The sequence below is a fragment of the Bubalus bubalis genome, chromosome 17 (assembly GCF_019923935.1).
Source record: "Bubalus bubalis isolate 160015118507 breed Murrah chromosome 17, NDDB_SH_1, whole genome shotgun sequence".
In the NCBI taxonomy this organism is placed as follows: domain Eukaryota; kingdom Metazoa; phylum Chordata; class Mammalia; order Artiodactyla; family Bovidae; genus Bubalus; species Bubalus bubalis.
Window position 1 is genome coordinate 28,327,402 of NC_059173.1, and position 72,089 is coordinate 28,399,490.

At 41.1% G+C, this 72,089-nt stretch overlaps 1 protein-coding gene across 9 annotated transcripts; it reads right to left on the minus strand.

Annotated features, from left to right (window-relative positions):
* Positions 1 to 9,376: 9,376 nt before the first annotated feature.
* LOC102396564 (zinc finger protein 268) lies at positions 9,377 to 58,184 on the minus strand. Of its 9 annotated transcripts, none has more exons than XM_025267914.3 (7): positions 57,814 to 58,184; positions 57,598 to 57,680; positions 38,331 to 38,522; positions 29,584 to 29,710; positions 29,203 to 29,289; positions 23,196 to 25,586; positions 9,377 to 9,952 (listed from the first exon to the last, which is right to left on the minus strand). In XM_025267914.3, exons 2-7 carry the CDS (start codon positions 57,628 to 57,630, stop codon positions 9,948 to 9,950), a joined length of 2,835 nt encoding a protein of 944 aa, XP_025123699.2. In that variant the 5' UTR covers positions 57,631 to 57,680; positions 57,814 to 58,184; the 3' UTR covers positions 9,377 to 9,947. The 9 variants fall into 9 exon arrangements, with proteins under 9 accessions (XP_025123699.2, XP_025123698.2, XP_025123697.3 ...); XM_025267913.3 differs by lacking the exon at positions 9,377 to 9,952 and adding an exon at positions 21,244 to 21,433; XM_025267912.3 differs by lacking the exon at positions 9,377 to 9,952 and having other exon boundaries at positions 22,187 to 25,586; positions 57,598 to 57,653; positions 57,970 to 58,184.
* Between the last annotated feature and the right edge of the window lie 13,905 nt (positions 58,185 to 72,089).

The window sequence follows — 72,089 nt, forward strand, 5'->3', positions numbered from 1 at the left end:
GTTTGAGAGAGAGAGGTGGGGGAAGGTAGGAGATGAGGGGGCAGGAGCAGGTTGTTAGGTGTTGGAAGTCTGTTCATCCGTCATTAGCATCCCAGGCCAAGGCTGGCAGGCTGGGAAGGTCAGTGCTGGGAACCAAGTTCCTCGCCCCCCATGTTATCCACGCACCCTTGAGGTGTCATCTTGTTCCCTTTCTGGCTCGATTCTGTGCAGATGGTCCTCTGCCTGACCTGGGGAGCAAAACTACAGTGGAGGCGCCCTGTAGTGATAGCCAGGCTTGCTCCTGATGCCTCCAGGCCTGGCTACCTAGCCCAGGAGATCCTGGAGGAGCCAGTGGATGCTTCAGCTACTCCATTGCTCTGGCCATGGGGCAGGTGTCCCAGGCCACCAACCGCTGGGGCCAGTCTGATCTGAGAGTGGTTGTGGAGGGCCTGAGATGACCAGGGTGGGCCTGGAACCCAACCTTGAATCTGAAGCCCCTCGCGGCCCTGCCAGGGTTTTCCAACTAGAGTGCCCCTCAGTCCCACTCCCAAGGGAACTGACGTCCACTGCTCCCTCACTAGCAATGTCAGAGGGTAGAAAGTCACTCTTCACAAACTTGTTGGACAGTAGAGAAAAAAAATATTGTTTCACTTAGCACTGGACCATGTGTATTTTTGCTTTTTTGTCCTTTTGCTGAACTTGGGATCTATATAAGGGAAGTCTCAAAATTCCCTACAATATGAAAGAAAACCCAAGTCTTTATCTGAAATCAGCAGGATCCCCATTGATTACATCTGCCATGTTCACTGTCTCCTAACTAGGAAGGGAGGAGCTTCACCCAGCCCTCTCCCTCCATGTCAGGGGCAGATCAAGCCTCAGGAAGCTCAGAGGGAAAGGCAAGCAGTCTACGCTCCAGAGGTTCCTCAGCTCTGACCTCATGGCTGTGAGCAGCCAGTTGACATCCCCAAGCCTCTGTTTTCTCAGCTCAGCGGGGCTGTTTGTTGAGAATTCATTGGGATAACCGTCTTAGTGCTATTAACGCAGGGAGGCCTGTTGCTCCTCAGATAACAAGGTGCCTAGACTGCAGTCTTTGTATCACCCTTCTCTGTCCCCACCAAATCTAAATGGTCCCCTTAAAGGCTGCAATCTTTTCCAGTGCATGTGTTCCTGTCACTCCTCCTGGACACGCCCCTGAGCGGCGGGGCCTCCTGGCTGAGCTCCAGGTCGCCACCCTCCTGCTGTTTCAGGTGGTATCTCTCCTCCTCTCACCCAGAGTGAAGGGATGATGTGGTGTCTGGTCATTAACTTATTCTCAAATGATTCAAAGACAAAAAGATCTTTGTTTTCAAGATCTTTGTTTACATTTTCAACTTTGTGTAAATTTTCTATCGTTTCAAAACAAAGAAATGCTTTAAAACTGAAAGGTCTGAGTTTTAGGGACCCTAGAAGGCGAGTGGCCATCTGAGTGGCACATCTGTCACTCCTGATGCTCGGCCTTGTGGTTCTGGGGATGAAGATGGAATGGGATGGGGCTGCTGTGGGATGGGGTGGGGGGTGGGGGTGGAGGGAAGCAGTGAGCCTGGGGACACTTGGGCTGTGGGGGCAGAGTCAGAGTAAGGTGGTCTCAGCTGAGATGCCCCCTCTGGGGAAAGTTGCCAGGGTCTCTAAAGGGGTCTTAGGTTCTTGGCGGCTCCCCACTTCACCCCACGTTCCAGCAATTACCTGGAAGCGCCCTGTTATTCCTCTGCCTCTCCCACTATCCTGTGAGCCCTGAGGGCACAAACCTGGCTTAGTTTCCCGCTGTATCACCTCTGTTGACCAACACGATGGGGAGGCTAGGGTCAAGGGCCCATTCCTGGAGGTGACAGTCCTGGGTGTCAAAGTCCTCACCAAAGGGGGTTGGGGTGCTGGGAACCGAGCCTACTCAGCCCCAGGGCCTGTGTGCTTGACACCGCTGCTTTCATCTCCAGGGAAATTCCTCGATTCTGGGGCAAAACGACCAGGTGAGGAGCAGAGGACAGAGATGCTCATAGGACGCTTCCGATAAAACAGAGCCATTAGAAAGGATTTGAGTGTCGATCACCAGAGTCCTGGTGCGTGGATTAGTTCCCTCAGGCAGCGAAATGTGGGCCTAGTTTGAGAAGGAAAGGTGTCCAGGATAGTTAAGTAAATAGAGGGGCGGCGTGGCTTAAAACATTAAACTTTAACGGAACATTTGTTGGGCAAGCAGAATATATTGCAATCCAGGGGAAGGCACCCCGCAGCCAGGAGGCTCTTCTGCAGCTCACGTGCCTCTGTGCAAACCCCAGACTCAGAAAGGCCAGAGGCTGCCCACACCTCACTCACATCTATTGGGAGAAGTCTGGCCTTGTCACAGGACAGGCACGGAGGGTGGGGCAGTGCAATACCCTCTTCTCTGAGGAAGGCCTTTACTGTCAGGAACCTGCCCCGAAACTTGCTATGCTCCCCCCACCCCTCCATGCTCCGCGTGTACTTCCGCTGCACCTCCGGAGAGGAGTTGGGGAGATGCAGTCACTACAAAGTATCGAGGCCTCAGTCAATCATTGTGTCAGCTGGGCTGGACAACGCTGGCCTTTGACCCCTAAATCCGGGGGCTTTGGGGGCCCACTTGGGTTCAGGGGGTTCTGGTGGTTCTTGGTGAGCCGAGAGGTTCTCCAGCAAACGTGCGTGGCATTCAGAAGGGCTGCCCGAAAACCGAGAGGTTGGCGGTGAGTCGGCGGCGCCATCCAGCCTGGATGTGCCTATCCTTGGGCCTCAGAAGCAAGGGAGCCTGAGAGTCACGGGCTGGGGTGGAGAAGACTGTCCCATGATCCCCACCCCTGCAGCAGGAGGAAGCTGTAATCCTGGACTGACCCCACAACACTGGCTTGGAGCTCTGCAGAGCCAAAGCCCTGCTGGGGTCACAGCCTGTGGGGCAGAAACTCTGACCTCTCTTGTGCATGGGTAGATGCGCACCCGCTGGACTGCGCGGGAGGGAGCGCCTTCAAGGAGCTCAGGTCGCAGCAGAGGCCTCTGTGGATCTCACCCCTGTGGGATCCTGGGTGCTCAGCTCCACGGGGTGGAGAAGCCTTTGTGATGGTGGGGACCTGGGGACCTGAGTTCTCCAAGCCCCTGGTTCACATGCAGGGGAAACCACAGAAATGCCCTCACCTGCTTGGACAATTCTGGGGTCTCCCCTGTGCAGGTTACAGTCCTGTGATTTTTGCACAGCAAGTGGAAGGTGCCCTAGAGATGAAACCAGGAGGGGTGTTAGTCGCTCAGGGACTCTTTGTGATCCCATGGACTGTCCGTGGGATTCTCCAGGCAAGAATACTGGAGTGGGTTGCCATTCTGTTCTGCAGGGGATCTTCCCCAATCAGGAATCAAACCCAGGTCTCCTGCATTGCAGACTGATTCTTTACCATCTGAGCCACTAGGGAAAGCCCTATATATACATTCATTTTTGGCTGTGTGTGTGTGTGTGTGTGTGTTTCTCGATGCGGGGGCCTTTCTTTAGTGGGAAAGGAGGGGAATGCAGGGGGTGCGGGGTGGGGAGGGGAAGGTGTGTGTGGCACTTCTCTCTAGTTGCAGTTCCCTGGCTTCTCATTGCAGTGATTTCTCTTGCTGCAGAGCACAGGCTCTAGGTGCAGGGGCTTCAGTAGTTAGGGCTCTGAGAGCTCCAGAGTGTGGGCTCAGTGCTCAGCTGAGGCACAAGGGCTTAGCTGCTTCATGGCATGTTGGGATCTTCCCTGATGAGGGATTGAGCCCACCTTTCCTGCATTGGTAGGAGGATTCTTAACCATTGAGCCACCAGGGAAGCCCCTTCACATTGGTTTTTAAATGATGGTCTAGGTAAAAATTCTCTTGAGGGCAAAGCTCATGCCTAAGCTTATGCAAGACTTTGGGCAAAAGAGAAACATTTCAGTGTCTGTATACAGAACAATCTGGAAACAATCCAAAGATCTGGTGGGAGATTTGCTAAGTAGATCACACTGCAGAAAGAGGATGAGCTCCTGGAAGATAATTAGTAGTTATGTCCAAGAAGATGCTTCCTGACCCAACTTGTAATACATTGTAGCATGAAAACAGCCTGTTACAAAACCAGGGTGAGTGGTACAGAGCCCATTTGAAAAGATAAGACATAAAATGATATATGCCACATTGTTATTTTGTTTTTATTATTTTTATTTGGCTTTTAAATTTTCTTTCTTTTTTTTTTTTGGCTTATCCACTAGTGGAGGTGATGGAATTCCAGTTGAGCTATTTCAAATCTTGAAAGATGATGCTGTTAAAGTGCTGAGCTCAATATGCCAGCAAATTTGGAAAACTCAGCAGTGGCCACAAGACTGGAAAGGTCAGTTTTCATTCCAATCCCAAAGAAAGGCCAAGGAATACTCAAATGACCGCACAATTGCACTCATCTCACACGCTAGTAAAGTAATGCTCAAAATTCTCCAAGCCAGGCTTCAGCAATACGTGAACCGTGAACTTCCAGATATTCAAGCTGGTTTTAGAAAAGGCAGAGGAACCAGAGATCAAATTGCCAACATTCGCTGGATCATCGAAAAAGCAAGAGAGTTCCAGAAAAACATCTATTTCTGCTTTATTGACTATGCCAAAGCCTTTGACTGTGTGGATCACAATAAACTGTGGAAAATTCTTCAAGAGATGGGAATACCAGACCACCTGATCTGCCTCTTGAGAAATCTGTATGCAGGTCAGGAAGCAACAGTTAGAACTGGACATGGAACAACAGACTGGTTCCAAATAGGAAAAGGAGTACGTCAAGGCTGTATATTGTCACTCTGCTTATTTAACTTCTATGCAGAGTACATCATGAGAAATGCTGGACTGGAGGAAGCACAAGCTGGAATCAAGATTGCTGGGAGAAATATCAATAACCTCAGATATGCAGATGACACCACCCTTATGGCAGAAAGTGAAGAGGAACTAAAAAGCCTCTTGATGAGGAGAGTGAAAGAGGAGAGTGAAAAAATGGGCTTAAAGCTCAACATTCAGAAAACAAAGATCATGGCATCTGGTCCCATCACTTCATGGGAAATAGATGGGGAAACAGTGGAAACAGTGTCAGACTTTATTTTTTGGGGCTCCAAAATCACTGCAGATGGTGACCGCAGCCATGAAATTAAAAGACACTTACTTCTTGGAAGGAAAGTTATGACCAACCTAGATAGCATATTCAAAAGCAGAGACATTACTTTGCCAACAAAGGTTCGTCTAGTTAAGGCTATGGTTTTTCCTGTGGTCATGTATGGGTGTGAGAGTTGGACTGTGAAGAAGGCTGAGCGCTGAAGAATTGATGCTTTTGAACTGTGGTGTTGGAGAAGACTCTTGAGAGTCCCTTGGACTGCAAGGAGATCCAACCAGTCCATTCTGAAGGAGATCAGCCCTGGGATTTCTTTGGAAGGAATGATGCTAAAGCTGAAACTCCAGTACTTTGGCCACCTCATGCGAAGAGTTGACTCATTGGAAAAGACTCTGATGCTGGGAGGGATTGGGGGCAGGAGGAGAAGGGGACGACAGAGGATGAGATGGCTGGATGGCATCACCGACTGGATGGACGTGAGTCTGAGTGAACTCCGGGAGTTGGTGATGGACAGGGAGGCCTGGTGTGCTGTGATTCATGGGGTCGCAAAGAGTCGGACACGACTGAGCGACTAAACTGAACTGAACTGATGTTTTCTAATTTTTATAAAAAGATAATCGGTTTGTCTTGTTTTAAATTTCAAGAAGTGAAAAAAACAAACAAACCATAGACCACGGGGTTGGAGGAAGCACACCTCCCCCCATGATTCAGTATACACAGGGGATGTGGGTGAACAGAGAGGAAATTAGAGGTTTGCTGCGGGAAACCCTGCTGCTGTGGGAATGCTGTCTCAGGCCCTTTCTCCAGGGCCGGCTGGGAGTTCAGTGACAACTTTTCTGGTTGCTCTCCACCCATTAAGCACCAGTGAAGTTAAAACCTCAATGGAACCCCAAATGTCCAAGTACCCATATTATAAAATTAAATTTAATTTAACAAATGCTATGATTCTAATTTGTTGCTATAAAATCAATGACTATTTTTGGCTGCCAGGTAAAAAGTTACTGTTTACAAACGTCTTATTTGAGCCTCCTAAGCCGCCTCTGAGCGAGTGTTACGTTCCCTTGTTACTAATAAGGGAATAGATCTAGTGAATTTTAAAACACTTTCCACTAGTAAGTGGCTTCTTTAACTGTCATTTAAAAGCTTACATTCTTAAGCACATAATAATTTTAAGTATTCTGAATCAGGGCAAACTCTTCATAAACTTCATTTTTGATAGAGGTCTAACCTTCCAACAAAAGGTAGGCCAAAATTTAAGTATCCAACACCCACTGTAAATAATGCTGCCTTTCTTCTTCCATGCTCTCTAGTCTGAAATGCAGCCATCACCACATAATGCATTCTAAAGCATACTGACCTGCTGTTTCCAGATTTTCTGTTCTCTTCTGGACCCAGGCTATCTGGTGTGGACTCCCAGTTCAATTGTTTAATAGCTCTGTGACTTTGACCCTCTCTGTACCTTCTCTTCTCTTTGGTGAAGTTTATTATTTGTAAAAACAGGCCTTTTCTCATTGTGATTTCAGATGCATCCAGCAGTAAGCAGCTGCTTGCAACAAGCAGTGGCTGGAAGCACGATCTTAGTTTTCCAGACCAGGAGTCCTAACCACTGGGCCACAGCAGTTAGGGCCAGAGTCCCTAGCATGACTAGTCAAGAATGAATTCAGGCAAGAAGGCAGAAGTTAAATCGCAAGGTAGAAAGTTTACGGAAAAGAAAAATACATGTGGAAAGGTACACGGGTGAGCTCAGAGAGAGAATCTTGACTTTGGGAAGTTTAAATCCCTCATAAGGGGGCAGTTTTCCAGGTTTTTGCTTTCCTTCAGGCCAGTCATCTTGCTTTGTCCCCCCTGGCTCCAGTTAATTTGTCTCAAGACCCTCCCCTCAGGTGCACACACACCTGTCAGCCAAGATGGATCTCAAAGTGAAGTTTTCTGGGAGGAGCAAGACTCATTATGGCCTGGAATTTTCCCCTGACTTTTGACCCCAAGGAGCTTTTCTGCCTCGGTGTAGTGTCTCCTTTGTCCCAAAGAAGAGTTGGGGGGTGGGGTGGGTGTGCAGATTCCTTAATCCTTTACTCAAAACAGGGTTTTGCACCTCTTTGTCCTTGCCATGGTTATTACCTTGACTGTTGCCATGACTATTACCTTAAGGTGTTTACAAGAGACAAAGACTGGCTATTTACCCTGTTTCTCTTGTTACTTCCATTTTGGAGGGCAAGCAGGAGGCTGATTGTAAATTCAACTGGAGCCCACCCATCTCTTGTCTCAGAAAATGCTAAAAGTTGTAAGTATCCAACCTAAAGCCCTCTTCTTCCTGCCCCATGACAGGCAAACAGGAGGCCAGTTGTAAATGTCTAACCTGGAGCCCATCTATCTCCTACCTCAACTGGATTGAGATCATCAAATGAATCAATAACTCTTCATGTGCTATCTTCTTTTTCATCATTTTGTTTCTTACCTACCCTCTTCATTTTTAACACATTCAAAATTTGGTAAGGTAACTTCTCCTTTATGACTTCTGTTCAGAAATTTTCTGGCCATTAATGTACTTTCCCTCATAATGATTACCTGAACACATTTTTAAAAATCCCTGATCCTCAAAAGACTTTAAGCTCATCTGGATAGGGCCTCAAAGAACCCCCTTTTCACCCTAAATCCCTCTCTTCCTACCAGGGAATTACCTTCATCCCCAGGGTCTCCCTGAGGGAGTTCCTGCCCCACCCTCACTGCCCCAGGATGCCTTCTCAAAAGCCCCAGGGTAAGTACCTCTGGTGGGTAGGGTGGAGGTATCAGATTTGTTGAATGTCTGTCTGCATATTGGGTGCTTGTAGCTGTTGGAGACCAGTTCTTTGGCCCCTCCTTGGGTTCACAGAATTCCAGGGAGCAGGCCATCTGGGGAACACCCTGGGAAAGCAATGCTGGACCGAAGAAGACGGGATACCTTACATCCCGGGTAGAATGCTGTAAAGGACAGAGGAAGTGTAAGCAAGCGCTTCAAAGAGTGACTCAGCTGCCCTTCCTTTCTTGGAAGAAGGCAGGTGGTAGATGGGGGCAGGGAACTGGAAGACCCTCCCCACACACTGACTCAGAGGCAGTTGAGGCTGCCAGCCCTACTAGAGGATTAGACCCTGTTCTCCTTCAAGCTCGGATGAGTTGCACTCCAGCTACAGGTCTTTCAAGGGAACAAAGCTGTACAGCCCCCTCCTCTGGGTCCTGTGCAGGGCCCTCGCAGTGCACCTCCTTCATCACCCTGGGTGCCAGCATCACCACTCAGGGCCATGACCAGCATGTGGGTGCCGGACACTCCCTGGAGTCTGGATCTGTAAGGCCCAGGCTGGAGAACTTTACTGTCCAAATAAGGCCTGCACCAGGGGGAGGCAAGTGAGGAACCAAACAACTCAGTCATCAAGATAAATAGTATTTTAACACAGTATTTTTATTTTTTAAAAATATTAATTTATTTATCTTAATTAGAGGCTAATTACTTTACAATATTGTATTGGTATTGCCATACATCAACATGAATCCGCCATGGGTGTACACATGTTTCCCATCCTGAACCCCCCTCCCACCTCCCTCCCCATACCATCCCTCTGGGTCATTCCAGTGCACCAGCCCCGAGCATCCTGTATCATGCATTGATCCTGGACTGGTGATTCATTTCACATATGATATACATGTTTCAATGCCATTCTCCCAAATCATCCCACCCTCGCCCTCTCCCACAGAGTCCAAAAGACTGTTCTAAACATCTGTGTCTCTTTTGCTATCTCACATACAGGGTTATCGTTACCATCTTTCTAAATTCCATATATATGCATTAGTATACTGTATTGGTGTTTTTCTTTCTGGTTTACTTCACTCTGTATAATATGCTCTAGTTTCATCCATGTCATTAGAGCTGATTCAAATGTATTTTTTTTAATGGCTGAGTAATACTCCGTTGTGTATATGTACCACTGCTTTCTTATCCATTCGTCTGCTGATGGACATCTAGGTTGCTTCCATGTCCTGGCTATTATAAACAGTGCTGTGATGAACGTTGGGGTACACGTGTCTCTTTCAATTCTGGTTTCCTCAGTGTGTATGCTCAGCAGTGGGATTGCTGGGTCATATGGCAGTTCTCTTTCCAGCTTTTTAAGGAATCTCCACACTGTTCTCCATAGTGGCTGTATTAGTTTGCATTCCCACCAACAGTGTAAGAGGGTTCCCTTTTCTCCACACCCTCTCCAGCATTTATTGCTTGTAGACTTTTGGATCGCAGCCATTCTGACTGGTGTGAAATGGTACCTCATTGTGGTTTTTATTTGCATTTAAAAAACACATTTTTTTTTTTTTGCCAGAGAATTTACAATGAACATACACAAAAAATTTAAAGATGAGATGAGTACTACTGATTTTTGCTTTTGCTTCATGCTCAAAGGTGGCTGGGCAGTGGTGCTGTGCCCAAATAAGACCCACTTCACCTGGTTCAACCCTTCTCTCCTGCTGGTGTTCAGTCAGGGATGAGGTGGGGACAGGGTCTTGGAGCTCAGGGACTGTTTACTGAGCATATGTGACTCTGTGAGGTGGGTATTCTGCCCTCATTTCCAAATGACAAGATACCCATCAGAAGATTAAGTCACTGGTCTACAGTCACAGAACTGGCAGAGGTTTGAGGTGTGTGGTTGTCCTGTCACCTGGAAGCACCCTGAACTGGAGGGTGGGAGAGGAGGAGGGAAGTCCTGGTGTAACCTGCAACTTCATCACTCAGCCCACTTTCCCGATGCTGGTCACGCTCCAGGTCCACTCTGGACACTGACGTCACAGACGAATGAGTGTCCCTGTGTTTGAGGAACCCATCTTCTCAGGAGTTGCTGATTCCTTACTCTGTGCAGAGCATGAAAAAAATCAGTTGGTTTATCTATTTTTATTGTTTAAAAAAAGCCTAGATATTTAACCAAAAATGTTTTAGATTAACATAATATTACATGCGAAAAGTTGAACAGACATACAAGTCCAAGAAAATGAAAGCACATTGTGAATGTTCTTGATGTTTTGATTCTCTATCTTTACAATTTATATAAAGTGCACGAATCTTTAGGGCTTACCTGATTTCTTCATGTGCAGGTACTGTGTCCTCACCACTTACAGCACGCTTGAAGGCTCTCTCATGCCCATGTCCAGTCATTATCCCTCCATGGTAACCACCTTGATTTAAGTCACCAAACATTAGCTTTTCCTGTTTTTGCACTTGACCTGCCTTCTCAAAAGCTACAAGTTTCCCCCACCATAAGCTTCTAGAAGGTCTACTTTCCCCCTTCACATTTAGGTGTACAATTCACCTAGAAATAATTTTAACTTATGGTGTGAGGTATGAGGGGGGGCAGTGTCAGTTCCCTCCAGAGGATATCCAGTTGGCCTACCTGACTTATTGCAGTGTTTCCACCACTACACTGCAGTGTCACTTTTTGTCTGAAATCAGATGATGGCACATGTGGGGGTCTGCTAATGGGTTCTCTGGTCTGTTGCTCCATTGTTCTGTTTGTCTACCTTTACACAAAACTATACTATTATAACAATCACTAAGTCAATGTTCAGTGTGTATCCTTCAATTTTCTTCCTCTTTGTTTTTGCTATGCTTCACCCTTTGCATTTTCACATGGATTTCAGAATCAGCTTGTTAATTTTGACAAAAATGCATCTACTAGGACTGTGAGATAGCACTGAATTTATAAATTTGGGCAATGCTTGAAAGCAATTTGAGTCTTCCAATCCACAAAGACAAAATAGATCTTATTTGTTTAATTTCAAACCTTTATTTAGATTTATTTCTAATCATTTAATATTTTTGATGCTGTTGTCCATGATTCCTTTAGTTTCATTATCTAATTGTTTTGTAATATATAGAAATACAGTTGACTTTTGTGTATTGACATTCTACCTAGCAACTCTGCTAAATTCACCTAAATCTGTAAGTTTTATTTGTAGACGTTTTTGGATTTTCTAAGTACATAAACATATTGTGTAGGAATGACTTATTTTTCTTTCTTTCCAACCTTATTTTTAAAAAACATATTGTATGGGTTAGGACAAAAATATTCACGATGTTAAATTAAAGAGGTAATAGTTATAATTTTATTTATTGTATGCAGGGAGAGAGCATTAAATATTTCACTTGAAATGAAATCATGATGTGTGTGCAACATGACATGTCTATGATAGATTTCTCTTGTAGATATATATGCTTTGTCAGATTAAGGAAGTACCTGTGTATTACTAGTTTTAAGAGGTTTTGCTATAAATGCCTGTTTAATTTTGGCAGCTGTCTTCTGCATCTCTTGAGTTGGTTTTTCTCTTATTCTGTAACTGTTGGATCACAGTGGGTTTTGTTTGTTTTTTAACCATACTTGATCATGATGTAGTTTTTACATATCATTAGATTCCATCTAATTCACTTTTTAGGATTTTTGCATCCCTCTTCATGAGAAATAAATGTCTACATTTTCATTTTTTTTCCTAATGTGTCTGTTGGATTTTGGCACCAAAGTTATGCAGGTCCTGTAAAAAGTATCAGGAAGCATTCTCTCACTTTTTATATTATCTGGAAATTTTTACAAAACTGGAATTATTTCTTCTTTAAATCAGAAGAATTCACTAGTGAAGTCAGCTAGGCTTCAGTCTCTTTGTGGAAAGGTTTTAGATTTTGGATTCAATTTCTTCAATAGATTTAGTACTTTTTTTTTTTTTTTATTTCTTTTGCCCATTTTATTAATGTTGGGATTTTTAAGGAATTTGTCCTTATCATCTAAACTGTCAAATATGTTTGCCTATTGCATAACCTTCTTATACATTTATTTTCTTTCATGTAAAATCTTGTTGTGATATCCCTTTTCATACTGGTTACTGGCAAGGTATTTTTTTCCTCTTTCTTGATCAGAAGTGAATTAATCAAAGAATCAACTTTCTGTGGTACTTTCTCTCTTGTACGTATGGTTCCTGTTTAATCAATGTCTGATCTTCCTTATTGCCTTCCTGCTATGTTCCCTGAGTTTGCTTTTCTTTTGTGGCTTCCTAAAATAGAAGGCTAGATAATTAGTTTTCAACCTTTTTCTTAATAAATTTATGCATTTTCCTTCAAACATGTTTTAGCATTGTATTTTACCATCATCTATGTAAAAATATTTCCTAATTTCTGAAATTTGTCAATCTAAAAATACTACTTTTGTAATTAAGAAATACCTGAGAGGAAAATACTTTGAGACAAGTATTTGTTCCTCATAACATTTTTGTTTACAAGTTTTAGCACTCATTAATTTCTGCCTGAAACAATCCTTACTATAGTGGCTGTCTAATGACAATCTTCCAATTTCATCATTTCTTCTGTATATCATGGGAATTCTACCATCATAAATGGTTTCTCTCCTGCCCTTCCCTGTTATTTCAGTGCAACCTATTCATCTTTACTATTTTTTTTTCCTGTGTTGCATTATTTTCTTTCAAGTAATTTCTTTTGTAATTTAGGCTTCATATTTTTGTTCCAGTTGTTACTTTTATATCATCTTCTAGCGCTCTGAATCTCACATTTCTCCACCTTTTATTATCAGCAGCCTAAGAATTAAAGTGGTATCCTTTGATTTCCTATTAATGGAAGTATCTTATTTCCCCAACCCTCTCTTTCCTCTTTCTATGCTTACTCATGTTTTTACTTTACCAGAAAATATTTTTGTATAGTATTCTTCCATCTGCTCAACCCTCATTTTAGTCTTAGATGTGAAATTAAATATATTAAATGCTCACCATCAATCCTTTAGCTGGATGAAGCTCAACCTCTAGTATACTCCTCATAAAATTGGTTTTTGTATATGGTATAAGTATACATTTTTCTCAAATAGATGTGCAAGTGATTCAGCACCATTTTTTTTTTAAGACTATCCTTTTTCCAATGAATTGTTTTTGTAATTTTGACAAAAATCAGTTCACTATGTAGTGGGTAGTTTTATTCAGGACTCTCTTCTGTTTTACTAATTGATATGTCTGTCCTTTCAGAAGTCCGTACTGTTATAGCTACTGTAACTTTATGATAGGCCTGGAAATAAAATAGTGTATGTTTTGAACTGTTTTTCCTGTTCAAAACTGTCTTTTAGTTCCTTTGCTATTTCACGTATGTTTCAGGATGTTTGTCAGTTTTCACAGAAGATATTCCTGGGAATTTGATAGGAAAGGGATTGAATCTAAATATCCGTGTGGAGAACACTGACACCTGAACAACATTGACTCTTTCAGTCCATTAACAGGGCACATCCTTCCAGTATCTAGGTCATTGTTACTCCCCTCTTCATTGCTGTTCACAGCATTTCACTTGACTTACATTTAATTATTCCATGTTTTCTGGTCCTCTCATAAATAGTGGTGCATGTAACCCAAATTTCCCATTGTATATTCCAAGTATGTAAAAACAGAACTGAGTTTTGAATGTTGATTTTATTTATTATTTTTTTAATTTCTATTTTTAATATAAATTTATTTAAATTGGAGGCTAATTACTTTACAATATTGTATTGGTCCTGCCATACATCAACTGAATGTTGATTTTATATTTTGCTATCTTGCTTAATTGACTTGTTATGGTGGATTTTTTTTTTGTAAAGTTTTAAAAGGAATTTCCTTGAAGACAGTCATGCTGTCTTTCAGTATGGTTGTTATTCTTTCTTTCTAATCTCTACCCTTTTCTCTTTCTTGCCTAATGCAATCAGCTAAGTCTTCTAGTACAATGTTGAAACAGAGTGGTGAGAGTGGATAGTTGACTTGCTCTCAATTTTAGGGGAAGCAATTTATTTTCACCCTTACATTAACTATAGACATTTTCCAGATGTGCTTCATTAGTTTGAGGAAGCAACTTCTTATTCCTGATTTGCTGTTGTTGTTGTTGTTTTAACATTACACGAGGTTTCTATTTAATTTTTTTGGGCTGCATTGAGTCGTTGTTGCTTTGTGCCGCCTCTCTCTAGTTGCAGTGAGTGGGGGTACTCTTCATTGCGGTGTGAGTGCTTCTCATTGCAGTGATTTCTCTTGTTGTGGAGTACAAGCTCTAGGCACATGGGCTTCAGTAGTTGCAGCATGGGGGCTCAGTAGTTGCAGCTTACAGGCTCTAGACCATGGGCTCAAAAGTTGTGCTGCACAGGCTCATTTTCTCTGCAGCATGTGGAATCTTCCTGGATCAGGGATTAAACCCGTGTCTCCTGCACTAACAGGCAGATTCTCATCCACTGCACCACTAGGGAAGTCCTGCTGAGGTGTTTTTTTGTATGTTTAATGGGTGCTGTGGAACTTGAACAGACGCTTTTACTATACCTATTGATGTGATCATGCGATTTTTTGTAGTTATTCAGATATGAATTAGTGATTGAATTCTGAAATTGAATCAGCTTCCTATTCCCAAAATAAACTCCAGTTTATCTTCTTGTATTACCCTTTACATATTTCAGGAGTAAATTAACTAATATTGAAGATTTTTACATCTGTGTTCATAAAGAACATTTGTAGTATCTTTTATTAAAAAATCAGAGTAATACTAACTTCATAAAATGAGTTAAGATTTATTTGTCATCTATTTTCTGAAAGAGTTTGTATAGAATTGGAATTACTTCTATCTTAAATGTTTGATAGCAATGACCAGTGAAATGACCTGAGCTTGGATTTTTTTTTTGTTCAGTTCAGTTCAGTTCAGTCGCTTAGTCGTGTGTGACTCTTTGTGACCCCATGAATCATAGCATGCCAGGCCTCCCTGTCCATCACCAACTCCTGGAGTCTACTCAAACTCAAATCCATCCAGTCGGTGATGCCATCCAGCCATCTCATCCTCTGTCGTCCCCTTCACCTCCTGCCCCCAATCCCTCCCAGCATCAGGGTCTTTTCCAATGAGTCAACTCTTTGCATGAGGTGGCCAAAGTATTGGAGTTTAAGCTTCAGCATCAGTCCTTCCAAGGAAAGAAAACCAAGGACTGATCTCCTTTAGGATGGACTGGGTGGGCCTCCTTGCAGTCCAAGGGACTCTCAAGAGTCTTCTCCAATACCACAGTTCAAAAGCATAAATTCTTTGGCACTCAGCTTTCTTCACAGTCCAACTCTCACATCCATACATGACCACTGGAAAGACCATAGCCTTGACTAGACAGACCTTTGATGGCAGAGTAATGTCTCTGCTTTTTAATATGCTATCTAGGTTGGTCATAACTTTCTTCCAAGGAGTCATTACTACTTCCAAGGAGTAAGTGTCTTTTAATTTCATGGCTACAGTCACCATCTGCAGTGATTTTGGAGCCCCCCAAAATAAAGTCTGACACTGTTTCCACATTGATTTCCCATGAAGTGATGGGACCAGATACCATGATCTTAGTTTTCTGAATGTTGAGCTTTAAGCCAACTTTTTCACTCTCCTCTTTCACTTTCATCAAGAGGCATTTTAGTTCCTCTTCACTTTCTGCCATAAGGGTGGTGTCATCTGCATATCTGAGGTTATTGATATTTCTCCCAGCAATCTTGATTCCAGCTTCTGCTTCTTCCAGCCCAGCGTTTCTCATGATGCACTCTACATAGAAGTTAAATAAGCAGGGTGAGAATATACAGCCTTGACGTACTCCTTTTCCTATTTGGAACCAGTCTGTTGTTCCATGTCCAGCTCTAACTGTTGCTTTTTGACCTGACTATATAGGTTTCTCAAGAGGCAGGTCAGGTGGTCTGGTATTCCCATCTCTTGAAGAATTTTCCACAGTTTATTGTGATCCACACAGTCAAAGGCTTTGGCATAGTCAATAAAGCAGAAATAGATGTTTTTCTGGAACTCTCTTGCTTTTCCATGATCCAGCGGATGTTGGCAATTTGATCTCTGGTTCCTCTGCCTTTTCTAAAACCAGCTTGAATATCTGGAAGTTCACGGTTCACGTATTGCTGAAGCCTGGCTTGGAGAATTTTGAGCATTACTTTACTAGCGTGTGAGATGAGTGCAATTGTGCGGTCATTTGAGTATTCCTTGGCCTTTCTTTGGGATTGGAATGAAAACTGACCTTTTCCAGTCCTGTGGCCACTGCTGAGTTTTCCAAATTTGCTGGCATATTGAGTGCAGCACTTTCCCAGCATCATCTTTCAGGATTTGGAATAGCTCAACTGGAATTCCATCACCTCCACTAGCTTTATTGTGATGCTTTCTAAGGCCCAGTTGACTTCACATTCCAGGATGTCTGGCTCTAGGTCAGTGATCACACCATCGTGATTATCTTGGTCATCAAGATCTTTTTTGTACAGTTCTTCTGTGTATTCTTGCCACCACTTCTTAATATCTTCTGCTTCTGTTAGGTCAATACCATTTCTGTCCTTTATCAAACCCATCTTTGCATGAAATGTTCCCTTGGTATCTCTAATTTTCTTGAAGACATCTCTAGTCTTTCCCATTCTGTTGTTTTCCTCTATTTCTTTGCATTGATCACTGAGGAAGGCTTTCTTATCTCTCCTTGCTATTCTTTGGAACTCTGCATTCAGATGCTTATATATTTCCTTTTCTCCTTTGCTTTTCACTTCTCTTCTTTTCACAGCTATTTGTAAGGCCTCCCCAGACAGCCATTTTGCTTTTTTACATTTCTTTTCCATGGGGATGGTCTTGATCCCTGTCTGCTGTGCAATGTCATAAACCTCATTCCATAGTTCATCAGGCACTCTATCTATCAGATCTAGGCCCTTAAATCTATTTCTCACTTCCACTGTATAATCTAAGGGATTTGATTTAGGTCATACCTAAATGGTCTAGTGGCTTTCCCTACATTCTTCAATTTAAGTCTGAATTTGGCAATAGGGAGTTCATGATCTGAGCCACAGTCAGCTCCCGGTCTTGTTTTTGCTGACTGTATAGAGCTTCTCCATCTTTGGCTGCAAAAAATATAATCAATCTGATTTCAGTGTTGACCATCTGGTGATGTCCCTGTGTAGAGTCTTCTCTTGTGTTGTTGGAAGAGGGTGTTTGCTATGACCAGTGTGTTCTCTTGGCAAAGGTCTGTTAGCTTTTGCCCTGCTTCATTCTATACTCCAAGGCCAAATTTGCCTGTTACTCCAGGTGTTTCTTGACTTCCTACTTTTGCAGTCCAGTCCCCTATAATGAAAAGGACATATTTTTTGGGTGTTAGTTCTAAAAGGTCTTGTAGGTCTTCATAGAACCATTCAATGTCAGCTTCTTCAGCGTTACTGGTTGGTGCATAGGCTTGGATTACTGTGATATTGAATTGTTTGCCTTGGAAACGAACAGAGATCATTCTGTCGTTTTTGAAATTGCATCCAAGTACTGCATTTCGGACTCTTTTGTTGACCATGATGGCTACTGCATTTCCTCTAAGGGATTCCTGCCCACAGTAGTAGATATAATGGCCATCTGAGTTAAATTCACCCATTCCAGTCCATTTAGTTCGCTGATTCCTAGAATGTCGATGTTCACTCTTGGCATCTGTTTAACCACTTTCAACTTGCCTTGTTTCATGGACCTAACATTCCAGGTTCCTATGCAATATTGCTCTTTACAGCATCGGACCTTGCTTCTATCACCAGTCACATCCACAACCGGGTATTGTTTTTGCTTTGGCTCCATCCCTTCATTCTTTCTGGAGTTATTTCTCCACTGATCTCCAGTAGCATTTTGGGCACCTACCAGCTTGGGGAGTTCCTCTTTCAGTATCCTATCATTTTGCCTTTTCATACTGTCAATGGGGTTCTCAAGGCAAGAATACTGAAGTGGTTTGCCATTCCCTTCTCCAGTGGAGCACATTCTGTCAGACCTCTCCACCATGACCCGTCTGTCTTGGGTGGCTCCACACGGCATGGCTTAGTTTCACTGAGTTAGACAGGCTGTGGTCTGTGTGATCAGATTGGCTAGTTTTCTGTGATTATGGTTTCAGTGTGTCTGCCCTCTGATGCCCTCTGGCAACACCTACCATCTTACTTGGGTTTCTCTTACCTTGGACGTGGGGTATCTCTTCACGGCTGCTCCAGCAAATCACAGCCGCTGCTCCTTACCTTGGATGAGGGCTATCTCCTCACGGCCGCCCCTCCTGACCTTGAATGTGGAGTAGCTCCTTTTGGCCCTCCTGTGCCTGCGCAGCTGCCACTCCTTGGACGTGGGGTTGATCCTTTTCTTTGTTGGGGGATTTTAAACTGAATTTAATTTCTTTAATTAATGTAGCACTATTTGGATTACCTTTATTGGTGGTTTCTACCTTTCAAAAATTTAGTCCATTTCACCTGTTGCCAGATTTGTGTTTTGCATTGTTTATTCCCTTCCTTTTTTCCCCCATTTGTTTGTTTGTTCCATTGGTCTCTGGTCTTATCCTTACTATTTCATTCCTGTTTACACTGGGATCTACTTGTTTTTTTCTTGTTTCTTATGGTGGGATTTATTGATGTGAGACCCTTATTCTTTTTTAATGCAAACATTTAGTGATATTCTCTCTATGCACTGCTTTATCTGCATCTCAAAAAAAAAAAATCAATGTTGTATTTTAACTTGTGTATGTTTATTTTCCATATTTTTCTTGAAATATCTAGGACTGGAATTGTGTTCATTTCCAAGTGTTTGGGGATTTTCCTGTTCTTTTTGCAACTGGTTTCTTGTAAAGCTGCATTACAGTCTGAAGACATTTTGTATGATTTCAATTATTTGAAAAATTTTATAATTAATGTCCCAGGATATAGTCTGTATTGATGAATGCTTCATGTGCAATTGAAAATAATGTGTGTTCTGCTGTCAGATGTTTTAGATGTGCCTACCAAGTTTAGTTTGTGATGGCATTACCCAGTGCTTCCACAGTCCTGTTTGTTTTTGGTCTCCAAGTTATGCTGCTGCTGCTGCGTCACTTCAGTCGTGTGCGACTCTGTGCGACCCCAGAGACGGTAGCCCACCAGGCTCCCCCGTCCCTGGAATTCTCCAGGCAAGAACACTGGAGTGGGTTGCCATTTCCTTCTCAACCAAGTTATGCTACTGAGAAGTAAATGTTGAAGTGTCCAACTAAACTGGTAAGACTATATAAAGCTTTGTTTTTGCATGATTTTGATGATTTAAGTGCCTGCACATGTAGAATCATCTTTTTGGTAAAATTATATTTTTTGTTATATAAGGTATTTATATATTCCTGATAATTTCCTTTGCCCTGAATATATATTTACTCTGCTCTGAATATACATTCACTTCCAGAAAAGGGTGTCAGCTTTTAGACTGGGAAATAGGGTAAGGATGACTCAATCTGATCTGTATTTCAACTAAGGTTTGTTGAAGCTTTTGGTTGATTTACTGCAAAACTGCCTTCAGATATTTTGAGGGCAGATCAGTCTGAGTACAGAGATGTAGAGGTCTGCTTGTGCTCACAGTCAAGCTGCCAGCTTTCAGAGCTGTACAAAACATCTTGCCTTAAAGCCTGTAGTTTAAGTATTTATCTATAGTTTATTTTGGTTTTTCTAAATAGACAACCACATCTCCACACAATTGGATTTTTGTTTCTACCCCAAACCCCAATTCCTTACAACTTTTTGTTCTCACATATTGACTAGAACTGCCATTTGATTGCTCAATAAAATTGATGAGCATGCTTTAAATGTTCTTAATTTAAAGGTATATGTTTAAATTACTGTTTTATCATAAGTATGACATTTTTCAGTTTTGGGAACATACTACTTGCAAAGGATTTAACTCCTATCTCTAATTTAATAATAATTTAAAATCATCTATGGGAATTATAGCCCATCAACTGATTTATCTACACACACTGAGATACTACTCATGGCTTCCCCCCCACCTAGTGATTAATTTTACAAAAAGGTTTTTAAATATTAAATCTTCCAAGCATCCTAATATGTTTTAATTTGGATCAGATTCAGGTGCACATAACAGAACCAAGTCTCCTCCCAACAACAACAAAAAAGACTTGGACAAGACAGTTCACCTCTCTTTTGTGTAAAAAGATGCCCAGACTTGGTAGTCTAGGGTTGGTATAGCAGCTCTATCATTATCAGAGAGCCACATCACTCTTCTCTCTCTACTACACTCAAGCAGATGGCTTCCATCCTCAAGAGGAATTCAGGTTCTAGGATGGCTGCTGAGTCTCCCAACATCTGGCATACTGCATATTAAAAAGAAAAGATTAAAGGACACTAGGGGGCTCGGAGAAGGCAATGGCACCCCACTCTTGCCTGGAAAATCCCATGGACGGAGGAGCCTGGAAGGCTGCAATCCATGGGGTCGCTGAGGGTCGGACATGACTGAGTGACTTCACTTTCACTTTTCACTTTCATGCATTAGAGAAGGAAATGGCAACCCACTCCAGTGTTCTTGCCTGGAGAATCCCAGGGACGGGGGAGCCTGGTGGGCTGCCATCTATGGGGTTGCATGGAGTCGGACACAACTGAAGTGAAGTAGCAGCAGCAGCAGCAGCAGGGGGCTTCCCTCACATGTTTTTCTTCAGAAAAACCTTCACATTATTCCTCAGTAACTTCTATTTCCATTTCATTATTCAGAATTAGCAGCACGATTGCACTTAACTACAAAGAGGATGCAAAAATGTAGCCGGGCACATTATGAAAAATACAGTGATACTCTTGGTAATAAAATATTGGGTTCACTACTAACAGTCTGCTACACTAAATAATGTCATGACTTAACGAAATAAAAACTATACATTATTGGATCCATTTTTGCTGTAATTCCATTTAGGATTTTAAAATCTATTACATGTTCGCAAAAGACTTTGTCATTTCCCCCCAAAATGTCTAATTCCTGTGAAACACTGTAAAATGTGAGAATTATCATTCCCTTAATGTTCCTGAAAAATATCAACTATTACTGAAAGTCTCAGGAACATCCTTCTTTTCTGGGGCTAGGGCAGAGTTAGAGGAACTAGGTAGATTTTCAAGCCAGAGATTCAATTTTTAACTTTTTTGCTTATAAAAATCTATTCATTTTTGCTCAGTTTCATTCACCTGGAAAACTTTCCATTTAAGATCAAACCCAATCCAGCAATATCCTTTCACACAGTACTTGGTTTACATCGCCAACATTACATTGATATCTCTGGCTTCTACTGGAGGCTGCATGTGAATGTGCATCACACAACACAGCACCTTTAAAATCTAATAGACCTTGGAGAGTGGGACACAGAATATGTTTATTCTTTATTATGTGTATGTATCTTCCTTGGAACATCAATGACAAAATACATATTCATGACATTTTCCAAGTTTAGGGGATAGACTATAGCAAATGTCTGAAATTCTTTCCTTATGTAAGCTTTCTCTTCTGCTCTGTGAGTCATCATTCTTCACTCCAAGTTTCTACTTTGGATCCTGCATAAGGATTAGGGATTCAGAAATTAGTAACTATATACTTCATGGAAGAAATAGTTTCTTTGGGTAAGCAATGGGATTCCCCACTGAAGGGCACAAAGTAGTGGGTGTTTCAGAAGTATCTGCAGTTTTAAATCCTCATATTCCTTCAAGATAGCCCTAAACTTATTTTCAGGGTTCTAGCTCTTCCCATATTAATGCTAATATATAAAAGGTAATTGGTGAGGTTATGAAAAAAACTGATTTTGTAAGTAAGCCATTGGTAGAATGACTTTTCACTGCCCTGAATCTACAGCTATACATGCACGCTTCAGCAGCATCACTTAAAGGTATCATTTAAAAGTACTGAGAGGATACCAGATAGCTCAAATTAAGAGAGAAGTGAACTAGAATTAAGAAGTGACAACAACTAAAGCTATTCTGGGTAATCTATATAGAAGGAACTAATTAATATTTTCAGCAAGATGTTACCTGAGAACAAAAGCTAAGTTTGATTTTCTGTACTAAAGAGTCCATTAAAAATTTAAATTCTGGACTATCTCAGCCAACTCCTGGCAGGGTACCCTGAATGATGATCTGATCACGCATACATTGCATACACTGTCAATTCTCTTAAAGGAAATCAAGGTATTCTAATCAAAGAGGGCAGGACAGATTCCAGATATGCAATCACATGAAACGTGAGCTATACTGATTATATAACTGAAGAGAGAGCTTTCAGGTCCATTTACAGAGAGTACAAAACAATAGTAAAGGTTTTAAAGTACTGAAATGCATTTATATGCCATATTATTCTAGTAACAAGTTGTATTTTAAAGAAAGATGTTGCCATGCAGAGTATAAATCCCTGGGAAACAGTACTGTTATCTAGTTAATTTATTTATCAAATGTGGCATCCATAAGAATATGCTAAAGTCCACAAAACACATTTTATAGTACAGAAAGGAAGAAAACACCTAAACATTGCTGCAGGGCTTCTGATGTGATCCTTATTATTATCATGATTATTACATTTACTCAGGTAAGAAAATCTTTATATTCTATAAAATGTTTATCATTGATAGTTGGATAGGTTTTTTTTTTTTTTTTACAAGTTTTAGTTCTCTAAGAGTTTAGAAGCATAATTTGAAGCATAATTTCCCCTAAATTTATAAAGGAAATTTTTTTCCAGATGAATCAAAATAGTAAGCCTTCCTGTAGAGACTTAAAAAATATTCATAGATCTTCACTCATTCAAAATTTTACTTTTTTATCAGAAGCCTGTCATTTCTAGATGAAGAATTTCCCTAATTTTATACCATGGTTTCTCCAACATATTAGCTTCTGATGCCTGCAATACATTCAATTAACATTTTTTTCTCATTAAGATCCTAATTCCAATAAATTATGAATTTCAAAGGACTGTATTCTATATTTATTTGCATTATGGAATTGACTCTTTGCAGATGTTAGCATGTTAAGAAATGAGTTTCTGATATTCACTTCATTCATATTGTTCCTCAACTGCACAAACTTAAAGACATGGTGTGAATTCCTGCTAAGAACTTTCAGAGGGTTCACTGAATTCATACAGTTCCTGTGTACATTTACTGATTTGTGTGTGTGTGTATAAAAAACAGCTTTCTGTGGATTCCTTTCCACATGCCATACATATATGGTGTACAAAGAGATGATTCCATTTATAAAGTTTCTCTCCTGTATGAATTTTCTAGGAATTCCGGTGAATTCACTTTTGAGAGAAAGTTTCTGATATTTAACTTACCAATATGTTTCTCATCTGCATGAGTTCTCTGATGCATAATGAGTTGTGATTTCCAACAAAAGGCTTTCCCACATTCAGTGCATTTACAGGGTTTCTCTCCAGTATGAGTCCTCTGATGTGCACTGAGAATTGATTTCTGAGAGAAAGTTTTTCCACATTCACTGCATTCATAGGGTTTCTCCCCTGAATGAGTCCTCTGATGTACAATGAGCTGAGACTTCCTAATGAAGGCTTTTTCACACTCATTGCATTCATAGGGCTTCTCTCTCATGTGCATTCTCTGATGTACAAGGAGCCGTAATTTCCCACTGAAGGATTTCTCACACTGACTGCATTTATAAGGGTTTTCCCCTGCATGAGTTCGCTCATGTACAATGAGTAGTGACTTCCAAATGAAGGCTTTCCCACATTTGTGACATTCATATGGTTTCTCTCCTGAATGAGTTCTCATGTGTATAATGAGATATGACTTGCTACTAAAGGCTTTCCCACACTCACTACACCCATAAGGTTTTTCCCCTGCATGAGTTCGCTGATGTGAGATAAGCTGGTCTTTCCTATTAAAGGCTTTCCCACAATCACTGCATTCATAGGGACTCTCTCCTGTATGAATTCTCTGATGTACGATAAGTTGTGAGTTAAAACTGAAGGATTTTCCGCATTCACTGCATTCATGTGGTTTCTCCCCTGTGTGAGTCCTTGTATGTATGATGAGGTAGGACTTGCTCCTAAAAGCTTTCCCACATTCAATGCACCCATAGGGTTTCAATCCTGTGTGACTTCTCTGATGTACAATGAGCTGTGACTTCAAACTGAAGGCTTTCCCACACTGATTACAACCATAGGGTTTTACCCCAGTGTGTGCTCCCTGATGTACAATGAGCTGTGATTTAAAAGTAAAGGATTTCCCACATTCACTACAACCATATGGTTTTTCTCCTGTGTGGGTTCTCTGATGTACAATAAGGTTTGATTTTGTATTAAAGGCTTTCTGACATTCACTACATTCATAGGGCTTCTCTCCTGTATGAGTTCGCTGATGTATCACGAGCTGTGATTTCAAACCAAAAGTTTTCCCACAATCACTGCATTCATAGGGCTTCTCCCCTGCATGAGTTCTCTGGTGTGAAATGAGCTGGTATTTCCGACTGAAGGCTTTCCCACACTCACTGCATTCATAGGGATTCTCCCCTGTGTGAATTCTCTGATGTATAACAAGTTGCGAATTAAAACTGAAGGCTCTCCCACATTCACAGCATTCATGGAGTTTCTCTCCTGTGTGAGTTCTCTGATGTATAATGAGGTACGACTTGCTCCTAAAAGCTTTCCCACATTCATTGCATCCATAGGGTTTCACTCCTGTGTGACTTCTCTGATGTACAATGAGTTGTGACTTCAAACTGAAAGCTTTTCCACATTGATTACATCCATAGGGTTTGACGCCACTGTGTGCTCCCTGATGTACAATGAGCTGTGACTTGAAAGTAAAAGCTTTCCCACATTCACTACAAATATAAGGTTTCTCTCCTGTGTGAGTTCTCTGATGTACCATGAGGTTAGACTTTGTATTAAAGGCTTTCCGACAATCACTGCATTCATAGGGTTTCTCTCCAGTATGAATTCTTTGATGTATAATGAGCTGTGATTTCAAACCAAAAGCTTTCCCACATTCATAACATCCATAGGGTTTCAGTCCGGAATGAGTTCTCTGGTGGGAAACAAGCTGGTCTCTCCTAGTGAAGACTTTCCCGCATTCACAGCATTCATAGGGATTCTCTTGTGTGTGAATTCTCTGATGTAAAACAAGTTGTGAATTGAAACTAAAAGTTTTCTGAGAATCACTACATTCATGTAGTTTCTTTCCTGTGTGAGTTCTCTGATGTGCAACGAGGTAGGATTTGTTGCTGAAGTCTTTCCCACATGCATCACACTTGTAGGGTTTTGCTTCTTCATGAGTTTCCTGATGCACCACAAGGTTCGACTTGCTGCTGAAGGCCTTCCCACAGGAATTGCATTCAAACGATTTTCCTCCCATATGCGTTTGTTGGCAAATAAGCAGTGGCTTTCTGTTGGCAGTTTTTCCAGATTCATCACTTTCACAGTATTTTATGCCAATAACAGCTTGTTCATGTTTAGAAAGGAAGGATGATTCCCTCAATGCATGAATGTCATTAGGATTCTTTCCAGCATAATTATTACTGAGACCTGTATTACATTTCAAACTCTTTCCATTTGTGACACATTTATGAAGTCTCTGTCTTGAAGCATTATTTGCAGTAATAAGACACAGTTTTCCAAATGCAGTACAGGGATAGCCTTCTGCCATACTTCCCAGCTTGCCTTGATTTTCCTGATGCCATTCCACACAACCATCAATTTCCCAGACTTCGTCTAGAAATGAAAATACTCATATGTTACAAATAGTGACATGATCATAGTATAGCATAAAATTGCCTTAAAAATTCCATGTCATGAGATTTTTCTTAGTTTCCGATATCAGTTCTGAATATAAATAAAATCTCAAATGTAAAGGTACACAAACTCCTGGGCACCTGCAGAAACAAAACAAATCAAAACATGAAAACAGGCATAGAGATCTGATAATAAATATAGCTTTGAGTTTCAAAATTTTGTATAATAGCTTCTTTGGAAAGCACATGGAGGGACTTCCCTGGTGGCCCAGTGGTTAAGAACCAATCTTCCAATGCAGGGGATGCTGATTTGATTCCTGGTTGTGGAACTAAGATCCCACATACTGCAGGGCAACTAAGACTATGTGATCCAACTGAATGCCACAATGAAGATTCAGTGCAGCCAAAATTAAAAAAAAAAAAAAAGAAAAATCAAGGAAAAAAAACGAGCAAAATTAAATTTTCATTTCTCAGAGCATGATACTGCCCTAAGTGGGAATTGATGTATGGCAACATTTATAATTTGGAGGTTTCTGTACAAATGAATAAGGGTTCAGATTTAGGATGTAGAGAAACCTGGTATGATAATTAAGACCCTGTGATGTTGCTTCTTCAAAGCTGACCTTCTGTTGTGTTCTCTCAATGCCCTGCTCTGTCCTTCACCTTGGTCAGCATGTTACTCTGGTATACCTATTAATAGGTTAACTTTATCAATTCTCGCTTCTATTCAACCTCCAAATATTTGCCATTGTGCATAAGAACTCAGACCTGTGTCTTGATCTTTATCTATTTTGTATTTTTGGAATTTGGTGGGGGAAGGGGGTAGTTAATGTTTAAACAGCATCTGTTCACCTTTCCTCTCTGTTTTTCATTCTCCTCAGAGGAAAAAAGTTTTGTCTCTTAGCTCTTATGGCATTTTCCTCCATGTTTTCTAAACAAGAGCCTATTCTGTTGTACTTGATTTTCTCCCAATTACTCAGTGTGTAGGGTAGAGATTTAATTCCTTTCATCCTCCTCCCTTAATATTCCACATGATATACACACTCTCTTCCCATACCTGCACCATCCTAATCAAGCTATTTCATATTTTTGCTTAAATCAGTCTTCAGGTTTTACATCTTCACAATCATGTAATTTCTATTCACAGGTAAATCATGCAGGTGTACCATGGTTAGTTTTCATTCATAAATCATTTTTTCTCTTGAGCTGTTTTACTTAGCTGCCAAGTTTTCTCTGTTTATCTTTCACAAATTTAGAATTTACCCACCACAGACTCTTCTTCATATGTCTAAATAAATATTCTTTTGGTGCAGATCAGTTCAGACATGTCCGACTCTTTGCGACCCCATGAACTGTAGCACTGCAGGCTTCCCTGTCCATCACCAACTCCCAGAGCTTGTTCAAACTCATGTCTATCGAGTCGGTGATGCCATCCAACCATCTCATCCTATCATCCCCTTCTCCTCCTGCCTTCAATCTTTCCCAGTATCAGAGTCTTTTTCAATGAGTCAGTTCTTTGCATTAGGTGGCCAAAATATTGAGAGTTGCAGCTTCAGCATCAGTCTTTCCAATGAATATACAGGACTGATTTCCTTTAGGATTGACTGGTTTGATCTCCTTGTAGTCCAAGGGACTCTCAAGAGTCTTCTCCAACAACACGGTTCAAAAGCATCAATTCTTTTGAACTCAGCTTTCTTTATAGTCCAACTCTCACATCCATACATGACTACTGGAAAAACCAGTGGTTTGGACTACTTTGACTAAATGGACCTTTGTGGGCAAAGTAAGTATCTCTGCTTTTTAATATGCTATCTAAGTTTGTCACAGCTTTTCTCCAAAGGAGCAAGTGTCTTTTAATTTTATGGCTGCACTCACCATCTGCAGTGATTTTTAAGCCCCCCCCAAAAATAAAGTCTGTCACTGTTTTCACTGTTTCCCCATCTATTTGCCATGAAGTGATGGGAATGGATGCCATGATCTTAGTTTTTTAAATGTTGAGTTTTAAGCCAACTTTTTCACTCTCCTCTTTCACTTTCATCAAGAGGCGTTTTAGTTCCTCTTCACTTTCTGCCATAAGGGCGGTGGTCATTTACGAATCTGAGGTTATTGATATTTCTCCCAGAAATCTTGATTCCAGCTTGTGCTTCATCCAGCCTGGCATTTTGCATGATGTACTCTGTATATAAGTTAAATAAGCAGCATGAAAATATACAGCCTTGATGTACTCCTTTCCCAATTTGGAACCAGTCCGTTATTCTATGTCCAGTTCTAACTATTGCTTCTTGACTTGCATACAGATTTCTCAGGAGGCAGGTCAGGTGGTCTGGCATTCCCATCTCTTGAAGGATTTTTCATAGTTTGTTCTGATCCACACAGTCAAAGGCTTTGGCATAGTTAATAAAGCAGAAGTAGATGTTTTTCTGAAACTCTCTTGCTTTTTCAGTGATCCAACAGACTTGGCAATTTGATTTCTGGTTCCTCTGCCTTTTCTAAATCCAGCTTGAACATGTGGAAGTTCATGGTTCATGTACTGTTGAAGCCTAGCTTGGAGAATTTGAAGCATTATTTTATTAGGGTTTGAGATGAGTGTGGATAATTTTAATTAGAGATCACCAGACTGTGAAGAACCACTACTCTGATTAGAAACAAGGATCTAGACTTGCACTAATATAGTGTAAGAATGAAAAGAGGGGTGGATAGAGTATTTTTGAAGATGGATGGGTGGAAAGAAGGGTGCGACTGGATGCTTCCTCACCAAAAAGGAAGATGGAGGTGGACACTGCTGCCTAGCTGACAGTTCTGCTGCCCTTCTCCGGGCTGGCAGAAACCTGATTTTATGTTCTACCTCCATCCTTAAGGCCATGTGCTTCAGGTAGGAAACTGGAGACCCATCTCCATACCCGCTGCCGAAGGGCAAGCATGATTTATCTGAGCCAACAGTGATGGCTTGCCATTTCCCTTGCCAGTCTTTTTTACACAGGGTATGTGATAAAAATCTAGCCTACTGAACATGGTTAAGTCTGCTGGGGCTTCCTGAAATAGATTTTAATGTCTGATAAAAAGGAACAGTCTTTATTCCACTGGTCACTGGTACATTTGCAGGTATTGTCTGGAACTGTCATAGCCATCTGATGACTATGAGGGAGGAAATTTGAGGAAAATACATAGTTAGAATGGCAAGGAAGGGGTAGACCTGTGGCAGTTTAATGAGTCAATCACTTAGTCATCCTTAGAGCTGGCCCACTTTAGGACATTTTGTAATGTGTGATAATGAATCACTTCATCTTATAGGTTGATTTAAGGTTAATTAAAAATTGCAGCTGAAACAATTCTAATATTAGGGAAGATTAACTTTATTTAGAAAGGGTGTGAAAGTCACATGAGGTGAGATAAAGAGATAAAGCTGCTTAAATGCATAATGAAATGAGTCTACTACCTCAGAAAAGAAAGAAGGAAGCTGAGAATACCAGAGAAGAAATAATGAGCAAAAGATGGCTACAAATAACATAAAAGTACAAACACAAAGAGAACAAAATGTCAGACCTCACACTGATTCTGAGTAAGGAGGAAAAGATCTAAATGTTCTGGTTACTCACCTGAATGGCCCTGACTTGGGCTGTGCATCATCCACAGCTCGTCTTGTTCCAACTGGAAAATGATACTGGGTTTGGTGTATTGATATCCTGTGAATGGAAAATTATAGACAATCAGGATCAAGAATGCCTAGGACCCAGGGATTCAGAAAAACTGGGAAAATTTAGTTTAGAGGTGATATGATGAAGCTGCCCTTTTGCACTCTAACAAAGTAAACACCATTCAACCAGCATATTCTGATACCAAAGGAAGAATTAGAAAACCTGGCCTCTAAGTATAAGCCCCAAATCACCCAGTATTTTACAAAAATGCCCTAGTTTTCAGCCACCAAGAAGAGGAAGCCTGGAGATTACACACACTCCTTTCAAGGGGGCAATACATACCCAGGGATACCAGGTTTCTAAAGTTCTCCAACATCACACTCCTGTACAGGTGCTTCTGAGCTGAGTCCAGCAGCTGCCACTCTTCCCAGGTAAAGTCCACAAACACATCCATGAATGACAATGGTCCCTGAAATAGCAGGTCCCTATTCAATCTCAAATCATTTTACTGAGTTTATCATAAGAGCCAGCCAAGGCTGTCCATTATTTATATTCTTTAATATTTTAGGAGAAAAGCAAAATTTATTGAAAATATCCTATCAATATGCATTAAATCAGTTAACCTTTCATTCAACACATGAGAACACCATGTGTCAGGTATTCAACCTAGTGCAGGTAATATAAAATGGAGGAAAGGCAGTCCTGCCTGCAAGAAGTGTTCAGCATTGTAGAGAAAAACAAAGGTTAAATATGTAAAAATTTAATAGGGAGTCAAAGATGCTAAGACAAAAGAACATGTGGAGAACATGGGCATAAGGGAAGAATACATTAGGCTGAGTCCATGAAAGGGGACTAAAGGAGCCACCACTGAAGAAGGATATATCAAAATTTGGTGGAATAAAGGCAACAGCTGTAAGTAGCAGCTACTTTGTGGGGCAACAGATCTGAGCATGATGATACACAGATGGCAAAGCAGCACATGAAAAGGTGCTCAACATTATATATCATTAGGGAACTACAAATTAAAACAGTGAGACACCATTACATATCTAGAACGGCTAAAATTTTAAAAAATGGGCAACAATGAATTTGAAAATGAAATTTTAAATTTGATGAAAGACATGGATATAAATATCCAAGAAGTTCAACAAACTCCAAAAATGATGAAACCTTAAAGAAACATATACTCAAATTTTCAATAGACAAACACAAAGAGAGAAAGAACCTTGAAAGTATCAAGAAAGAAATGATTTGTTTCATACAAGAGCTCATCAGTAACATTATAAGCAGATTTTTCATCAGAACCTTTGGAGACCAAAAGACTATGAACCCATATATTCAAAGAGCTAAAAGAAAAAAAAAAAAAAAACCTATCAGTCATGAATTCTGTATGTGACAAAACTGTGCTTCACAGTGAGGTAGAAATGAATACATCCCCAGAAAAACAAAAGGTAGTTTGCTACCACTAGACCTGTTTGGAAAGAAATGTTCAAAGGAGTCCTGCAGGTGAAATGAAACCACACTACACAATAACTAGAAGCTGTCTTGAAGAAATAAAGATCTGAACAAAGGTAAATACCTGTGTAATCATTAATGGTAGTATTATTTTAACTTTGATTTGTAACTCTACATTTCGTCCTGTATATACTTATAAGAGACTAATGCATTTGAAATAATTGTTTATCACTTGGGCACACAGTGTATAAACATATGACATCAACAACCAAAAGGAGTTGGGACAGATCGGTAAAGGAGCAGTGTTTGTATGTCACTGAAGTTAAGCTGGCATAAATTCAAATCAGAATGTTATAGCTTCCTAAAAAGATTATCCACCATGACAAATGGGACTTATTCTCGGAATGCAAGAATGGTTCAACATTGGAAAACTGCTCAGTGTAATACATCACATTAACAGAATGAAGTTAAAAAATGATTATCTCAAAGAAGATTATCTCAGTTGAAGCACTGACAAAATTCCACACTCTTTCATGATAAAAACACTCAGTGAAGTAGGAACAGAAGGAAAATATTTCAACATAATAAAAGTCATATCTTAAAATTCTACAGTGAACATCATACTCAATGGTGAAAGACAAAGCTTTTCCTCTAAGGTCAAGAATGAGGAACCAACGCCTGCTTTCACCACTTCTATTCAACACAGCACTGGAAGTTCTAGTCAGAGCCACTGGGGAAGAAAAAGAAATAATAGGGATCCAAATTAGAAACGGAGTAATATTATTTCTCTGTTCATGGACAATATCATCCTATATGTAGAAAACCTTAAAGATTCCACACACATACATACACACTGAAAACCTAGTTAGAATAAATGAATTCAGCAAATAACAGGACACAAAGTCACCCACCAAAATGAGCTTCGTTTCTATGCACTAACAATGATCAATCAGAAAAGCAAATTATAAAAATGATTCTATTTATAACAGTATCATAAAGAACTAATAATTTGGACTTCCCTGGTGGTAAAGTGGATAGGAATCTGCCTTTCAATGCAGGGGATGCTGGTTCAATTTCTGGTCTGAAAAGATTCCACATGCTATGGGCAACTAAAGCCTATGTGCTACAACTAATGAGTCTGTGCTCTCGGGCCCGAGACACAACTAATGAGCTCCTGTGCCACAACTCTGAAACCAGCACAACCTAGAGCCCACACACTGCAACTACTGAAGCCACGCACCTAGAGCCTGTGCTCTGTAACAAGAGAAGCCACAGCAATGAGAAGCCTGTGCACTGCAATGAAGTGCGGCCTGTGCACTCTCCACAACTAGAGAAAGCCCATGCGCAGCAACAAAGACCCAGTGCAAACAAAAATAAATAAATAAAATTTTCAAAAGAAGTAATAACTTAACCTAGGAAGTAAATGACTTGTAAAAGGAAAGCTAGAAACCTTGTTAAAAGAAATGAGACATAAATAAAGAGAAACATACTTTATGCTCCTTAATAATATGTTAGTAGTATCCAAAGTGATCTACATATTCAATGCCATCCCTAATAAAATTTCAATGGTATTTTTTCCAGAAATAGAAAAACCCATCCTATAATATATAAAAAAGCTCAAAGGACCTTGAATAGCCAAAACAATCTTGAAAAAGAACAAAGTTGGAGGACTCATACTTCCTAATTTCAAAACTTAGTAGAAAACTAGTAACCAAAATAATGTGAAACTGGCATAAAGACTGAAAGACTGACATACAACATGGTATTTGCATAGAGGTAACAATGGAATAGAAGAGAGACCAGAAACAAACCCTTGCATATATGGTTAAATGATTGTTGACAATGGTTCCAAGATCATTTATGGGGAAAGAAAAGTCTTTCCACTAAATGATGCTGGGAAAGCTGGATATCCACATGAAAAAAATGAAGTTGGACCCTTATCTAATACCATATATAAAAACAAACTCAAAATAGATCAAAGACCTGAATGTAAAACCTAAACCTAAAACTTCAGAGGAAAACATAGCATCAAAAGCTTCCCGATGTTAGATTTGACAGTGCTTTCTTGAATATGACAAAAGGCACAAGCAACAAAAGAAAATACCAATCAATTGGACTTCATGAAAATTAAAAAAATTTTTGCATCAAAACACAACATCAACATTGTAAAAGGCAACTCCCAAAATGGGAGAAAGTATCTGTAAGTCACATATTTTATAAGGGGTTAATATCCAGAATACATACAGAACTAAAACTCAACGAAAAAAAATTCTTCAAAAGTGATCAAAGGATGTAAATAGACATTTTCCCAAGGAAGACACAAATGGCCAATAAACACATGAAGATGGTGAACATCATTAATCATAAGGAAAATGAAAATCAAAACTATAATGAGATTCATCTTACACGGATGGCTCTCAAATACCATGAAAATAACAAGGGTTGGCAAGGATACGGATTAACTGGAACACTTGTACATGGCTGGTGGGGATATAATGTGGTATAATTGCTGTGGAAAACAGTTTGATGGCGCCTCAAAAAATTAAACATTAGAATTACTATATGGTCCAGGAACTCCAATTCTGGGTATATCTCCAAAGGAAGTGAAAGCAGAGTCTTAAGGAGGTATTTGTACATCCATGCTTATATCAGCATTTTCATTCATAGAGGCTCAAACGTGAAAGTAATTAAAGTATCCATTTATGGATGAATGGATAAACAAAATGTGATATATACACACAACAAATTATTATTCTATCTTAAAAAGGAAGAAAGTTCTGCAAAATAACCAGGAAGAACCTTGAGAACATTATGTCAAGTGAGATAAGTCAGTCACAAAAAGACAATTACTGTTTGTCTGTATATATACAAGTACTGTATGTACTGCTGCTGCTGCTGCTGCTGCTGAGTCGCTTCAGTCATGTCCGACTCTGTGTGACCCCACAGACGGCAGCCCAGCAGGCTCCCCCGTCTCTGGGATTCTCCAGGCAAGAACACTGGAGTGGGTTGCCATTTCCTTCTCCAATGCATGAAAGTGAAAAGTGAAAGTGAAGCTGCTCAGTCGTGTCCGACTTGCAGTGACCCCAGGGACTGCAACCTACGAGGCTCCTCTGTCCATGGGATTTTCCAGGCAAGAGTGCTGGAGTGGGCTGCCACTGCCTTCTCCAGTATGTACTACTAGAGTAGTCAAAATCATAGAAACAGAAAGTAGAATGGTGCTTACCAGGGCTTATGGAGAGGGGGGAGTTTGGAGTTATGGTTTTGATGATATAGACCTGCAGTTTTTCAAGAGGAAGAGTGTGGAGACAGATGATAGTTATGATTGCCAATTTTATGAATGTATTGAAGGACTTCCCTAGTAGGGCAGTGGGCAGGAGTGTGCCTGCCAATGTAGAAGACATGGGATCGATCCCTGGTCCAGGAAGATTCCCTACGTTGCAGAGCAACTAAGCCCGTGCACCACAACTACTGAGCCCACCACACTCTAGAATCTGAGAGCTGCAACTATCGAGCTAGTGTGCTGCAACTACTGAAGCCCATGCCTAGAGCACCAGCTCTAGGAGCACAACGGAGGAGGCCACCGCCTTGAGAGGCCCCCACTCACCATAACTAGAGAAAGCCCTCACAAAAGCAATGATGACTGAGTGCAGCCAAAAATAAAGAAATAAATAAAAAGAATAAATTTAATACCACTGAAGTGTCACTTAAAATGGTTAAGATGTTAAAATATGTATGTAGAAATATGTATGCTCTAAAATACAGTGTTTTAAAAAATCAAAGATCTAAAAAAATGAAAAGATGCAGGGTGTTCACAGGTTGGAAAACTTGGTATTGTTAAGATGTGAATTCTCCCTAATTTGATTCATAGATTTACTAACAAGTTTTTTGTAGCTATCCACAAGCTCTTCCATAATTAATATGAAAGGACAAAAAACTAGAACAGCCAGAACAATTCTGAGGGAACAAAGGTTAAGCATTTGCCTCTAGCCCAATTTAAAACTTCCTATGAAATCTAGATAGCATGATACTAGTGAAAAATTAGACACAAAAATCAATGAACAGAAGTGAGAGCCTAGAAACAGACCCATATAAACACTGTCTCTTGAAGATTTTGTTGTTTTTTAACATGACACAAAAGCATTTCAACAGAGAAAGGATCATCTTTACAACAATGGTGCTTTATAATGGTGCTGGACCATTGTACATCCACAGACATTAAGAAAGGAAACTCAAAACATACCCCATATGAAGGATCATAGACTTAATGTGAAAACTAAAACTATACAAATTTCAGAGAAAAAAATTTTACTTTATGCACTTTTGTTTAGGCCATGAAATTTTAGATATGATACCAAAAGCAAAACCCATTTAAAAAAATTAAAATTTAGAAAACAGACTTTACCAAAATTAAAATATTTTGCTGTGAAAGTTGTTGTCATGGAAATGAAAAGACAAACCAGAGACAGGGAGAAAATATTTGGAAATCACTTATGAAGGATTTAAATCTCGAATAAGAAAGAACTCTTAAAAATCAATGACAAGAGATAGCCAAAGAGCACATGAAAAGATGCTCAACATCACTAATTGTTACAGAAATGCAAATCAATACTACAATGAGGTATCACCTCACACCAGTAAGAATGGCCAACATCAAAAAAATCCACTAACACTAGATGCTGGAGAGGGTGTGGGGAAAAGGGAACTCTGTGTTGTTGATGGGAATGTAAATTGGTACAGCCACTATGGAGAACAGTATAGAGGTTCCTTAAAAAACTAAAAAGAGAATTACCATATGACACAAATATCCAACTCCTAGGCATATATCTGGAGAAAACTATAAGTTGAAAAGATACATGTAGCCCAATATTCACTGCAGCATTATTTACAGAGGCCAGGAAAAGGAAGCAATCTAGGGGAATGGATAAGACGATGTGGTATGTACATATTTAGAGAGGGTGACTGCAGCCACGAAATTACAGGACACTTGCTCCTTGGAAGAAAAGCTATGACAAACTTAGTGTATTAAAAAGCAGAGACATCACTTTGCTGACAAAGGTCCATATAGTCAAAGCTATGGTTTTTCCAGGAGTCATATACATATGTGAGAGTTGTACCATAAAGAAGGCAGAGAGCCGAAGAATGAATGCTTTCAAACTGTGGTACTGGAGAAGAATCTTGAGAGTTCCTTGGACAACAAGGAGATCAAACCAGTCAATCCTAAAGGAAATCTATCCTGAATATTTCACTGGAAGGATTGATGCTAAAGCTGAAGCTCCAATACTTTGGCCACCTGATGTGAGGAGCTGACTCACTGGAAAAGATCCTGATGCTGAGAAAGATTGAGTGTAGAAGAGGGTGACAGAAGATGAGATGGTTAGATGGCATCATGGACTCAATGCACATGAGTTTGAGCAAACTCCAGGAGATAGTGAAGGACAGGGAAGCCTGGTGTGCTGCAGTCCATCGGGTAGCAAGGAGTCAGACACAACTGAGTGACTGAACACACACACACAATGGAATATTACTCAGCCATAAAAAAGAACAAAATAATGCTATTTACAGCAATAGGGATGGACCTAGAGATTGCCATGCTGAGTGAAGTAAGTCAGAGGAGAGAGATATATATATCAATTATATGTGGAATCTTAAAAAAGGGTACAAATGAGCTTATTTACAAAACAGAAATATTGTAAATCAACTATACCTCAGTAAAAAAAAAAAGAAAAAAAAAAAAAAAAAACAGTGACAAGAAAACAACCCAATCCATTTTTATTAGAATGAGGGAAAGCTCTAACAGATATTTCACCAAAGATATAAAAAGAATAAAACACATATAAAAGATACTCAATAATACTTGTTAGCCATTAGGAAAATGCAACTTAAAACCACAATGAAATACCACCTTACTTCTATTAGAATGGTGAAATGTTTAACAACTTGACAATACCAAGTACTGGTTAGTATGAGGATCAAGGACTCTCATTCACTGCAGGTGGGAATGCAAAACTGCAAGCCACTCTGAAGACAGTCTCTTACAAAGCTAAACAGAATTGCCATACAATCCAGCAGTCAAGCTCCTAGATATTTACCCAACTGATCTGAAAACTCATGTTCACACAAAAACCCACACATGAATGTTGACAGCATTCATAACCAAAACCAGAAGCATCTGGATAGCAAGACATTATAAATATAGTGTGAAACTGGCTTAGGGATAGAAAAGTAGGCCAATGGAACAGAATGAGTTGTGAAACCAAACTATTTTTATGGACTCCTGATATACAACAAGGTGGCACTGCAAGACATAGGGAGATGTCAATCACTTCAGTGAGACTGGGGCAATTAGACAATATGATGAAAAAAACACATCTTGACTCCTACTCACACCAAACATAAATAATTCTACATGTATTGTAAGTCTACCTGTGAAAAGATAAATGTGAACAAAGAATGATGTCTTCATGAGCTCTGGATAAGAAAGAAGTTTTTAGGTTGGACACAAAAAGCACTAGTAATAAAAAATATATAAAAACTAAATTAAGTTAAAATTAGAAACAGCTGTTCATCAAAAGACAGCATTAACAGAATGAAAAGGCCAAAAAAAAAACCAAAACAAACAAAAAAAACCCAACAGCTTGTAAACAAATACTGAACAACGGTTAATGCTATGCAAACTGAAGTATTTAGAGGGAGGCATGCTTGATGCCTGAAACATATTAAGAGATACACCAAAAATAAGATGGGATGAGAGATGCAGAGGGATGGAAATATGGACAATGTGATAAAACAAATACAATAAAAATGTTAAAGGTAAATTCAAGGTGATGAGTATACAAATGTTCACTGTAAAATGCTTTCAATTTTGCCCTGTGTTTGAAAACTGTCAAAACAAAATACTGGAGGTGAAAGCAGCACTGTAGGTAAAACATGAATATGGATTTGGTATCAAGTTTGCTTTAAACGTCAATGTGCACAAATCACTGAATCTTGTTAAAACAAAAGTGTGATATAACAGGACTGAAGTGGGGCCTGAAACTCAGCATTTCTAAGAAGCTTCCAGAATATAAAGAACGCCTTTTAGTGGATAAGAAAAGGCATAAAACATCCACGTAAGGTAACAAAATATCCAAAAAACATGCCAGCAGGAAATGCAAAGCAAACCCATACAGAGATACCACCATACCAGAATGGCTCAAATTAAAAAGAATAACAGAAACTTAAAAGTTGACAGAGAATGTGAGGCAAGGGAAGACCCAGACACTGCTGATGGTCATCTAACAGGATGGTGCTTAATGAAACAAAGTGCTTAATGAAAAATATAAGCAATAGAGCAGGAGATACACATGTACATGCCATGAAGATATATTACAAATGGATTCACATCAATAATGATACACATTTTGTAAACACATAAAAAGAACAATATGAATTTTAAAAAATTATGGGGTGGAGGAGCTGAAAATTGAGTCTGCGGAAACCAGGAAACAGGGACTTCAGGGACCTTCCATGACCTAAAGAGAAAGTTACTTTAACCTTCCCACCTAAGGACCTCCATCCCTTTCCCTACCAAAAAAAAAAAAATAAAATAAAAAGGAATAAAGAAAAGAAGTGGAAATAAACAAACAAGGACTCACCCAGGATTTCTGGGCTTTTGGCTGGTCCTGGGAAATAAGCAGCCATTCCAGGACCCCAGGTCTCCTGGGCCTCTGCCGGAGTCCTCCAGAGAGAGGCTTCTGGTCAGGGGTCCCTTGATCCAGGATGGATTTCTCACTTTGGAGCTTTCTGCTCTCATTGCATGAACTGTCTCGCTCCTGGAGAGGTGGCACCTGTAGACCCAAGAGCAAGCACACATTTGAGAGCACATTTCTAACCTTGGTCTCTTTTGCTAGTGAATGCACTCACCCCGGCTGCCTCGGGGGTTCTGCAGACTGTGGCCAGTGCTGCTGAGAGGACAGAAGTGAGAGTAAATGGAAATAGGGGACCCAGCACACTGGCTACAGCCTCCCATCCAGACTCTGCACAGACCCCCGGGAACCCCAAAAGGGCAGCAACTACCCTGAGATTTAAACAACTTCGGGCAGACACTTAAAAAGAACATGATGCCAGGTGCTAAGGAGTAAATGACCCTGCTTTCTGAGCTTCCCTCATAGCTCAGCTGGTAAAGAAACCACCTGCAATGCAGGAGATCCCGGTTCGATCCCTGGGTTGGGAAGATGCCCTGGAGAAGGGGTAAGGCTACCCACTTCAGTATTCTGGCCTGGAGAATTCCATGGACGGTATGTATAGTCCATGGGGTCGCAAAGAGTCAGACACGACTGAGCGACTTTCACTTTCACTCACTTTAGGTGGGTGGACACTGGAAATAGATCTTGGATGAAACAGTCTGTTTCAGTAGAGTTTCTTCTCAATATCTGGATGTCCATGAACAACTCAATTAATCTCTCTCACTCTTACTTTTTGTTATGAAACATTGAGAGTAGGGTGAGATCAGGGTGGCAGTGTAGTCTTTTAATCTCCCAATAGAAACAAGAGGCCTATCAAAATAGTAAAAGCCAGAGACATCCACAGACAAATGGACCCAGGTGACAGGGCTTCTCACAAACCTCAGAATCTAGCAGATGCAACCTAACTGCATTGCTGGGGGGAGCAGGGGCCACAGGTGCCAATCTCCAAGGTCACCAGGAAATAAGCACCCCCCCCCCCCAAAGAGAGAGCACCTCCCAAATGGAATCTGAACCCTTGAGGCACAGGGCTGAAGGTGACTAAAAAAGATGTTCCCAAAGTCACTAAGTGACCTAACAGTGCTGGGGTTGCTGAGAAATGATGGGCAAACAGTCCCTCCTAGGAGGTTGGGTCTTCACTGCAAAATGGAGACCAAATTAATCAGCAGAAGTAAGAAAAAAACATTCAGGCAAAGAGAGGGATGAAGAAAAAGAGATTCAGAAGATGAGAGGGAAAGGGGAGAAAAGGGAGGGCAGAAAGGCATTAAGCAGTCAGAAGGAAAGGCCCAGAGGACGCTCATTCCAGAAGCTGTTTTAACAACAAAATACAAGGTGTAAAAATGGGTGAAACATGTTAGAATACAGGGCATATTGAGCTCTAGGAAACCCAGGGCAAGAAGAAAAAAGGCTTCCTGACAAGGCTAAGTGTTAAGTCAGGTCAGGTATGTACGTGTTTACTTCCAAAAGAATCACTAAGATGAACTAGAAACTTGGATTACCTCTGGAGGAGGGAAGGGATAGAGTAGGAGAGATGCAAGCTTGTCTGGATGCAGGCATGCTTCCATCTTTTTACTCTATACATTTTTTTTTAATTGGAGGACAATTGCTTTATAATATTGTGTTGACCTCTGCCATACATCAACATGAATCAGACACAGGTATACATATGTCCCCTTCCTCCTGAACCCCTTTCCCATCTCACACCCCATCCCACCCCTCTAGGTTGTCACAGAGCACTAAATTGAGCTCTGTGTCTACAAAGCAAATTCCCATTTCTTTCTATATTACATATGGCAATGTATGTTTCCATGCTATTCTCTCAATTTGTCCTACCCTCTCCTTTCCCCACTGTGTCCACAAGTCTGCTCTCTACGTCTGCATCTCCATTGCTGCCCTGCAAATAACAGGTTCATCAGTACTATCCTTCTAGATTCCATACACATACATTAATATATGTCTTTCTCTTTCTGACTTACTTCACTCTGTAAACAGGTTCTAAGTTCGTCTACCTCATTAGGACTGACTCAAATATAGCTGAGTAATATTCCATTGGAGAAGGAAATGGCAACCCACTCCAGTGTTCTTGCCTGGAGAATCCCAGGGATGGGGGAGCCTGGTGGGCTGCCATCTATGGGGTCGCACAGAGTTGGACATGACTGAAGCGACTTAGCAAGCAAGCAATATTCCATTGTATATATGTATAGTAATTTCTGAATCCATTCACCTGTAAATGGACATCTAGGTTGCTTCCATATCCTAGCTATTGTAAAAAGTGCTGCAGTTAACACCAGGGTACATGTGTCTCTTGGTTTTCTCAGGGTATATGCCCAGTAGTGGGACTGCTGGGTTGTATGGTAGTTCTATTCCCAGTTTATCAAGGAATCTCCATAGTGTATCAATTTACATTCCACCAACAGTGCAAGAGGGTTCCTTTTTCTCTACATCCTCTCCAACATTTATTGTTTGTAGATATTTTATTGATGGCCATTCTGACCAGTGTGAGGTGATACTTAATTGTAGTTTTGATTTGCATTTCTCATTAGAGCGATGAGCATCTTTTCATGTGTTTGTTGGCCATCTGTATGTTTTCTTTGGAGGAATGTTTGTTTACATCTTTCGTCCATTTTTTGGATTGGGTTGTTTGTTTTTCTGGTATTGAGCTACATAAGCTGCTTGTTTATTTTGGAAATTAATCCTTTGTCAGTTGTTTCATTTGTAATTATTTTCTTCCATTCTGAGGTTTGTCTTTTAATCTGTTTATTGTTTCCTTTGCTGTGCAAAAGCTTTTTAAGTTTAATTAAGTCCCATTTGTTTACCTTTGTTTGTATTTCCATTACTAGTTTTGAATCATGTAAATATTTTACATGATCAAAAGGAGGAGGGAAGGCAATCACTAAAGTGGAAAATAAATGTCAACAAATACATTTGTTCATACAACTGGAAACAAAACTATAAGAGACAATCATATTTCTTCCTGACCTTAACATGTGGTATTTAACTATGTATTCCTCGGATAAAATGAGGTATAAAGACTTACTAAACTTCATTTAGTACCCCTGTCAGTAGTAACAAATTGTTATTATTTTAAAACCGTCTTATGTTCGCTATAGGACATGACAGTTATATCACTGTTATTATGACCCAAGATATCTAGCACATGACAAAAAGATACAAGAGTAAAGTTTTTAACCTTCCTGCACAGCTGGTGGGGATGTAAAATGGAGCAACCACTTTGGACCCAGCTTGGAAGTTTCTCAAGGTGTTAAACCCAGAATCACTGTATTACCTGGAGATTCCATTCCTAGGTATCCACTCAAGAGAATTAAAAGCCTATGTCCACAGAAAGGCTTGCACACAAATGTTTTTAATGGCATGACTCTAACAGTCAAATACCTATCAATGGATGAATGGATAAACCAAATGTGATCTACACATTATTTAGCCATAAAAAGGAATAAAGCACTGAAGAATGCTACTATATGATAAACTTCTGTACTACACTGTACAAGTACCTGACAATTAGCCAATTAGCTTTTTTTGACTATAATGCAAATGCCTGATTGTACCAAAAACTTCTGATTTCTGAAGTGCCACTTCAGAGACATCAATCTTGGGTAAGTTCATTTCCAGCCACACAACTAGATAAAGAGCCAGGCTGCCCGCCTTGACAGTCCCCTTGTAGAAAACCCTGGGTGACCTGGATGACTGCTCATTTGATTGATCCCGCTCTTCCCTTCCTGTGCCTTTAATTCTTAATTATATTTTAAATTCACCAATAAATAATGAACTGGCAAGCCCCAGTGACGCAAATATCGGCAGAACTCCAAGTCCACATTCTCGCTTTCTCTGCTGTGTGGCCCTGTTGTGCCACCTACTCCCAGGGTGCTCAGTAATAAACTTTATGTTTTTAAAGATCCCTGATGGTTGTCGCTGAGATGCATCTTGTAATCACAGTAAGAAGCACAAGCGCAGGTCCAACCATGGCACTGGCTCACTGGGGAAATGTCTGTGGGGGCTGTGACTAGTGGGGCCCAGGTGAGCCCCCGCCCCAGGCATTCCTAGTCACAGCATCATTATTGACAGGCTGAGACCAACACAAAGCCACCTTGAAAACGCTTTTTAAATGAAAGAAGCCAGATACACAAGGCCACACACGTGATATGATTCTATTTATATCAATGTCTAGAAAAGGGAAATTCATGAAAACGCAAAGTAGGCTAAATGGCTGACAAGGGGACAGGGGAAGGAGGGGATAGACAGTGGGTTTTGAATGGGGACAGGGTTTCTTTTGGATTCTTTTGGACAGTGGGTTTTGAATGGGGACAGGGTTTCTTTTGGATTCTTTTGGACAGTGGGTTTTGAATGGGGACAGGGTTTCTTTTGAATGGGGACACGGTTTCTTTTGTGTTTTGAATAGGGACAGGGTTTCTTTTGGAAATAATGATAATGTTCTGGAATTGGAGATGGTAATATTTAGACAACTGTGAAAACTAAGTCAAGGCTATAGTTTTTCCAGTGGTCATGTATGGATGTGAGAGCTGGACTGTGAAGAAAGCTGAGTGCCGAAGAATTGATGCTTTTGTGGTGTTGGAGAAGACTCTTGAGAGTCCCTTGGACTGCAAGGAGATCCAACCAGTCCATCCTGAAGGAGATCAGCCCTGGGATTTCTTTGGAAGGAATGATGCTAAAGCTGACACTCCAGTACTTTGGCCACCTCGTGCAAAGAGTTGACTCATTGGAAAAAACTCTCATGCTGGGAGGGATTGGGGGCAGGAGGAGAAGGGGACAACAGAGGATGACATGGCTGGATGGCATCACTGACTCGATGGACGTGAGTCTGAGTGAACTCTGGAAGTTGGTGATGGACAAGGAGGCCTGGCGTGCTGCGATTCATGGGGTCGCAAAGAGTCGGACACGACTGAGCGACTGAACTGAACTGAACTGAAAACTAAAAATGAAGGTACACTTTAAAAGGGTGAGTTTTCAGCCATAAAAATGAAGGCTTTTGAGTTAGTTCTAATGAGGTGGATGAACCTAGAATCTATTATACAGAGTGAAATGTGTCAGAAAAAGAAAGATAAATACCATATTCTAACACATATATACGGAATCTAGAAAAATGGTACTGAAGAATTTATTTACAGGACAACAATGGAGAAACAGACATATAGAATAGACTTATGGACATGGGGAGAGGGAAGGGGAGGGTGAGATGTATGGAAAGAGTAATATGGAAACTTTCATTACCATATGTAAAATAGATAGCCAACGGGAATTTGCTCTATGGCTCAGGAAACTCAAACAGAGGCTCTGTATCAACCTAGAGGGGTGGGATGGGGAGGGAGATGGGAGGGAGGTTCAAAAGGGAGGGGATATATGTATACCTATGGCTGATTCATGTTAAGGTTCGACAGAAAACAGCAAAATTCTGTAAAGCAATTGGGTCGCTAAGAGTCGGACACAACTGAGTGACTTCTCACTTTCATGCATTGGAGAGGGAAATGGCAACCCTCTCCAGTGTTCTTGCCTGGAGAATCCCAGGGATGGGGGAGCCTGATGGGCTGCCGTCTATGGGGTCGCACCGAGTCGGACACGACTGAAGCGACTTAGCAGCAGCAGTAGCAGCAAAAAATGAATTAATTTTTTAAAAAGGGTGAGTTTTATGGTATATAAATCATACCCCAATAAAGCTTTTATAAACGAGTATTTTTTTAAATTCAATGATTTTTAATAAATGGAAGTTTTAATCCAGGTTTGTAGCATTCCTACTGTCTCAAAGATTCCTCTGAAACCAAGGTCATTCTCACAGCTCTCATCCCCAGGCAATCACTGCCTTGCTTCTGTCCGCAGATCTGCATTATCTGGACATTTCATATGACAGGGACCATATTAGACACTGTGCCTGCCTTCTTTCACTCAGCACAATGCTCTGGAGGTTTATTCATGTTACAGACACACCAGAGGTTTGCTCCTTTATTGCTGAATAGTGTTCCATTCTGTCTGTACATTCACGACTTAATCCACATTTAGATTATAGTCCTGAGTTATTATAGAAATCTTTGTGTGAACATGTTTTCCTTTACCGTGGGTAAATTCCAAGAAGTAAAATTGCTGCATTGTATAGTAAGTTTATATTTAACTTTATATTTAACCTTTACAAAGTGACTGCACAATTTTATATTCCCACCAGCAGTCTGTAGTGGTTCCAATTTTTCTGCATCATTGTCAACCCTTTCTTTTTAGTTACAGCTATTCTAGAGGGTATAAGGTGGAGCTTCATTATGATAATAATTTGTATTTCCCTTATGACTCATGATGTTAAACATCTTTCCAGGTGCTTCCCATCTATTCATCTTCTCTGGTGATGTGTCTGTTTCAAATCCTTTGCCCATTTTTTAAACTGGGTTATGTCTTCTTATTGAACTATAAGTGTTCTTCATACACTCTGGACATATCTGTTATTAGGAACATGATTTGAAAATATAATACTATCTCCCAGTCTGTGACTTATCTTTTCATTTTCTAAATAGTGACTTTGAAGTTCAAAAGTTTTTATCCTGGTGTTGTCCATTTGTAACTCCAAAAGCAGTCTATAAAAGAGTTTTCTAAGAACTTTAGCCTCAGAGAAGTGTGTGAATATTTTCCCCTGTGATTTCTTCTAGAAATGTTATGCTTTTGCTCTTACATTTAAGTCTATGTTCTATTTTGAGTAAAATTTTTTTGTATTGGGTGAGGTAAGAGTCACAACTCATCTTGTGATAACATAAAATATGTAATATAAAACTTATGATCTTAACCACTTTTAAGTAAACAGTTAAGTGCAATGAAGTACACTCATGGTGTTGTGTAACCATTACCAGCATTCACATTCATCTTCAGAACTCTTCACCCTGCAAAACTACATCCTCTGAACAACAACTTCCCATTCTCCTACCATGGCTCCCTGACAACCATCATGGATCATACGTTCTATGATTCTGACTCCTCTAGGAACTGAAACCATGCCCCATAGGATTAACAGGATTAAATGACCAACAGAAATTCTTGAGCTTGTCTTACAGAACAGTAGCTAAGAGAACAGCTTGTTAAAAACACCTCTACTTATAAGCCACCCTCACTGACCAAGTTTGCCTTAATTATCTTTTGATTCCCTAACCGCCCCCTAGGTAACACCTCTGATACATGGGTCATAGTAATGAGCTCTTAAGATATTTTTCAGAAACCTGGAGTCAGCGCTCATCCAGTTCAAGGAATCCAAGACTGGCTAGGACCACTAACTCTAAAAACTGGTCCTGCACACATGTCCAATGAATGACCTTCTGATGTCAGAGGGCCAAAAATTCCACCTCAAATCATGCTAAGTGCTTCTATTTTTGAACACGTATTCCATAAAGAAGCATGTAACTGAGATAGGCCTGCCTATCTTTTCCCTACCTCCAGTATCACCTTTCCCTATACTTTCAAGATGATCCCTTGAAGAAGGAAATGGCAACCCACTCCAGTATTTTTGCCTGGAAAAATCCCATGAACAGAGGAGCCTGGCAGACTACAGTCCATGGGGTTGCAGAGTTGGACACAACTTAGCAACTAAACCACCACCACCAGTTCTTTATCCCATAAATATTTCAAGTCCCTCGCCTTCAAGGAGGGAGATCTGACATCTGTTCTCCCATCTCCTCACTTGGCTGGCTCATGAATAAACTCTCTGCTACAAACTTCAGCATCCCATCATTTGGCTCACTGCATGTTAGGTGAACAAACCTGGTTCAGTAACAGAACCTCACGTAAGTAGAATCTTGTAGTATCTGTCCTTTTGTGACTGGTTTATTTCACTGAAAATAATGTCCTCAATGTTCATCCATACTGTAGCATGTGTCAGAATTCATTTCTTTTTAAGGTTGAATATACACATACACGCTCCATTGTTTATCCATTCATCTCACAGTGAACAACTGGGTTACTTCCACCCCAAAGAGAGTAATTAAAAAAAAATTTGAAAACTCTGTAATTTGAATTGGAAACATCAATATGAACTGTAATTTTTTTGCTTTCCAAAGATCCCTAGGTCTCCTTACTGAAAGAGCCTAGAGGTAATGACATTCCAGTATCAGTTGAGGTCCCCAAGCACATTCCCTACTAAAAGGAATAGATTCCTGGATAAAAGCTTGATTCCACATCTGGGACAGGAAATACTCAAAGGAGCCCTGAGCATCTTCTTGGGCTCCAAATCAGGAAAGCCAGAAAGCCAGCTAAGACAAACAGTCTTTCAAAAAAAGGTTCCCTTTGGTTAATGCTGAGACAATGTAACCTGCTAAAAGAATACTGACTGCAACTGATTGAAACTAAACGAATGTATTTAGATGTATGAGTTTCTTAACCATATTCAAATGTAAAAAATAGAAAAAAAAGAAAAATCAGTGGGCTTCCAAGGTGGTCCAGTGGTTAAGAATCTTCCTGTCAATGCAGAGGACAGAGGTTCCATCCCTGGTTCAGGATCATCCCACATGCCACGGGGCAGCTAAGCTCGTGCACCACAACTGAGCCTATGTTCCACAATGAGAAGCCCAAGCATCACAACTGGAGTAGCCCACATTTGCTGCAACTAGAGAAAGCCCACGTGCAGCAACAAAGACCCAGTGCAGCCAAAAATAAGCAAATAAATAAACAAAAAACTCACTGTTGTCACCGACGGAGGTAACTAGGGCACCATCCCCTTAGTGAAAACTGGCAATTGAAGGAAAAAAAATTAAGCATGTATCTGCCAAGCCTATCCAAACTGTGTCTCTGGATCACTGAACAGTTCTATTAATGAAGGAATGTTCTTTTTAAGAGAAGGGTTGTAAATTCAGAAAACTCCTGCTACTAATATGGAAAGAATGATAGAGTTAGCAAGTCACTACTTTGTAAATACTGTGAAACAACTGGCTGAAGGGAAGGTCATTAAAGGAGGAAAACTATGAGAAAAGGTTGATGGGACACTTTCCAACACCACCACTACACCATCACACCCTGACCCCACCAACCAATCTTTGCATCTTCAAGAGTGAGTCAACCAGACAACGTGCTTCCTGAAGTGACAAAACAAGGCGTCAACAAGAATCCTTGCCCCCAAACATTAATAAATGAATCTAAAAGTCTTTAAAGCTAAATTTCAGTTTACTAGAAATGTTGGTGACAGAAAATATGTTAAAGTGACCACAAGAAAACAAAGATAAACCTAAAATGAAGGATATTCTACGGGACTAATGGCTCAGCATCTTTAAAACGACAATGGTGGGAGAAAAGAATGAATGATGATTTACTCTGGATTAAATGAGACTTAAAGTGGGTAATAGTAAGAAGTGTGATTATATTCTTTGCAGCCAAAGATGGAGAAGCTCTATACAGTCAGCAAAAACAAGACTAGGAGCTGACTGTGGCTCAAACCATGAACTCCTTATTGCCAAATTCAGACTTAAATTGAAGAAAGTGGGGAAAACCACTAGACCATTCAGGTATGCCCTAAATCAAATCCCTTATGATTATACAGTGGAAGTGAGAAATAGATTTAAGGGCCTAGATCTGATAGATAGAGTGCCTGATGAACTATGGAATGAGGTTCGTAACATTGTACAGGAGACAGGGATCAAGACCATTCCCAAAGAAAAGAAATGCGAAAAAGCAAAATGGCTGTCTGGGGAGGCCTTATAAATAGCTGTGAAAAGAAGAGAAGCAAAAAGCAAAGGAGAAAAGGAAAGATATAAGCATCTGAATGTAGAGTTCCAAAGAATAGCAAGAGGAGATAAGAAAGCCTTCTTCAGCGATCAATGCAAAGAAATAGAGGAAAACAACAGAATGGGAAAGACTAGGGATCTCTTCAAGAAAATCAGAAATACCAAAGGAACATTTCATGCAAAGATGGGCTCGATAAAGGACAGAAATGGTATGGACCTAACAGAAGCAGAAGATAATAAGAAGAGATGGCAAGAATACACAGAAGAACTGTACAAAAAAGATCTTCATGACCCAGATAATCATGATGGTGTGATCACTGACCTAGAGCCAGACATCCTGGAATGTGAAGTCAACTGGGCCTTAGAAAGCATCACTATGAACAAAGCTAATGGAGGTGATGGAATTCCAGTTGAGCTATTCCAAATCCTGAAAGATGATGCTGTGAAAGTGCTGCACTCAATATGCCAGCACATGTGGAAAACTCAGCAGTGGCCACAGGACTGGAAAAGGTCAGTTTTCATTCCAATCCCAAAGAAAGGCAATGCCAAAGAATGCTCAAACAACCACACAATTGCACTCATCTCACATGCTAGTAAAGTAATGCTCAAAATTCTCCAAGCCAGGCTTCAGCAATATGTGAACTGTGAACTTCCTGATGTTCAAGCTGGTTTTAGAAAAGGCAGAGGAACCAGAGATCAAATTGCCAACATCCGCTGGATCATGGAAAAAGCAGGAGAGTTTCAGAAAAACATCTATTTCTGTTTTATTGACTATGCCAAAGCCTTTGACTGTGTGGATCACAACAAACTGTGGAAAATTCTTCAAGAGATAGGAATACCAGACCACCTGATCTGCCTGTTGAGAAATTTGTATGCAGGTCAGGAAGCAACAGTTAGAACTGGACATGGAACAACAGACTGGTTCCAAATAGGAAAAGGAGTTCGTCAAGGCTGTATATTGTCACCCTGTTTATTTAACTTATATGCAGAGTACATCATGAGAAATGCTGGGCTGGAAGAAGCAGAAGCTGGAATCAAGATTGCTGGGAGAAATATCAATAACCTCAGATATGCAGATGACACCACCCTTATGGCAGAAAGTGAAGAGGAACTAAAAAGCCTCTGGATGAAAGTGAAAGAGGAGAGTGAAAAAGTGGGCTTAAAGCTCAACATTCAGAAAACGAAGATCATGGCATCCGGTCTCACCACTTCATGGGAAACAGATGGGGAGACAGTGGAAACAGTGTCAGATTTTATTTTTCTGGGCTCCAAAATCACTACAGATGGTGACTGCAGCCATGAGATTAAAAGACGCTTGCTCCTTGGAAGGAAAGTTATGACCAACCTAGATAGCATATTCAAAAGCAGAGACATTACTTTGCCAACAAAGGTTCGTCTAGTCAAGGCTATGGTTTCCTGTGGTCATGTATGGATGTGAGAGTTGGAGTGTGAAGAAGGCTGAGCGCCAAAGAATTGATGCTTTTGAACTGTGGTGTTGGAGAAGACTCTTGAGAGTCCCTTGGACTGCAAGGAGATCCAACCAGTCCATTCTGAAGGAGATCAGCCCTGGGATTTCTTTGGAAGGAATGATGCTAAAGCTGAAACTCCAGTACTTTGGCCACCTCATGCGAAGAGTTGACTCATTGGAAAAGACTCTGATGCTGGGAGGGATTGGGGGCAGGAGGAGAAGGGGACGACAGAGGATGAGATGGCTGGATGGCATCACTGACTCGATGGACGTGAATCTCAGTGAACTCCGGGAGTTGGTGATGGCCAGGGAGGCCTGGTGTGCTGCAATTCATGGGGTCGCAAAGAGTCGGACACGACTGAGCAACTGATCTGATCTGAGTAAGAAGTGTGTACCTTGTTTGGATTTTGATTTGAAAAACTGCAACATTAAAAGGGGAAATAGGAATCTGAACAAAAAGCAGGTATTACATGACACCAGGGAATTATTTTGTTAGGTGAAATAGTAGTATTATAATTACTTAAGGAAACATAGGTTTTTTAATGCCTGGTGAAGTACATACAGATGAAATAACTGAAGCTGCTTCAGAATACTTCAAAGTATTTTGGAGTAAGGTACCCTCATCCCACATTAAAAATTTTTCCTTAGAAGATATTTTTAAGAACAAATGACCAGCCCACAAGAAAAGCTTTCAGAAAACACAATGACATGAACAAGAACCAACAAACAACAGAAAACCTCGAGGCCAAAAGACAGTGCAACTGATGGATGCTGGTTATAAATCAAATATTAGATTTGAAGCCATAAAGGCAAGCTACATGAGTTGGCAAGGGTTTGGACAAATGACTTAGCAAGCACATTTGAGAAGAACTAAAAAGAACTTACAGGAATGAAAACAACACATTAACGAAAATCTGTTTAAGAGCAAGTTAGGATAAACTGGGCTTCCTGGAGGCTCAGCTGGTCAAGATTGTGCCTGCAATGCAGGAGACCTGGATTCAACCCCTGGATTGGGAAGATCACTTAGAGAAGGGAATGGCTACCCACTATGGAGAATTCCATGGACAGAGGATCCTGGGGTGCTATAGTTCACTGGGGTCGCAGAGTTGGACACAACTAAGCAGCCAACACTAGGATCAATTAGTAAATGAAAAGACAAACTGGAAGAAATTCTCTACAAGTAGTGTGGAGACAGGTGGGCAATGAGAAGTAGGTGGCAGACAGACCAAGAAAGTCTATCATGAGCTGCACTAGAGTCTAAAAGCAAACAGCAGAGCAGATTAAAAAGTGAGGGGAAGGGGGGGGCACAGCTTTCCAACAGTAGGTAGGTGTCTAATGAGTGTAAAAGAATGATGAAATTAAATTCATCTGTCAACTAGTATAAAAACACTCACACAAGAGGAGATGGGCTGCTGCTGGGGTTTCCTGGGCACTGTGGGGCTGCTGGGCTTAGACTAAGGTGGGACGCAGCCCTCGGAGACAGCAGCACAGAGGTGCTTCTGCCAGGATTTTAGTTCCCCAACAAGGGATGGAAATTGTGCCCTCTGAAGTGGAAGCGTCAAGTCTCTAAGAGCTTAATTCAGATACCATGTTCTGGATGCTGAAGTCCAAGTTCAAGGTGACAGATTTGGTTTCTTCTGAGGCCCCTCTCCTTGGCTTGTTAAAGTCATTATCTCCTCACCATGTCCTCATGTGGCCTTCTCTCTATATATGCACACCACTGATTGCCCTTTCATTTTTGATGGTTTCCTGTGCTTCGGAGAAGCTTTTTAGTTTGATGTATTAATTGTGGTGTTGGAGAAGACTTTTGAGAGTCCCTTGGACTGCAAGGAGACCAAACCAGTTCATCCTAGAGATCAGTCCTGAGTGTTCATTGGAAGGACTGATGTTGAAGCTGAAACTCCAATACTTTGGCCACCTGATGCAAAGAACTGACTCATTGGAAAAGACCCTGATGCTGGAAAAGATTGAGGGCGGGAGAAGGGGACGACAGAGGATAAGATGTTTGGATGGCATCAGTAACTCAATGGACATGAGTTTGGGTAAACTCTGGGAGTTGGTGATGGACAGAGAAGCCTGGTGTGCTGCAGTCCACGGGGTAGCAAAGAGTCAGACACAACTGGTTGAACTGATTCACACTTAGTTAAGTTTGCTTTTGGTTTCAAATCCAAAATACTGTCAAGACCAATGTCAAGGTGCTTATTCCTATTTTTCTTCTAGTTTTACCATTTCAGGTCTTATATTGAAGACCTCAATGTATTTTGAGTTGATTTTTGTCTGTGGTATAAAATAGGAGTCCAGTTTCACTGTTTATGTTATGTGGCTGTCCAGTTTTTCCAACCCCACTTATTGAAGAACCTATTTTCTCATTATATATTCTTGGCTCCACTGTAGGAAACTGACCATATATGCATGGATTTATTTCTGGACTATCTATTCTGTTATGTTGAAGAAGGAAATGGCAACCCCCTTGTGTTCTTGGGATAATCCCATGGACAGAAGGAGCCTGGCAAGCTACAGTCCACAGGGTTGCAAAGAGTCAGACATGACTGAGCAACGGAGCACACATACACACATTCTGTTATACTGATCCATGTGTCTGTTTTTATGCCAATACAATACTGTTTTGATTACTATAGCACTGTAATACAGTTTAAAATCAGGAAGTATGATACTTTCAGCTTTGTTATTCTATCTCAAGATTGCTTTGGCTATTTGTAGTCTTTTGTGGTTCCACATAGATTTTAGAAATTTTTTTATATCGCTGTGAAAATGTCATTAGAATTTTGATAAGGATTGCATTGAATCTGTAGGTTGTTTGGGGAGTATGGACATTTTAATAGTATTAATTCTTCCAATTAATGAGCATGGAAAATGTAGTTGACCCTTGACTAACACGGGGGTTAGAGGCATCAACTCCCATGCAGTTGAAAATTCACACATGTAACATTACAGCTGGCCCAGAGTATCTGCAGTTCTACATCCACAAATTCAACCAACTGAAGATTGGGTAGTACTGGCGTATGTATTTATTGAAAAAGAATCCACATATAAGTGGTTCCCTGCAATTCAGACTCATGTTGTTCAAAGGTAAATTTATTTCCATTGTTTGTGCCTTCTTTTTTTAATTAATGCCTTAGAATTTTCAGTGTATAGATCTCTCAATTTCTGGTTAAATTTATTCCTACTTTATTCTTTTTGATGAAATTATAAATTTCTTTTTCTGATATTTTATTGTCAGTGTATAAACTTCAACTGATTTTTGTATAATAATTTTGTATCCTGCAAATTTACTAAATTTGTTTATTAGCTCTAGCACTCTTTTGGTGGAGTCTTTAGGATTTTCTGTATATAATAACAAACTACCAGCAAATAAAGACAGCTTTTTCTTCTTAAAAAACAAAACAAAACAAAACTTCATTCAAGAATCATGCATGGGCGCTAAATGAGTGGGCAGAAGTTTGAGGAGTAAGAAGATATTTATTTAGTCTCATTATCTCCCAACTGATACTTAATTACAAATGGAAGAGAGTAACTTTACAGGGGAGAAAGCACAGACACCGCCTTCACCAAGTGGGTCGAGTTCACACCAGCAGTCACCAGTGCCCTGATGCGACAGAGTAGAATACATCATTTCAGAAACTAATCAGCAGCAGCAGACAACCCCAAACTGAGGGATATTCCACAAAATGCCCTGGACTCCATAACCATTACGTCTTGACAAGAAAGACTGAGAAACTTTCTGAGAGAGTTAATTCTTAGGTAGGTTGATAAGAAGTCTGGGGTCCTTTGGGAAGAGAAAGGGGTCTGGGGCTCTCAGGAGAAAAGGACAAACATTTTTTTCGACATTCCTTCATCTTAGTCACATAAAATGTTAAGCAACTGTATGTTGTGGGAGTGGGTCTGGTAAGATTTTTCTATTGTTAGTTCTAATCCCATTATCATAAAATGTAAATTGTGGGAGTGGGTCTGGTAAGACCTTTATAAACTTGAGACATTCTTTTGATTTACTGTAATAACCAATTGAAAAAGTATATAACTCCCTTGCTAAGATTAGCGAGGGGGGCACTCTCCATCCCCCTTCTGATGTCTACGTCAGAAGCTTTCTCTGTTCCTTTCACTGTAATAAAACTTCTGCCACACAAAAGCTCTGAGTAATCAAGGCTGGTCCCTGATCCCAAAGCTAAATCTTCTTCAGAGATCATGAATCCGATACCATTCACTGAAAGCTATCATTTCCAGGTTAGATGAAAGATCTAGGACAACCCACTGCAATGCACACTTTAAGCTATTCTTTACCTATCAAGGACAGTATTCCCAACATTTCTATAAAGAACATTTGGCAAAATCGAAATAAGACCTGTAAATGAAATAATAACATTGTATTAATGTTAATATCCTGTGGTTATGTAAAATATTATTCTCATTGGTAAAAAGAACTGCAGTACTTAGAGATAAAGGAAAATCATGCCTGCAAATCACTTTCAGTTAAAAAACAAAACAAAAAAACTGTATGTACGTGGACAGAAAAAGAGGAGAGGAGCCAGGAATGAAAAGTGAGAGAAAATAAAGCAGGTCCAGTAAAATTTTAGTATTGAGGAATCTGAATGAAGGGTATAAAATAACTTTTGTATTATTCTTGCAACATTTCTAAGATCTAAAACTATGTCAAAATAAAAACTTAAATTTAAAAAACCTTTTAAGTAAGAAATAATGGTGTTTAACTTACTAGAGCACAGGGAACTCTGTTCAATGTTACATGGCAGCCTGGATGGGATGGGGAATTTAGAGGAGAATGGCTACATGTGTATGTAAGGCTGAGAACTTTTGCTATCCACCTGAAAACTATCACAACATTGTTATCAGTTATACTTGAATACAAAGTAATACATTCAATTTTTTAAAAAAGAAAGAAATAATGCGTTTGATTTCCAAACTGCTTAGAGAGAGAAAAAGAATAAAAAAGGCAAGAGAGAAGAAACAAAAAAGAAAACATCAGATATAACAAATAGAAAAAAATATAGTAAGACGGTAATTTAAACTCAAACATATCAGTAATTACATTAGTGATCAAGATCAAGAAGTGTTCCAGTTAAGTAAAAGGACTGACAGACGGATTTATAAAAAAAAAAGAATGATGCTATTTAAAAGAGACACATCTAGGACTTCCCTGGTAGTCCAGTGGTTAAGAATCTGCCTGCCAATACAGGGGACACTGTCCGATCAGGGCTCTGGGAAGATTCTACATGCTACAGGGCAACGAAGCCCGTGTGCCACAGGCCCTAGAGCCCATTTCCACAACAAGAGAAGCCGCTGCAATGAGAAGCCCAAACACTTACAACTAGAGAGCAGCCCCTGCTCACCAAGACTCAAGAAAGCCCATGTGCAGCAACAAAGACAATGCAGTTAAAAAAAGAAAAAAAGGGGGACGATGGACTAGTTGACAAGTGTAAGCCGATTCTCAGAAAAGAGGATTCGACTTTGAAACACACCTCAATTTTATCTAGGTTCTCCATTTCTACTGCCCTAGACAGCACACCCGCCACCTCTCATTTGGACCCCTGGTCACCTCTGCCCTACTTCACCTACACTTTACTTAGCAGCCAGAAAGGCTTTGAAAAACCAAGTCAAGTCATGTTGTGCTTTTTTCAGCTTCCCAGCCAGACTGGGCCTCTGACATCCTTTTGTCTGTCTCCTCCCCTCCCCTCCCCCACAACCATAGCCACAGGGGACTTTCTTTCCTGTTTACAAAGGCACCAAACCTCCCCCACCTCGTGGCCTAGGCCGTGGCTGTTCCACTCTGCATGTTCATTCACCTGCTTCTCCCAAGGCTGGCCTGCTCTGGTACCTCAGACCTGGCAAACGTCACCTCCTCCATGAGGCCTTCCCCAAGGACCCAATCTCACATCAACCAATTTTAATTCCATGTATAACATAACAATGACATTTCCTGTTAAGCCATTTCTTCATCATTTGTGTCATCTGTCTTCCTCATGAGGTTGCTGTGAGGATTAGTTTGTAAAGTGCTGAGATCCATGGCTGGGAAGTGCAGACACTATATTACTGAAGTTGTAAAGTTTTCTTTGTGTAAGTACCCTGCATTGCTTAGGTTCATAGTAATTGAACTGTTTTATCGCCACTGTAAATAAGCTAACTGATAAACTGATAAACAGGAAGCCTACTGATTTTGTAACCATGGTACCTCCCTGGATTCTCCTCAAGCCTCCACTCTCTTCCCACTAAACAGGACACACTGATGAAGCCTACCTGGCTGTCTACTGATGAGTCCCATTTTGGCAACCAACTTGTTCCCTCCACCCCACTCCTTCCACGTCTGTCCAACACATATCTACATTCACACTCTGCTCTGGAAATAGCAAAACCCAGCACTACCATCACCACCATATCCAACCCGAACTTCTCTGATGTAACATTACTTAACCTCTCTGGGCCATATCATAGGTAACCATTTTTGAGGTTTCTTTTTCTGACTCTGAAACACAAATCTCTCCATTTCTCTCATTTCTGATGGGCTCCTCAACCTTCAGCCCCTCCTCCACTGCCTTCACTTGTTCATTATGTGCACACTGCCCTTGGTCCTCTTCCAAGGGCACAATTGCTCTTTGAGCTCACCTAGCTGGACCTATTCATTGTAACCTGTCCAGACCTTTGAACTGAGACACATGCCTACCCATCTGCCCACCAGCATCTGCAGGGTACCATCATATCCAACAGAAATGTCCACCTGGCCCTCCTGAACAACTCTGATAGGCTTTGTGGACTCAGGAAATGGTACCTCCCAACCCAGGCCCACAGAGTAGACCTCCAGCAGTTATGCCTGGCTCTTCTTGCTCCCTCACCAACATCCAACTAGTTACCAAGTCCACTTGCTTCTGACTCTGTGTCTCTTTTCTCAAAACCACTAGTGTACTTAAGCCTCGTCATCACTTGCCTGATGTTGACTGCTCCATCCAAAATTCCTTTGGAAAACATTTCAGTGAGTCTTTCTCCACTAAAGGATAAAATCCAAGGTTTTTTTTTTTCCTTTGGCAGCATCTTGTGGCTTGCGGGATTTCAGTTCCTCAACCAGGGATTGAACCTGGGGTCACAGTGAAGAAAGTTCCGAGCCTGAACCACTGAACTGCCAGGGAAGTCCCCAAATTCAAGTTTTTAATGTGACCCTCAAAGCCCTCTATGATCCAATTTCTACCTATGGCACTGGCCTCATTTCTTACACTCCATCACCACCATCCCCTGCAAAATCCTAAACTCTACATTTCAGCAACTGTAGTGTTCAAAGTTCTCCAACATATTAGATCACTTGAAGCCTCTAAAATTTGCACGCTCCTTCCTTTTCCTAGGCTGTCCCTTGTTCACCTCACTTACCTTTCAAATTACAGTTTAAGGCTCCCTTATTAATCCCTGAGGCACTTCTTGGAGTGTCCTTATTTCCAAAACCGACCCTGTGCTGTAGGTCCCCACACATTTTCACAGCTTGTTTTCAGAGGACCCCTAAGGTGTCGCTGTGCTTGTACATTTTCTTGCCCACCATCCCTACCAGATCACGACTCTTCCAAGGCAAGAATGACTTATCTTTGCACCCTTAGCACCTGCCCCAGGATCCAGCAAACAAAAGACAATAAAACTGTTGAATAAAGAGACAAAGGTGTAATTTCCCAAATGAGGTCCCAAAATCTTAGACACAGAAGGTAAAAACTAAGAAAATGTGTGTCGAAGAAACTGGAAGATGGATGATTACGTCTTTTAAACTCAAGGTTCAAGGTACAGAATTGGCAGAAAAGAGACTGAAGTTAGTAAATTAACAGTTTGATGACAAGAAGCGCTTCTGGACGGCCTAACGTTACCTAAAGGAGGCCAAGTGGATTGGAAGCGGGATGGGGAGAGGGAATGCCATGCAAACGCCAATCCTGGAAGAGACGGATGAGCACATGTCCGTCTTCAGGGAGTTTTTCAGAAACGAAAGAAAATCTCTACTTACCCAGATGGCAGCTGTCCGGACCCTGGTGGCCATCCCCACAGCCAGTTTTGAGTTCCCTGCAAGAGAGTGGCAGGACCGGATGGCTGTGGGACGAGACAATCGTCAGGGAACAGATCTCTCCACCGCGCCCGCGCCCACGCGGGACCCACTAGATCCCAGAGGACGCGCACCTCCCTGCTCTCACGCAGCCGCGGCGTTCCCCACTTTCGTCCTCACCTACATACGCGCGACTGGGCCAGGGCAGGCGTAAGGGAGGCCAGACTAGTCTGCACGGTCCCGCCCCCTTGATTATGGAGGGAATCGGCGCGCACCGCTCCCCCGAGCCCTGAACTGGTAGCGCGGGAATGCGGGGGAGACGCGCTCCCAGCCGACCTCCTGGATCTTGCAACCAGATCTGCTCGTTCTCCCTCTCGACTTCGAGTCACCCGCTCTGAGCGCTTCGGCGACGGCCCTCGGGCAGCCGAGGTCGGCCGGCACCAGCTCAGGTCACCGCGACCGGCAAGGGACTCGGCCCACCGAACAGGGCTCTCCCCGGCAGGTGCCGAGTGGATGGCGGCTGCTAGGGACGCACAGGAATTGCGTCAGTGAGACCCACGGGCAGGGCAAACCACAACTCCCAGAAGCCTCCGCGGTCATCCCTCCCCCGGGGTGGCTCCGGCCAAGGGCCGCCGGGAGGGGGCGCTGCAGCCGCGAATCGCGGGGTTCTTGGCCCCATCCTTGGGCGGGCGTTTGGGGGCTTTCAATAATACAGAGGATTAAAAGAATTGATAGCAATAGCGCAAAGTGGGGAAGGGTGTGCGTTGACTTTAAAATATTTTGATCCCTGCTTTCCGATGGCAGAAGTACTAATTTAAAGTTTAATAACAAAAAGATCCATTCCATTGTATAAGGGACATTTTCATGTAAATTAAATTTATTTTCCAGAAAAATTCGGAATGGCATTGTTTTCCTTTGGGGGTGGGGATGGGAGAATCTTTTAACTGTCCGGTTTAATGTAAAACGGCTGGATTCTCATATGTGCTTCTGCATTCACTCTGGTTGTGTATGTTAGTTCTGTGGAAGTATATTAAAACATCTGGCCTCACATAGGTATGTCGTTGGAAAAGGACAGTATTTTAATATACTTAGATAATTTTACTTCTTAGTAAAAGCTGAACAGGCATAGGTCAGTTGCAGTATACCATCTAAAACCATATAGGTAAACTTTTTCTACTCTATTAAAACTCATTGGTCTGTCTTGGACTTTGAATGGCTAGTTTTATCAGGCATGATTTCGTAACATCATACATTGGTCATTTGGAAAATATGGGTTCATTGACTAATGCATATCTTCCAGATGTTGACACCTTTCATTGTACAATATGAAAGCTGCTATTTATCAATATCATCACTGACCTTAAAGTACTGAGAATCTGTGAAGTTTACAGAGGCAGGTACAAGATTTCCAAAATTCCATTTTCACTTGAAAACTGTAGTTTTATGTTGGCAAAAAATGCTGTCTTTGTTTCCCTTTAAGTGACAGCTTACTTGGTTGACTGTTGAGATGTCTGCCACATCCCCATGTCTGCCTCATCTTTCAGTTTTTCTTTCAATCAAAGTTCAGCTCCCAACTCATATAATCACACAGGTGATTTTCCTGGAGACTACTTTGGAATTTCAGGATACAGCACAGAATACTTGTTGCAAAGATACTAAAAAGATGTGGACTCAAGAGTTGAGATTTAATAAAAATATTTTTCACTGCTCCATCAAGAAGCGAATTGGTCTTTTTGAACAATGAGATAGTTATAAAAGAATAGAAAAGACTGTTGTCTCATAATACATTTAAATTAAATTTTAAATATTAAATGTTGAAAGGAAGGACATGAGTTTGAGCAAACAAAGGGAGATAGTGAAGGACAGGGAAGCCTGGCATGCTGCAGTTCATAGGGTTGCAAAGTCTAAGACACGGCTTAGTGACTGAACAACAAGTTCTATGCTGAAATGTGGAGTTAGCATCCTTTGCCCACTTGTTTGTTAACCAATCTCTGTAATCTACTAAGCTCTTGTGTTGTCTTGGTTTTCTGTGGTGCTATAACAAATCACCGCAAACCTGGTGCCTTAAAACGACACACATTTATTATCTCACACTTCTGAAGGTCAAAGTTCCAACAGAGATCTTTTGGATTAAATCAAAGTGTTGACAGTGAGACAGGCTGGGACCTGGGACCCTTAACTGAAATGCTTGCACTTGGACACACCTCTCCTCAAGCAACAAGGTACAAAGAAACTCTATGGAACTAAAAACAACTGCACATCTGGGAAGTTGGGGCAAAGTCTGGACAAACGATACAAGGAGACCAAAAAACCCAAATGCCACTTTTGAAGAGCTGGGAGCAAAAGCAGGGTACTGCTTGGACCCCTTGTTCACAACACCACCTAAGGGGTGGGCAAAACACCTAAGCCAGCCCTCCAGCCCAACTCCTGGTCACACTCCTACTCTCACCCCCTATAAGGAACCAGCTCATGCCCACCTTAGGGAGTGAGCAAGGGAACCTATTACCTGTTCTCACTCCTCCCTGCTGCAGTAGAAGTTCTGAATTCCTTGTCTGGCCTCTGATCAATTTCTATTGACTACGGAGTCCAAAAACCCTGGTTGGTAATGTCAGGTCTGTTTTATTTCTCTCCCTTCGTTCTTGCCTTGTCATAACAAAGATTCAGAACAACAGACTACTTACAGCTCAGGCAGGATTTCTTGACCCCTGTCTCATTGTAGCAAGGATTCAAAACAACAGACTGATTACAGTTCAGTTACAGGCTCTTCCCTGGTGGCTCAGATGGTAAAGCGTCTGCCTACAATGTGGCAGACCTGGGTTTGATCCTTGGGTTGGGAAGATCTCCTGGAGAAGGAAATGGCAACCCACTCCAGTACTCTTGCCTGGAAAATCCTATGGACAGAGGAGCCTGGTAGGCTACCATCCATGGGGTCACAAAGAGTCGGACACGATTGAGTGACTTCACTTTCACTTTACAGTTCAAGCAGATAGATCTTTTATTAAACAGTGGACAGAACGAAAGAGTGGCCACAGTCCCTCTTGGCTTCCCTTTTTATACTCCCTGTCTCCTCCTCTCCTCCTCTTGGTTCTGTCCTATGCAAAATACAAATGGGTGTATGCTCAATCAGGTAAGGGGACATGTCAGAGCATACGTGAAATAGAGTTTTTACATATTCATTAGAGTTTTTACATATTCATCTAGCTGGGGATGGACTGAAAGTTTTGATAGTTGCAAGTTACATAACAACAGACTCTATAGTGCTTGTCTTTCCCATAAATCAATCTGTTAATATCAGATGTATATATGTATAAAATATTTATGAATGCTTAGGGCTCCTAGCTGCATAAGGTTACTTGAGGACACAGTTATGCATCAAGGGTGCATGTGCCGGAACTGGAGAAGCCCCTATGGTCAGTTTGTATCCACTGTGTGCCTAGGGCACACGTGCAGGAGTTGGAAAAGTCGCTGTGGTTATTTTGGTAGCGTATCTGTGAGCTTTCCCGGGCGTGCCTGGGGTGGGGTTTAGAGATCAGCTTGCATCCTTTTCAGCTAGCCACCTCTAGTTGCTCATGCCTAACTTTCTACCTAACAGTAACAGCAGGGCTGCGTTCCTTTCTGGAGGCTCTTGGGGAAAATCCTTTCCTTACCTTTTCCAGGTTATAAAGGCCATGAGTATCTCTCAGAACCAGCAACAGAGTCCTCCTCATGCTGCATCACTCTGGCTCATTTTCTGCCTCTTCCACTTTAAGGACTCATGTGATCACATGAGGCACACACAACAATCCAGGATAATCTATTTTAAGGTGTGCTGAGAGCAAACGTAGTTCCCCTTTGCTGTGCAAGATAATATATTCATAGGTTCCAGAATCGGGATGTGGACGTCTTCCAGGGGCCACTACTGTTCTGCTGGACACTGCTGTTCTGTTTCTTAGTCTCTATTTTGTTCCACTGATATTTTTGCCTCTAATGGGGGTCTGCAAACTTTCTCTATAGAAGGCCACTGTGTTAGTTTTCTAGAGCTTCCATAATAAAATACCAGAAGGTGGCTTAAATAACAGAAATTAATTTTCTCACAGTTCTGGAGCTGAACATCTGCGATACAGGCATTGACAGAGTTGATTTTTGCTGAGGTCTCTCTCCTTGGCTTGTAGCTGCCAGCTTCTCCCCCTGTCCACACAGGCCATCCCTCATGCAGTTCTGGGTCCTAATCTCCTCTTCTTGTAAGGACACCAGTCATATTGGATTAGGGCCCAACCTAATATCCACATTTTGACTTAAGGAGTTTAAACTTGAAAGATCCTAAGAAGGGACATTCTGAATTATGGGGGATCAGGACTTCAACACAGGGATCTGGGGGGAAAACAATTCAGTCAATAACAGTTAGGGTATTTCCCTGGTGGTACAGCAGATAAGCATCCATCTGTCAATGCAGGGGGTATGAGTACGATCCCTGGACCAGGCAGATGCCACGTGATGTGGAGCAGCTAAGCTCAAGCACCACAATTACTGAACCTGCACTCATTGAGACCTTGAGCCACAACTACTGAGCCCACATGCTGCAACTACTGAAGCCTTTGAGCCTAGAGCCCATGTTCCCCAACAAGAGAAGCCAGTGTACCACAATGAAGAGTAGTCCCCACTCACCACAACTAGAGAAAGCCCACAAGCAGCAATGAAGACCCAGTGCAGTGAAAATAAATAAATAAATAATTTTAAAAATCAGTTAGCAAATATTTTAGGCTTTGCAGGCCATCGTCTATCGTAACTACTGAATTCTGCCACTGAGGCACAAAAGCAGCTATGGATACTACATAAAATGAATATGGCTGTGTGCCAGAAAAACTGTGACAGCAGCCAGATTTGACTTATGGTCCTCTATTTGCCAACTTTTGGTCCACACTATGCTTTATCATTGTCTTGTTATTATGTCATTACAGCAAGCCATAACAAGCCATAGGTCAAAGCCCTTTCTTATTGTTGTTCTTCAACAGGGCCTCAGTTCTTCTTCCTCCTTTGGTCTTGCATGTACATTTTAGGCTTTGCTTGCCAAGTTCCATGTAAAGCCTCCATAATAAATAGTGACAGCTGTTAGTGTGTACCTCCATGGGGCAGGCACAGCCAAGTCACTATCCAACAAATCTCCTCCTGCCTTCTCAGCTGAAAGAACACTGTGTATGCTGAGGTACAGGTTGGCTGTACATTTGTGGCAGCCCCCTTTCCAGGTTCAGTGGATGGATGTTGGCTTCTTCATCAATTCATTCAATTAATTGAATGAATATTTGCTGAACACCCACTCCGAGCTGTACATCAGTAATTAAAGTGAAGCATTCATGCTGGCAGGGAAGACAGATAATAGACAGATAGGTAGATAGAACGACAGATTAAAAGGTAATAAGCACTGTGGAAAAATGAAAAAGAATCAGGTAAAGGGGATTAGCAGTGCCTGTGGGGTGGTACTTTCAAATAAAGCAGCATCTTAGTTTCTTAGACCTGCTGTAACAAAGCACCATGGAGTGTGAGCTTAAGCAACAGAAACTTATTGTCTCCCAGTTCGGGATGGTGGAAGTCCAAAACCAAGGTGTGGCTGGGAGGGGTTCCTTCTGAGGGCTATGAGGGAAGGGCCTGTCTTAGCCTTCCTCCTGGACTCGTGGACCCTCTGTCACCTGTGTCTCTTACCATCTTACTTGTTTGTATTTTTGTGCCCAAATCCCACCCCCTCCTTTTTTTTTAAACTGAAGACACTAGTGATACTACTTCAGGGGTCATCCTAAGGACCTCACTTTAGCTTGATTACCTCTATAAATACCCTTCTTTCAAGTAAGGTCACATTCTGATACTGGGGGTTATGACTTCAACACATGAATTTGGGGAGGACACAATTCAATCCAATCTCCTTCCACAGGGCTGTGTGACAAGGGAGCTTTGTCACTAAAAATATCTAAAACTTAATTCCTAATATATGGAGCCAAAAGCAGCTAGCTTTTCCAGCCCTCCAAGGCCCCAAATCTGTGGAATCGCTATTCCCTTCTAGCACTTGAATTTATCTCATTATTAGAACATCCTGCCACTCTAAACTACTAGCTGTTTATATACACCATTGCTTTCTTTTCAACTAGGGCCAGTACAGCTGCTGAGACACTAGACACATAGCCAGCTTGCAACTTGTTTAAGGACAAAGTTAACTAAATCAATTTTTTCCATTTCTTGCCATGTAACAAGAAAACCATTCCACAGATGAAATCAATGTGTGCTTCAATAATGGATGAGTATAAAGAAAGTATTTTCTGATTCCCCATGTGCCTACAGCATTGGAGGCCAAGATGCTGGGCCTTTCTTAGGATTACTCAGTGCTTTCCCATTACCCTGAGGAGCATGCCAGGACCCTCAGCCAGATGTGTAGGCAGTAAGGAGTGGCAGAAAACCTGCACATATTGGAGCCCAGGTGATCTGGGTGCCTCCACTTCTTACTGGTCCCTGGGGACAAGCCACTCTGAACTCATGAGATAAAAAGGACACACAAACTGCTGTGCAGACACAATGTGCTGTAACTTATGTGTTCCATGATACTTTAACATGATTAGTTCACTTTCTTCCTGTTAGAACCTAGTTTCCACTTAGTAGCTGTGTCATTTTAAGATACCAAGAAATCAGGGCTTTCCTTGTGCTCCAGTGGTTATGAATCCGCCTGCTAATGCAAGGGATATGGGTTCGACTCCTGGTCAGGGAGGGTCCCACATGTCATAGAACAGCTAAGTCCATGTGCCACAGTTGCTGAAGCTTGAGCGTCTAGAGACCGTACTCTGCAAGAAGCCACCACAATGAGAAGCCCACACACCCCAACTAGAAAGTAGCCTCCACTTTCACAACTAGAGAAAGCCTGTATGCAACAACAGAGACCCAACCCAGCCTATATGACAAACAAACAAACAAACAGTATCAAGTCACCAACACAATGATAATACAAAGATGGAGACATCTAGAGGATGTTGTCGATGGAGTTCTAAGTGAACTTGTCTCAAGAGGAAATAGCAACAGTAGAGCATATTTATTTTTTTATATTAGAATAGCAGATTTTATAAAAACTTCTTCCCTGTCAGCCTTTATCTTATCTGAGGCCTGCCATACTTGATAGCTGTTGTACAAAGCTCTGCCATTTACAAGCTATGTGATTTGCGGCAAATTCCTTAAAAATTCCAAACTCTAGTTCCCTTAACTGTAGGGTGAATGATATTAAACTCCTCATAGGGTTATGGATAGAGATATTCTAATGTGTTACAGGGCTTCACAGACTGGCTATCTCGTATTAAGCTGTCTATAAATGAAGTAAAGTGAGTGAAGTGAAAGTTGTTCTGACTCTTTGTGACCCCACGGACTATACAGTCCATGGGATTCTCCAGGCCAGAATACCAGAGTGGGTAGCCTTTCTCTTCCTCAGGTGATCTTCCCAACTCAGGGATTGAACCTAGGTCTCCCGCATGCAGGCTGATTCTTTACCAGCTGAGCCACAAGGGAAGCCCAAGAATACTGGAGTGGGTAGCCTATCCCTTCTCCAGCGGATCTTCCCTACCCAGGAATCGAACTGGGGTCTCCTACATTGCATGTGGATTCTTTACCAGTTGAGCTATGAGGGAAGCCCCTATAAATGAAGATGAGTTACAAAAAAATAAGAACCATTACACTATTGTTATTAGCATTTGCTTGGAGCTGCAGGTTTTCTAGTTTCCCAGAAATCCTTGGTTTTCTAATTCCTTTAAACACCTTTATTGAGGTACAATTTACACACAACAAACTGGATCCAGCTAAAGAGTCCAGTTCAATGAGTTTAACAAATGAAGACAGTCATGGAGCCACCACCACAACCAAGACATGGGTCGTTCCCAGGGATTCCCTTGTGCTCCTGTGTGCAGCCTACTGCTCTCCCACCTGGGCCACAGGTGACCACCTAACTCTCTCCTTTACATGTTACGCTTTCTAGAATTTTATAGGTGGGAGTCTTATAATGTGGACTGTACTCTTTTGTGTCTGAATTCGTTTAACCATCTAGACTTGTAGGGCTAGACTACAATGTGTTTATCTATCCATATGATATGAATTACTATACCTGTGTTTACTATATCTGTGTTTCATCCAGTTTTAGGCCATTATGATGCTGAGCATTTCGGTATACATTTTTGCCTGGACAGATTTTCGATTCTCTTGGTTATTTACCTAGGAGTGGAACTGATGGGTCACACAGTAACTGTATGTTTAGCATTCTGAAGACATGCCAAACTGTTCTCCAAAGTGGCTGCTCAGTTCAGTCAGTCACTCAGTCATGTCCGACTCTTTGTGACCCCATGGACTGCAGCATGCCAGGCTTCTCTCTCCATCGTCAACTCCCGGAGCTTACCCAAACTCATGTCCATAGATTTGGTGATGTCATCCAACCATCTGTATAATCGTAAGGGATTTGATTTAGGTCATACCTGAATGGTCTAGTGGTTTTCCCCACTTTCTTCAATTTAAGTCTGAATTTGGCAATAGGGAGTTCATGATCTGAGCCACAGTCAGCTCCCGGTCTTGTTTTTGCTGACTATATAGAGCTTCTCCATCTTTGGCTGTAAAGAATATAATCAATCTGCTTTTGATATTGACCATCTGGTGATGTCCATGTGTAGAGTCTTCTCTTGTGTTGTTGGAAGAAGGTGTTCGCTATGACCAGTGAGTTCTCTTGGTAAAACTCTATTAGACTTTGACTTGCTTCGTTTTGTACTCCAAGGCCAAATTTGCCTGTTAACTCCAGGTATCTCTTGACTTCCTACTTTTGCATTCCAGTCCCCTACTATGAAAAGGACATCTTTTTTGGGTTAGTTCTAAAAGGTCTTGTAGGTCTTCATAGAACCCTTCAACTTCAGCTTCTTCAGCATTACTGGTCAGGGCATAGACTTGGGTTACTGTGATATTGAGTGGTTTGCCTTGGAAACAGAGATCATTCTGTCATTTTTTGAGATTGCTTCCAAGTCCTGCATTTCGGACTCTTGTTGACTACGATCGCTACTCCCATTTCTTCTAAGCAATTCTTGCCCACAATAGTTAGACATAACAGTCATCTGAGTTAAATTCATCCATTCCAGTCCATTTTAGTTTGCTGATTCCTAAAATGTTGATGTTCACTATTGCCATCTCCTGTTTGACCACTTCCAATATGCTTTGATTCATGGACCTAACATATCACGGTCCTATGCAATATTGCTCTTTACAGCATCAGACTTTACTTCCATCACCAGTCACATCCACAACTGTGTACTGTTTTTGCTTTAGCTCCGTCTCTTCATTCTTTCTGGAGTTATTTCTCCACTGATCTCCAGCAGCATATTGGGTACCTACCAACCTTGGAAGTGCATTCTTCAGTTTCTTATCTTTTTGCCTTTTCATACCGTTCATAGGGTTCTCAAGGCAAGAATACTGAAGTGGTTTGCCATTTCTTTCTCCAGTGGACCACGTTTTGTCAGAACTCTCCACCATGACCCATCCATCTTGGGTGGCCCTATATGGCATGACTCATAGTTTCACTGAGTTAGACAAGGCTGTGGTCCAAGTAATCAGATTGGTTAGCTTTCATTCTTTCTGCTCTCTGATGGAGAAGGATAAGAGGCTTATGGAAGCTTCCTGATGGGAGAGACTGACTGAGGGGGAAACTGGATCTTGTTCTGATAGGCAGGGCCATGCTCAGTAAATCTTTAATCTAATTTTCTGTTGATAGGTGGGGCTGTGTTCCCTCCTTGTTGTTTGACCTGAGGCCAAACTACCTGGAGGTAATGAAGATAATGGCGACCTCCTTCAAGGCGGCTGTACTATTCTATAACGCCCCCAGCAACCTATGAAGTTCCAATCTCTCCAATCCTCAATAACTAGCATTATCATTTCTTAGTCATGTTACCAGAAGTCCTATTTCCTGGTTTTGACTTGGATTTCTCTAATGACTGATGATATTGAGCATCTTTACATGGGTTTGGTTTAGTTGCCAAGTCATGTCCGACTCTTTGGACATGGCAACTGTCCATCATCAACTCCTGGAGCTTACCCAAACTCATGTCCATAGATTTGGTGATGTCATCCAACCATCTGTATAATCGTAAGGGATTTGATTTAGGTCATACCTGAATGGTCTAGTGGTTTTCCCTACTTTCTTCAATTTAAGTCTGAATTTAGCAATAGGGAGTTCATGATCTGAGCCACAGTCAGCTCCTGGTCTTGTTTTTCCTGACTGTATAGAGCTTCTCCATCTTTGGCTGCAAAGAATATAAGCAATCTGCTTTTGATATTGACCATCTGGTGATGTCCATGTGTAGAGTCTTCTCTTGTGTTGTTAATCTAATCTGTTAATCTAACAGGCAAATTTGGCCTTGGAGTACTGCACTGGGGCTTCCCTGATGGCTCAGAAGGTAAAGATTCTGCCTCCAATGTGAGAGACCCAGGGTAAACACCTGGGTGGGGAAGATCCCCTGAAGAAGGGAATAGCTACCCACTCCAGTTGCCTGGAGAAGTCCGTGAACAGAGGAGACTGGCATAGAGTTGCAGAGTCAGACACGACTGAGTGACTAACACTTTTCACTTTCTTTCCTTACTGACTGAGCCACCAGGGAAGCCCTTGCATGGGTTTACTGCCTCAGTTCAGTTCAGTCGTTCAGTCATGTCCGACTCTTTGCGACCCCATGAATCTCAGCACGCCAGGCCTCCCTGTCTATCACCAACTCCTGGAGTCCACCCAAACCATGTCCATTGAGTCGGTGATGCCATCCAGCCATCTCATCCTCTGGCGTCCCCTTCTCTGCCTGCCCTCAATCTTTCCCAGCATCAGGGTCTTTTCCAGTGAGTCAGCTCTTCGCATCAGGTGGCCAAAGTATTGGAGTTTCAGCTTCAACATCAGTCCTTCCAATGAACACCCAGGACTGATCTCCTTTAGGATGGACTGGTTGGATCTCTTTGCAGTCCAAGGGACTCTCAAGAGTCTTCTCCAACACCACAGTTCAAAAGCATCAATTCTTCAGAGCTCAGCTTTTTTTATAGTCGAACTCTCACATCCCTACATGACCACTGGAAAAACCATAACCTTGACTAGATGGACCTTTGTTGGCAAAGTAATGTCCCTGCTTTTTAATATGCTGTCTAGTTGTAATAACTTTCCTTCCAAGGAGTAAGCATCCTTTAATATCATGGCTGCAATCACCATCTGCAGTGATTTTGGAGCCCAGAAAAATAGTCAGCCACTGTTTCCACTGTTTCCCCATCTATTTCCCATGAAGCAATGGGACTGGATGCCATGATCTTAGTTTTCTGAATGTTGAGCTTTAAGCCAACTTTTTCACTCTCCTCTTTCACTTTCATCCAGAGACTTTTTAGTTCCTCTTCAATTTCTGCCATAAGGGTGGTGTCATCTGCATATCTGAGGTTATTGATATTTCTCCCAGCAATCTTGATTCTAGCTTGTGCTTCTTCCAGCCCAGCGTTTCTCATAATGTACTCTGCATAGAAGTTAAATAAGCAGGGTGACAATATACAGCCTTGACGTACTTCTTTTCCTATTTGGAACCAGTCTGTTGTTCCATGTCCAGTTCTAACTGTTGCTTCCTGACCTGCATATAGGTTTCTCCAGAAGCAGGTCAAGTGGTCTGGTATTCCTATCTCTTGAAGAATTTTCCACAGTTTATTGTGATCCACACAGTCAAAGGCTTTGGCATAGTCAATAAAGCAGAAATAGATGTTTTTCTGGAACTCTCTTGCTTTTTCCATGATCCAGTGGATGTTGGCAATTTGATCTCTGGTTCCTCTGCCTTTTCTAAAACCAGCTTGAACATCTGGAATTTCACGGTTCACGTATTGCTGAAGCCTGGCTTGGAGAATTTTGAGCATTACTTTACTAGCGTGTGAGATGAGTGCAATTGTGTGGTCGTTTGAGCATTCTTTGGCATTGCCTTTCTTTGGGATTGGAATGAAAACTGACCTTTTCCAGTCCTGTGGCCACTGCTGAGTTTTCCAAATTTGCTGGCATATTGAGTGCAGCACTTTCACAGCATCATCTTTCAGGATTTGAAATAGCTCAACTGGAATTCCATCACCTCCACTAGCTTTATTCATTGTGATGATTCCTAAGGCCCACTTGACTTCGCATTCTAGGATATCTGGCTCTAGGTGAGTGATCACACCATCGTGATTATCTGGGTCATGATCTTTTTTGTACAGTTTTTCTGTGTATTCTTGCCACCTCTTCTTAATATTTTCTTCTTCTGTTAGGTCCCTACCATTTCTTTCCTTTATTGAGCCCATCTTTGCATGAAATGTCCCCTTGGTACCTCTAATTTTCCTGAAGAGATCTCTAGTCTTTCCCATTCTATTGTTTTCCTCTATTTCTTTGCACTGATTGCTGAGGAAGGCTTTCTTATCTCTCCTTGCTATTCTTTGGAACTCCGCATTCAGATGCTTATATCTTTCTTTTTCCCCTTTGCTTTTCACTTACCTTCCTTTCACAGCTATTTGTAAGGCCTCCTCAGACAACCATTTTGCTTTTTTGCATTTCTTTTTCTTGGGGAATGTCTTGATTCCTGTCTCTCCTGTACAATGTCATGAACCTCCGTCCATAGTTCATCAGGCACTCTGTCTATCAGATCTAGTCCCTTAAATCTATTTCTCACTTCCACTGTATAATCATAAGGGATTTTATTTAGGTCATACCTGAATGGTCTAGTGGTTTTCTCCACTTTCTTTTATTTCAGTCTGAATTTGGCAATAAGGAGTTCATGATCTGAGCCACAGTCAGCTCCCGGTCTTGTTTTTGCTGACTGTATAGAGCTTCTCCATCTTTGGCTGCAAAGAATATAATCAATCTGATTTTGGTGTCAACAATCTGGTGATGTCCATGTGTAGAGTCTGGCGCATGTGTAGAGTAGTTTACTGGCTACCTGTATGTATTCTTTTGTAAAGCATCTGGCATATTATTTTGCACATTTTTTCTTCTTACTATATAACTTATGAATTATATGGGTTCTTTGTATTTTGGACACAAGTTTTTGTCAGATACACAAATTGTTACTTAACACTAGTCTATGGCTTGCCTTTTTATGTTCTTAATGGTGTTTCCAAAAGTGGAAGTTTAAAAGTTTTATTATGTCCAATTTAGTTTTTCTTTCATTATTCATGTATTTTGTTCTATTTTGGTTTAGCCAAGGGTCATAAACATTTTCCCTTGTTTTCTTTCAGATACTGAAAAGTTCTAGCTTTTGTATTTTAAATTTGTGATACATTTTATTTCTCAATGTGATGTGAAGTAAGGGGAGGATTTTTTCCATACAAATACCAAGTTGTGACACAACCCTTCATTTAAAAGAATGTCTTTCCCACATTTATTTTGGTTCTTATGTCAAAAATTAATTGACAATATTTTTGTAGGTCGATTTCTGAATTCTTTATCCTGTTTTATTGATTTATATCCACCCTCATGCCAACATTTTATTAGTATTTTTCTGTAGTACACTTTGAAATTAGGTAGTGTAGGCCATTTAACCTTATTCTCTTTAAATAATTTCTTTGGTTATTCTAGGTCCTTTGTATTTCTGTACAAATTCTCGATTAACTTGTCAATTTCTTTCCTTTTTGTTTTTATTTTGGTCAATGTTTTTATTACACAGCAGGTAAAATGAGAAAGCCAGAGATATATGTATCAGTTCAATGTTTTTAAGATTAAATTTGTATTTTCCATATAAACTAATGAGGTTTAGCATTTCCATTTGAGTCAAATGTCCATTCTCTTTAGGTATCTGTTTCTTATCCATATACAGGCATTTTTATATTTTCTGGATACTACTTCTTTATTGGCTATAATTTTCCCATATTTATTTTTTAGCAGATAACTCGACTTTTCATTTTATTTTGAAGTTTTTGATGCACATTTTTAAATTTTAATATAATTAACTATGTCAGTGTCTTCTTTATGATTTATGCTTTTTTGTGTTTTTTTTTTAAATATAAATTTATTTATTTTAAATAGAGGCTAATTACTTTACAATATTGTATTGGTTTTGCCATACATTGACATGAATCTGCCATGGGTGTACATATGTTCCCCATCCTGAACCCCCCTCCCACCCCTCTCCCCATCCCATCCCTCTAGGTCATCCCAGTGCACCAGCCCCGAGCACCCTGTCAGTTCAGTTCAGTTCAGTTCAGTCGCTCAGTCGTGTCCGACTCTTTGCGACCCCATGAATCGCAGCACGCCAGGCCTCCCTGTCCATCACCAACTCCCGCAGTTCACTGAGACTCACATCCATCGAGTCAGTGATGCCATCCAGCCATCTCATCCTCTGTCGTCCCCTTCTCCTCTTGCCCCCAATCCCTCCCAGCATCAGAGTCTTTTCCAATGAGTCAACTCTTCGCATGAGGTGGCCAAAGTACTGGAGTTTCAGCTTTAGCGTCATTCCTTC

What these genes read in the sequence shown, in the direction of transcription:
- LOC102396564 (XM_025267912.3), bottom strand. Translation starts at nt 57,630, where the DNA reads ATGGCCACCAGGGTCCGGACAGCTGCCATCTGG. An exon ending in TAGAAACCTGGTATCCCTGG is followed by an intron (nt 29,290 to 29,583) that starts GTATGTATTGCC and finishes TTCCATTCACAG; the next exon opens with GATATCAATACACCAAACCC. An exon ending in CCCAAGTCAGGGCCATTCAG is followed by an intron (nt 25,587 to 29,202) that starts GTGAGTAACCAG and finishes TTTCATTTCTAG; the next exon opens with ACGAAGTCTGGGAAATTGAT.